Genomic DNA, 68513 nt, shown 5'->3' on the forward strand with positions numbered 1-68513 from the left:
TCTCAAAAAAAAATAAAAAAAGAGACGGGGTCTTGCTGTCACCCAGACTAGAGTGCAGTGGTGCAATGATAGTTCACTGCAACCTCCAACTCCTGGGCTCAAGGAATACTCCTACCGCAGCCTCCCAAGTAGCTGGGACTACAGGCATGTGCCACTGCACCCCGCCAATTTTTTTTTTTTTTAGTGGAGACAGGGTCTTGCTATGTTGCCCAAGCTAGCCTCAAACTCCTGGCCTCAAGTGATTATCTTGCCTTGCCTCCCAAAGCACTGGGATTACAAGCATGAGCCATGGTGTCCAGCCATATAATAATACTATACTAGAAAATGTTTTTGAAAATCTTCAGCAAAAATGATACTTCTTTGCATGAGGAGAGATTTCCAGCCACTCAGTGCCAACAAGTTCATGATGGAGATTACAATTTAACATTATGGGTTTGGTTTTGAGACCAACTGAAAATTCCAACTACTCTTTGGCAATAGAAAGAATTTTGTAATAGACTGAGCAAACATATCAAAACAGGTGATTTTTGACTAGGCGTGGTGGCTCATGCCTGTAATGCCACCACTTTGGGAGGCTGAGGTGGGCGGATCACCTGAGGTCAGGAGTTCGAGACCAGCCTGGCCAACATGGTGAAATTGCATCTCTACTAAAAATACAAAAATTAGCTGGGCATGGTGGGGCATGCCTGTAGTCCCAGCTACTCAGGAGGCTGAGGCAGGAGAATCACTTGAACCCAGGAGGTGGAGGTTGCAGTGAGCCGAGATCACGCCACTGCACTCCAGCCTGGGCAACAGAGGGAGACTCCATCTCTAAACAAAACAAAACAAACAGGCGATTTCAATAGTCTTTTTCTCTCTTGAAGGATGTTGTTTCTTTCTTTCTTTTTTTTTTTTTGAGACAGAGTCTAGCTCTATCGCCCAGGCTGGAGCTCAGTGGTGCAATCTCGGCTCACTGCAACCTCCACCTCCTGGGTTCAAGTGATTCTTCTGCCTCAGCCTCCCGAGTAGCTGGGATTACAGGTGCTCACCACCACGACCGGGTAATTTTTATATTTTTAGTAGAGACAGGGTTTCACCATGTTGGCCAGGCTGGTCTCGAACTCCTGGCTTCAACTGATTTGCCCGCCTCAACCTCTCAAAGTGCTGGGATCACAGGTGTGAGCCACCATGTTCGGCCGACAGATGTTGTTTCCACATTTGAAATTAGCGCTTTAGCAGGACGCGGTGGCTCACTCCTATAATCCCAGCATTTTGGGAGGCCAAGGCAGGCAGATCACCTGAGGTCAGGAGTTCAAGACCAGCCTGGCCAACATGATGAAACCCTGTCTCTTCTAAAAATATAAAAAATTAGATGGGCGTGGTGGCAGTGTCATCCCAGCCACTCAGGAGGCTGAGGCAGGAGAATTGCTTGAACCTGGGATGCGGAGGTTGCAGTGAGCTGAGATCGCGCCATTGTACTCCAACCTGGGCAACAAAAGCGAAACTCTGTCTCAAAAAAAAAAAAAGAAGGGCTGGGCGCAGTGGCTTATGCCTGTAATCCCAGCACTTTGGGAAGCCAAGGTGGGTAGATCACCTAAGGTCAGGAGTTCAAGACCAGCCTGGCCAACGTGGTGAAACCCCGTCTCTACTAAAAATACAAAAATTAGCTGGGCATGGTGGTGTCCACCTGTAATCCCAGCTACTTGGCAGGCTGAGGCTGGAGAATCGCTTGAACCCAGGAGGCAGAGGTTGCAGTGAGTCGAGATCATGCCACTGCACTCCAGCCTGGATGACAGAACGAGACTCTGTCTCAAAAAAAAAAAAAAAAAAAAAAATTAGCGCCTTCACACTGGTTATTCACACTAATATAATTAGGCATTCAAATTGTATACCATCACTTGCCCACAGTATACCTTGTAGAGACACTTATTTGATGAAAGTTCATAATTGCTTTTAAAAACTTTTTTGAATTTCCAGTAGTTATCACCACAATTTGTAAGACAAGAAAAGCTGTCATGTCATCAGGGTTGGTTTCTGGTGAGGCCTCTCTCCTTAGCTTTCAAACGGCTGCCTTCTTGCTGTGTGGCCTCACATGGTCTTTTCTCTGCGCATAAGCGTCCGTCATGTCTCTTCTTACAAGGACACCAGTCCTATTGAATTAGGACCTTCCTTTTATGACCTCATTTAACCTGAATTACCTCCCTAAAGGCCCTATCTCAAATACAGTCACATTTGGGGTTAGAGCTTTAATATATGAATTAAAGGAGGGGAGACACAATTCAGTCCATAGCACCCCCTTTGCAAACAATCTACCCCAAATGCATCTAGTGATAAACAAGATGTTTTACTCCATTTACTTGCTTTGATTTCAGTACATGGTTTCTTCCGGGAAAATAAAATCTTTGGGATGAAGAAAGTGGTCCAAAAGCTAGCTGGACCTCTATGGCTACTAACTGCCCTATAGGCTGACATCTGTTTTTACTCTTTGTGAAACCTAAAGTAGTAGGCTGTTCCGGGATACTACAAGTAGGTATTCAGAGAGATCTCGGCTCACTGCAACCTCCGCCTCCCAGGTTCAAGGGATTCTCCTGCCTCAGCCTCTCGAGTAGATGGGGTTACATGCCTGGCTAATTTTTTAATTTTTAGTAGAGCCAGGGTATCGCCATGTTGGCCAGGCTGGTCTCAAATTCCTGACCTCGGGTGATCTGCCCACCTCAGCCTCCCAAAATGCTGGGATTACAGGCGTGAGCCATTGCGCCTGGCCCAGAGTTTCACTTTTGTTGCCCAGGCTAGAGTGCAATGGCGCAATCTCTGCTCACTGCAAACTCCGCCTCCCGGGTTCAAGCAATTCTCCTGCCTCAGCCTCCCAAGTACCTGGAATTACAGGTGCTCGCCACCATGCCCGGCTAATTTTTGTAATTTTAGTAGAGACGGGGTTTCACCATCTTGGCCAGGCTGGTCTTGAACTCCTGACCTCAGATGATTCGCCCACCCTGGCCTCCCAAAGTGCTGGGATTACAGGCGTGAGCCACTGCGCCCAGCCAGTTAATAACTTTTTAAAGCTTCCATGAGCAACTTACATCACTAACACATACTATGCTAACACTATATATATATATACATATTTATCACCTAATCTTCTGAAAACTCAATTGATCATAAGATTATAAACACACATACTGCATTTTTCCCTAAGTTGCCAAACTTAGTCTCCTCCCCCCACCAACCCCCACCAAAAAAACTCTTTCTCTTCAAGTTGCCATAATAAAGGTCTAAAATGGGGTTGATGATGGTGATGAAATTCTTACTATTTAAATTGCTACTGATTTATAAGGCAAGCTATATTTATTGGAATGTGGGATTCTTTTTAGCATTTTATTCTATTCAAATAGGCTTTTTCTTTTATTCATAAGCTAAAGATTTTCTTTTCTTCCCTCTTGCCTTCTTTAATTGTATTACTTTTGTTTGTGTTTCTCTAAAAGAGGTTATATAGTTTATTCTGTTTGACTATACCACATTATAACCATTAGGGCAAGATCCCAAAGAAAAACAATGCACCCCTCACCTCCTATGGCGCCTGCGCGGAGGTACTAAAGTGAAGTATACATGTTACAAGGCCAGCCACCCTCAGAAACATTCAGTGATAACTAAATGCTCACACTTTATCTGAACCTTTGATGTGTTGTACCCAGCTCTCTAATCCTCTGCACACGATCTTCCTCGGGACAAGACCTGATACAAAGATCAGTGTGTGTTTTCAGCAGTGGTGGCAGCACTGGGCGCTTTGAGTTTCCAAGCCAATTAAGGGAAATTTGTCCCAGCTGGTGAAGGCAGATGCCTTAGGGGTCAGTCTTACTAACATTTTGGGCACCAAGTTAAAAAATCAACAGTCCCCCTTCCCTTCATCATGTGACTTACCCCAAGGCAATGAATTGGGTCCCCTCTGCTCCATCCCTATAAATCATATATTTATACATACTGTTACATGCTTTATTTATTTATTTGTGAGACACAGTCTTGCTGTGTCACCCAGGCTGGTGTGCAGTGGCACAATCTCGGCTCACTGCAACCTTCGCAACCCGCGTTCAAGTGATTCTCCTGCCTCGGCCTCCCGAGTAGCTGGGACTACAGGCATGCACCACCATGCCCGGCTAATTTTCGTATTTTTAGTAGAGACGGGGTTTCACCATGTTGGCCAGGCTGGTCTCGAACTCCTGGCTTCAAGTGATCTGCCCACCTCGGCCTCCCAAAGTGCTAGGATTACAGGCGTCAGCCTCCGTGCCCAGCCTTGTTATACACTTTCATAATGCTTGTAATATATACTTCTATTTCAACTTACATAAACATGAAATGTAAAAATTTCAACCTGTAAAGAGGTAAGTGGCTACCTCACCTACGATGTGGTAAATAAGACGTGTCCACGCAGCCATCCTGCTCTAGCCGACCAGACCTTAATACTCCAAAACCATCAGTTTGCGCCTGGAAAACTGAAGAAAGTGTTTATTCCCTTACACACGCTTCGCCAAAGGCCCTGGCACGTAGGGCTTTTTCACTGCTGCGGACGTTGGACCGGCTTGTGAGAAGGAGTACAATTAATCTAACTTTGGTATACTTTATCCAGAGACCACAGGGGGCTCGCTCTGCGATTTATGGTGCGAGGAGGACCAGACACCCCCTGTGCCCGTCCTACTCCTGCAGATCAAACTCACAGCCACACATTTCGGAATGAGAAACTGGACAGTAAATGAACGCAAGAACCATGGTGCCCAGACAGAGAACCCCGCTGGGTTTGCTACGAAGGTTGCGGTGGAGGCGCCCAGTGCACCAGGCGCCACGGCCCGGTATGTGACCTCACTAACCTCCGCCAGCGCGCACCCTGTCCTGCCCCTTCACGGGCGAACAACCCCACACGACGCAGCGGTGTGGGAACCAGCAACCGGAAAGCCGCAAAAGCACGGCTTTCCTGGGGCCCGGTCTCCGGACTGGCACCCACTGCGCATGCCCCAGAGCGGCGACCAATGGGAGCCCGGCGCGCAGGGGCGGAGGCGGGCCCGGGCCGCTACCGAGAAGCACAGGGACCCGACTTCGGTCATCGACCAATCAGAGCTCACAGCCCCCCATGCCCCCTCCTCTCCCGGCCCTGAGCCAATGGCCAGCTCGGGTGCGGGAGGGCCGGGTCAAGGCTAAGTCAAAGGAGGAGAGGGCAACGCGGTGGGCGGGAGAGAGGCCAAGGGCCGCCCAGGGCGAGGGGAGCCGGTAGGACGGGACCGGGACTGGGTGACCCGGCCCCGCGCGGGGAAGGGGGCTCCTTCCTCCCACAACACAAAACGGTGCGCCTGGGTTGGCCGCCCCTCCCCAGTGGTGCGGCCCCGGGTGGACGCTTCCGTGCGCGCCTCCATGCCCAGCCATTGCGGGCTGCGGGCTCCAAGGGTCGCACACTCTGGGGAGTGCACGCTGCCGGGTCCACCCACAGGGCTGTAGACACCCCTAGGGTCACACAGACAAGGCTCTGGACACCCACAGGGGCACACACATTGGGGAGTGGGCACTCCTGGGCTCACACAGACTGAGGTGCAGGGAGGTAGGGCGCGCCCGCCCAGAGGGAGTTGGTGGTGGCTGAGGGTGAGGGCAAGGTAGGGACTGGGAGGAGACTTCTGGTTCCCTGGCTGGTCCTGGTGGGGCCTGGCTGGGCCAGGGTTTTCCTGTGCAGGTGCGGGGAGTAGGGCGGGGCCTCTGGTTGGCGGGGAGGACTCCAGGAGCCTGTCCTAGCCCTGGGGGTGTCTGGCTGAGCCCCACAGAAGGGAGCTCTGAGATGGGCTTTGCAGCAGGGGAAAGAAAAGGGAGGTCACGCGTACTGGCTTCCTGACCATCCACCAATGGTGGTGGAACCTGGAAGTCTGAGGGAGGAAGGTGAGGAGGCGCTTGAGGGAGGGGGGAACCTAGGCGTCAGGGATGATAGTTCATTGATCCAAGTTACTCAACTATTTCATAGAAACAGCAACAGTAATGAATAATTATAACACGTGCCAAGCTCTCCTGATCAGTTTACACAAATCATCTCACTGCATCTTCACAACAACCTTAACTACTATTATCATCTTCACGCTCTGGATGAGAGACCTGAGGCCCTGTAGAGGATACCAGAAGGCACACAGCTGAGAAACGCCAGGGCCAGGGCCAGGGTCAGGCTGTGCACTCTGGACTCTGTGTTCTGACCACTGCGTCATTGACTCTACAGATGTCTCTGCTTTCTGTGCTCACCCTGTCCTCATTCCGCCCCCAGCAGGACTGAGGGCCCCTGAAGCATCCATTTGCCCACAGCATCAATGAACTGTGTAGAACTCTCTGTGCGAGGGATCTGACCCCTGTGCACCCTGAGTTGTTTTTCTTCCCTGGTTCCCCAGGCAGGGGCAGTGAACAGAGGAGAGGGAAGCCTTATTGGAAGAGGGCAGTAAATCACAGCATAGCTATCCAGACTGTGCAATTATTTACTTAGTGCATGCAGGGTCTTGTGCTAGGTGATGGGGATACCGCACTGAACCAGCCAGACAAGGGTCCTGTTCCTACCTGCCCTTGGGGTGTGTTTTGGGACTTCCTCCTTGAGGGTGCTTTGGCATTGAATGGGCAGAGGTCTGGTGCTGGGTGGCTGTCCCACACCAGCAAGACTTGTAATGTACATGAATGTGAATGTCATTTCAGGATGGTAAAAGGAGGCCTCCCAAAATGTTTCTTATTAAAAGGGAGCATTGGGTCTGAGGGTTGGGAAATGATATTTCCTTAGGTCAGGCCTGTCCCAGGAAGCAACCCTCAGTCAGGGGTACAGAGGACCATGAAGATAGTACGGTGAGGGGAGGAGGAAGATATAGCAATGTAAATTTTGCCATCTTGGCCTCAGTTTGGTTTTAAAGGACAGCAGTTGGACCGTCCCCATGCCTAGGTCTCCTGCATGGATTCAGTCAGTGGTGGCCCAGGTGTGGAAGACACCCCCATGTCTTATTACCTACTCTGGGCTTGGGGTGTGGTTATCAGGATCGTGTAATCAATATCTTCCCAACAAGAAGCAAAATAAGAACAAGATATAAACAGGAGGTGATTCATCTGGTGCCCCTGGGGGTTGGAAGGGAAGGTGATGGGGTCCCTCCTGGTTCTTGGGGGTTCCTGGTGTTTGCTGTATTACTGTGAAGTAAATTAACACTTCTGCTTCCAGCTGTGTGAACTGGCTTGCATTAGACCAACTCTCCTACTGAGAGCAACCAGAAAAGCTGGATTAAAGTTCCTGTTTTTGTTTTTAAGTCTATTTGAAGGCCCAGGAGAGCAAATTATCTTTGAGGTCATCACCCCACCAACTACTGGCATCCAGTGCAGAACAACAAGCGTTGATGAGAACATCAGACTAGAAGAACGGAGTGAAAAAAATTTAAATTTTTTTTTAAAAAGAGTTTGTGGATACATATAAAAGTAATAAACCAGCTCCAAATTATTGATGCCAGTCAATGGAGTAATCAAAAAATATGAATATGAAAAGTGATACTAAAATGATTAGTAAATCACTATAGTCTATAATGGGAAAACTCATTCTATTAGGGACTAAAATAACAAAAATCTGCTTTAAGTTTTTCTTTTTTTTTTTTTTTTTCAAGAGCCGAGGTCTTGTTCTGTTGCCCAGGCTAGAGTGCACTGAGGCAATCACAGCTCACTGCAGCCTTGATCTCCTAGGCTCAAGCAGTCATCCCGCCTCAGCCTCCCTGACTACAGGTATATGCCACCACATCCAGCTAATTTTTAAAGAACTTCTTGTAGAGACGGGATTTTGCTATGTTGCCCAGGCTGGTCTTAAACTCCTGGGCTCAAGGGATCCACCTGCCTTGGCCTCCCAAAGTGCTGGATTACAGGGGTGAGCCACCACGCCCGGCCTGCTTCGGGTTTTTTTGTTTTGTTTTGTTTTTTAGAGAAAAATATACATTTTACACTTGTCTGCTACTTAGAAATAAGAACAGGAATATACAACTTTAAAAAATTCATTCTCATACCTTGGTAACGAAATATCCACCTTTAAATGTTAATTTATAAAACAACCAGCACAACCAGCAAGGCTGTTGTGGCTCACACCTGTAAACCCAGCACTTTGGGAGGTGGAGGAGGGCAGATTGCTTGAGCCCAGGAGATTCAGACCAGGCTGGGCAACATGGTGAGACCCCATCTCTACAAAAGATATGAAAATTAGCGAGGCATGGTGGTGCACACCTGTAGTCCCAGCTACTTGAGAGGCTGAGGCAGGAGGATCCCTTGAGCCCAGGAGGTCGAGGCTGCATTGAGTCGTGATTGCACCACTGCACTTCAGCCTAGGCAGCAGAGTGAGACTTTGTCTCAAAAATAAATAAATAAATAGTTAAATAAAACAACCAGCAGCTGCTCTGCCTATGGAGTAGCCATTTTTTATTCCTTTACTTTCTTAATACATTTGCTTTCACTTTATTCTATGGAGTTGCCCCCGAATTCTTTCTTGTGTGAGATCCAAAAACCCTCTCTTGGGTCTGGATCAGGACCCCTTTCCGGTAACATCTTCCTGGCGAACCACGAAGGGATGATACTGAGGAGACCCTCGACCCAAAGGAAAAAGACTGCAGCACTGACTGGCCGACTTTGGACTGACCCTGCTTATTCCTGTGAACCAATCAGTGACCTGTGACGGCTGCTCAGAAGAAACAAGAGGGATGGACATCACCTTTTGTTGGAGCTCAGTTATGAGTGGCTCAGTTATGACTGAGCTCCCTTCTACCCTGAATACAAGACACCCTAATAGGCAGGAATATCATCGCCCCTATTCCGCCTGAAGAAGTTACAGAAGATGAATCTTCCTCCCTCTAAACCCTTAGGATTAAGGGTTTCCTTGTAAAAGAGAAGGGCAAATATGTCAGAGGCGTTTGAACCAGAGTGATTCCATCTTGAATAGGGGCTGGGTAAAATAAGGCTGAGACCTACTGGGCTGCACTCCCAGGAGGTTAGGCATTCTAAGTCACAGGATGAGATAGGAGGTCAGCACAAGATACAGGTCACAAAGACCTTGCTGATAAAACAGATTGCAGTAAAGAAACTGGCTAAAAGCCACCAAAACCAAGACAGCAATGAAAGTGACCTCTGGTCTTCCTAACTGCTCATTATACACTAATTATGATGCACTAGCATGCTAAGAGACACTCCCACCAGCGCCATGACAGTGCCATGGCAATGTCAAGAAGTCACCCTATATGGTCTAAAAAGGGGAGGAACCTTCAGTTCCCGGAATTGCCCACCCCTTTCCTGGAAAATCATGAATAATCCACCCCTTGTTTAGCATATAATTAAGAAATAACTGTAAGTATCCTTAGTCCAGCAGCCCAAGCTGCTGCTCTGCCTATGGAGTAGCCATTCTTTATTCCTTTACTTTCTTAATAAACTTGCTTTCACATTAAAAACAACAACAACAACAACCAGCAAATCTATCAGAGGCTTACCATCCCCTAATCAAGGGGACAGTTCTGGAGGCACAGAAAGAAGTAGAAAGGTGGAGAACAAAAGACACAAAGGAGCAGAATAATTTTATCTTAGCCTCCATGTGGCACCTCACAGCTTGGGAACAACAATTTCTCTCATAATTTTCCTCAGCTCCACCACTCACAAGCTGTGTGACCTCGGGCAAGGCACCCAGGCTCCTCTGGACCTCAGCTTCCCAGTCAGTACAATGGGGACAACAGTAGTGCTTACTTTTTTTTTTTTTTTTTGAGATGGAGTCTTGCTCTTGTCACCCAGGATGAAGTGCAATGGCACGATCTCGGCTCACTGCAACCTCCGCCTCCCGGGTTCAAGTGATTCTCCTGCCTCAGCCTCCTGAGTAGCTGGGATGACAGGTGTGCACCACCATGCCTGGCTACTTTGTGTATTATTAGTAGAGACGGGGTTTCATCATGTTGGTCAGGCTGGTCTCAAACTCCTGACCTCGTGATCTGCCTGCCTCAGCCTCCCAAAGTGCTGGGATTACAGGCGTAAGCCACCGCGCCCGGCCAGTAGTGCTTACTTTGTGGGGTCATCTGTGAATGTGAAATGAGTTAATAAATGGAAAGCACTTAGAAAAACCTCTGGAACCACTGAATCAAATTGGATATCATTATTGATCCCTCATTCAGTCCTTCAATACCCATTTAGTGTCGTCTGTCCAGATGCTGGAGATACGCCTAGCACACACTGACTGCTCAGTGAGCAGTGTCACAATGAACACGTACAATGGCCTTGAAGGTCACATCGGGGCTTGCCCTGATCAGCAGGTTGGAAGTGCTCCAGGCCCGAAGCTTAGCTGTGAGTGGGGACACGGGAGGGAGGTTGGAACTGCCACTGCAGAAGGGGCTCTAGGTTCAGGAGAGAGGCTTTGAACTTGCACGTGTGGGGAGCCATGGAAGTTTCCAGGAAGGACTGCAGGTCCACCTGGAGATGTGCCGTTCCTCCTTCAGGTACCTGGGAATGTCAGTCACACCCCAGACCTACTCAGCTCCCCCAAACTGCTGTTCCGGTATCTGAGAGCTTCAAGTCCCCAAATGGCCTAATACACGGGGAAACTGAGGCCTGGGGAGGCCCGGGGACTGAGCTAGCATTCACTTGTGGAAATAGTCTGGCATCACCTGAAGAAGTTAGAGACATGCAAACCCTATGCCCTCAGATTCCCCTCTGAGAGTCTGCGTGCCTATGTGAACCAGGAGACACGTGCGGGAGTGAACACTGCAGTGTTACTCCCAACAGCAAGAACCAGGCCTGTTACAGAATATGGACACCCAGGCTGCACATGCACACCACAGAATGCTGTATGGCAGTGGAAATAAGTGAACAGCTACTGCTATAGGCAAACAGGAATCATAGCACCGGCCAAGAGCGAAGGCGTGGAGGGACGAGACCATGCACTCACACCTGGCCTGCCTGGCTCGCACTCCGGCAAAGGGGTCAGAACAGTGCCTGGCACACACGTTAAGTGCTATGTGAGTGTTAAGATAAAACTAGGATGTCCAGTGGGGAGAAAGCAAACTTTTGAAGATTATGTGCTTTTACAAACTTCAAGTGCAATGAAAACTAAACAAGATGTTGTTCAGGCATTCATATATGATACAAAGTTCCTTTCTTTAAAAAAGGGATGAGCTGGGCACGGTGGCTCACGCCTGTAATTCCAGCACTTTGGGAGGCCAAGGCAGGTGGATCGCGAGGTCGAGAGATCGAGACCATCCTGGCAAACATGGTGAAACCCTGTCTCTACTAAAGATACAAAAAAATTAGCTGGGCGTGGTGGCGTGTGCCTGTAGTCCCAGCTACTTGGGAGGCCGAGGCAGGAGAATCACTTGAACCCGGGAGGCAGAGGTTGCAGTGAGCCGAGATCGTGCCACTGCACTCCAGCCTGGCGACAGAGTGAGACTCCATCTCAAAAAAAAAAAGAAAAAAAAAAGTATGACGAGCAGAAAGTAATTTGGGAGTTGCAGGAAGGCAAGGGTAAGGGATGGGGAAGTGGACCAGAGGCGTATGCGTCATTGGCAGTGTCTAAGCACTCAGGATAGGTGTGGATCACAGGGGCTCGCTCTGTAATTAAAAGGAAAAGGGTTTTTGTGTTGTTGTTGTTGCTGTTTTTGAGACAAGAGTCTTGCTCTGTCATCAAAAGGAAAAGGGTTTTTGTTGTGTTGTTGTTGTTGCTGTTTTTGAGACAAGAGTCTTGCTCTGTCATCATCCAGGCTGGAGTGCAGTAGTGCAATCTCAGCTCACTGCAACCTCCACCTCCTGAGTTCAAGTGATTCTCCTGCCTCAGCCTCCTGAGCAGCTAGGACTACAGGTGTGTGCCACCATACCTGGCTAATTTTTGTGTTTTTTAGTGGAAATGGGGTTTTGCCATGTTGCCCAGGCTGGTCTTGAACTCCTGACCTCAAGTGATCCGCTCATCTCGGCCTCCCAAAGTGCTGGGATTACAGGTGTGAGCTACTGTCCCCAGCCAAAAGGAAAAGTTTTAGTGTAGTAACCCTTCAGGACTAGGGACCTCAGGCCTCAGCCTCAGGCTACCTGGGTGCTTTAGGAAGGAGGTCACCCAGGCCCATGGCTACTCCTTGCCACAGGGAGCCCTGCACACAGATGTGCTGCCAATGGCTAAGCTCTCGCTGCCAGCCAGAGGGAGGAGGGTCTGAGCCAGTCAGAAGGAGATGGGCCCCAGAGAGTGAGAAAGGGGGAGGAGGACCCAAGCTGATTCAAAAGATGGGTCTAAGCAGTCAAGTGGAGGAGGGATCCAATCTGATGGCGGAGGGCCCAAGTTCAGCCTAAGGAGGAGGCCAGGCCCACCAAGGGGCCCCTGGAGGACTTGTTTCCCTTGTCCCTTGTGGTTTTTTGCATTTCCTGTTCCCTTGCTGCTCACTGCGGAAGTTCCTTTTCTTACTCTGCACCCAGAACCTCGCCAGAGAAGACAAGGGCAGAAAGCACCATGAGTGGGGGCCCAATGGGAGGAAGGCCCGGGGGCCGAGGAGCACCAGCAGTTCAGCAGAACATACCCTCCACCCTCCTCCAGGACCACGAGAACCAGCGACTCTTCGAGATGCTTGGACGAAAATGCTTGGTGAGCTGGGGATCTCCTGCCCCTGCCCCCACCCCGTCTCCACCGTTTCTTCCTCTTCCTCTCCTCCTTCTCTCTCTTCCCCTCCTCCCGCTCCTCCTTTCCCTCTCCATCATCTCCTCTCCTAGAATCTCCCGTTATCATCCACCCTTCCCAGGAAGATCTCAATGTCTACTTGCCTTCCCTCTGGCTGCAGCTCTTCCTTCGGGCCCATGACTGTCATGAGGCAGGAAGGACCAGGTCTGGCTCCAAGACCTTGTGGCTACCCCTGACCAGACTCCACTGACCCCTGCTTTCCCCTCCCAGACGCTGGCCACTGCAGTTGTTCAGCTGTACCTGGCGCTGCCCCCTGGAGCTGAGCACTGGACCAAGGAGCATTGTGGGGCTGTGTGCTTCGTGAAGGATAACCCCCAGAAGTCCTACTTCATCCGCCTTTACGGCCTTCAGGTGACCCCCCCACCCCCAACTGGACTTGCAAGCCAGTTCTCAACCCGCAAACCCAGATCTGTGTCCATATGTGTCCACAGCTTCAAGACCTCAGACCTGATCAGTGAATCCCTGAGCCCCAGAACCAAAGACTCATCCAGATGACAAACTCTGGCTTGCCTTTCTAAGTCTGCAATGACTGGCCCCAGTCTCCATATCAAGATCTCTAAAGCCCCCAGTATTAGTCTGCTGCCTAAGCCTAATCTTTTCCACAAATTCCAATAAATGAGCACTGTATTTGTACCTGAACCTCAAATCTATTCTAAACTCAACATTTTGCATCCCAGGAATCTCTCATCAAAACTCCTGAACCCCAGACGTTTGACAAGCTCCTAAGTCATAAATCTGTTCAACAAACCCCAAAGTTGAATATTCCATTGATCCTTGAACTCCAAATCTGTCCTTCTAAATCCACAGCACAGACCCCAGAATTCCCATATTAAAATTCCTGAACACTCAAATACCGAGGTAGTTCTTAAGCAAAAAGTCTTTTCCACAATCCCCTGACCTGAAATTTCTAGGTTTAAGCCCCAAATTCATCCTTTTAAACCCATAAAGATGGACCCAGCATAACTTCCAGATCCCAAGGCTATCAAATATTCACCAAACTCCTAAACCATAACTCTCTCCACAAACCCCAAATTGCACTTACTTTAGCTGGACTCCCTGCAAAACTCCCAAGTCTATGTGTCTGAACTTCAAATCTCAACTCCAACTCCCAAATACTAGAATCCTACCTGTCATGAATTGGGGCTGGGGTGGCGGGGGAGGGCATGGATTGAATCTATGAATGAGCCTCAACTTCCTAAGACTAGAGTCCTAAATTATGAAATTCAAGCCCCCAAGTCCCAGATCTAGGGCCCCGAACCCCAAATCCAAACCTCTCACAAAAGTATATGGCTCCCAGACTATACCCCACAACCCACACCCTTAGACCCCAACTCTCTAGTGCCGAGCTGAAAATCTCCAAACCAGACTATGAGCCCCCAAATCCAGACACCCTGCTCCCTGCCCAGCTAACAAAAGCCTGACACCCCCGGCGTGCCTCAGTGCCACTGTGCCTCCCACCCTACACCTCTCCAGGCTGGTCGGCTGCTCTGGGAACAGGAGCTGTACTCACAGCTTGTCTACTCCACCCCCACCCCCTTCTTCCACACCTTCGCTGGAGATGTAAGTGACCAACCAGCCCTCGGGCCTCACTTGGGGTGTGGAGAGGAGATGGGAAAGTTGCAGGGGACCTGGGAGGCGGCTGACCCCAAGGTATGTGCAGGACTGCCAAGCGGGGCTGAACTTTGCAGACGAGGATGAGGCCCAGGCCTTCCGGGCCCTGGTGCAGGAGAAGATACAAAAAAGGAATCAGAGGCAAAGTGGAGGTGAGGAGGCCACAGGGGAGGAAAGGAAGTTGGGCAGAGGTGAGTGCAAGCGTGGGGAACTAGAAAAGTCCCCTCTCATGGTCCTGGCTCCCAATCCATCTATCCACAGACAGACGCCAGCTACCCCCACCACCAACACCAGCCAATGAAGGTGAGTCCTCTAGTGCGAGTAGGGGTAATAAGGGGCTAGCCCAGGAACCTGTGGCAGGGTTGTGATAGCTCTCTACACATTCCATCTTCCCAGAGAGAAGAGGAGGGCTCCCACCCCTGCCCCCGCACCCAGGTGGAGACCAAGGAGGTGCGTGCTGATTCTTCCCTGTGTCTCTGGATGGATGGGTAAGAGTGGATGGAGGAATGAGGAGTTGGATGGGCGCGTAAGTGGGTGAATGGATGGGTAGATGGATAGGTATGTGGATGGACAAGCGGGTGCATGGATGTGTGGACTAATGGATGGGTGGATGGATTGGTGGTAGATGGCTGAGTGGAAGGATGAATTGATGGGAGGATGAAAGTCTAAGTAGATAGATGCATAGGTGAATGGGTATGTGGATAAATGAATGAAAAGGTAGATGGATGACTGAGTAAATTAATCAATGAGTGAATGAATGAACAGTGAATAAACAACTAAATGACAAATTTCAGTCAGTGAAGAAAGCATGATTGAATGAATACATGAGTAAATGAATATTTTAACAAATTCATTAGTCAATGAGCCAGTGAATGATAAAGCATGAGGGAATGAAAACATGAATGAATCAGTGAATGTATGAATGGTTTGTGGGATCCACCCACTTCTCCATAGACCCTACTTGAACCCTTCACCCACTACCTCCATGACCATCCAACACACACAGATTTCCCCCAAGGCTTCCGTTTCTTGCCCCTGTGCTTTGGTTGGTTGGTAAGTGGGTCAATGGGCCAACCACCCTATTTTCCCCACAGGCCCTCCAGTGGGTCCACTCTCCCTGGGGCTGGCGACAGTGGACATCCAGAACCCTGACATCACGAGTTCACGATACCGTGGGCTCCCAGCACCTGGACCTAGCTCAGCTGATAAGAAACGCTCAGGGAAGAAGAAGATCAGCAAAGCTGATATTGGTGCACCCAGTGGATTCAAGTGAGAACCACTCCCCAGTGGACCCACAGATTCCTGGGGGCAGAGGGGCACATGAACAAGTGGACAGCTGAGTGGATGGAAGGATGGGCAGATGGCTGGGTGGCTGAGTGGGTAAATGGGTGGATGGATAGGTAGGTGCAGGGCTGGGTCTAGGGAGAGGTAAATGAGGCACCAAGGGTACAAAATTTAAGGAGGTACTCACTCTCAGAGGCATGCAACTGTAATTCCTGACTCTGAGAGTGAGTGACTCACTTAAATTTTGCACCCTAGGCACCTTACTTGCCTCACCCTGGGCCCACTCTGGGTGGGCTGTTAGGAGAGCAGGTGGGTGGGCAGGTGAATGAACGGATAGATAGATGAGGTACATGATGGATGAGAAGGGCTGGTGGGTAGGTGGGTGACTGGATGGGTGGATGGATGGATAAATGAATGGATGAATGAATGGGTTGAAGAATGAATGGGTAAGTGGTTGGATGGATGAGTTTATGGGTGGACGGGTTGATGGGAGGTGCGTGGATAGATGGATGGGTGAGTGGACAGGTGTGTGGACAGATTGATATGCAGGCTGATTGGCTCACAGACAAGGTGGATGGGGATGGACAGGGGGACAAATATGTGGATGAATGGACAGTTCAATGGATAAGTGAACAGAAGTGTGTGGTTGCATGGGTAGAAAAATGAGTGGATGGATAGATGGAAAGGTGGGCACATGGGTAGGTGGATGGGTGGATGGAAAAGTGTGTGTGAGGACAGACTGGTGGACAAATGGGTGAACAGACATATGTGGGCAGATAGTTGCAGAGACAGATGTATGGACAGATCAGTAGTCCAACAGATGAATGTGAATGAATAAGTGGACAAATGCATGGGTGAATAGATGGGGAAAGAGGGATGGGTGGATGGATCAGCACCACAAACTATGGAGCCCTTCTAATTCCATAACTCCTCCCTATACTCATTCACTCATTCAGTCTCATTCATTAATTCTGGCCCCTCAGAGTCTCTTTGGGCAGGAGAGGGCAAGAGGGTTTCACTATGAAGGGAGGGAAGGAAGGGCAGTGAGGATTCACTGGAGTCTCTTCACCTCTCCCAGGCATGTCAGCCACGTGGGGTGGGACCCCCAGAATGGATTTGACGTGAGTAATTTCAGAGTCTCTTGGACTCCACTAAACTTCCACCCACCCTTCCAAAGACCACTGCTGAGACCCCACCCCCAGACCATGCCCTTCCCACACTCCTCTCAGATCCCTTGTTGGGATGGACCCAACGACAATCCATGTCGCTTCTCTCCTCGCCTTGTTCCTCTACTCCCGCCCCTGGCCTTTTTCCTCCTGGGCAGGTGAACAACCTCGACCCGGATCTGCGGAGTCTGTTCTCCAGGGCAGGAATCAGCGAGGCCCAGCTCACTGATGCCGAGACCTCTAAACTTATCTACGACTTCATTGAGGACCAGGGTGGGCTGGAGGCTGTGCGGCAGGAGATGAGGCGCCAGGGTGAGCCCCTGCTTCCATACGCTCCCTTCGCCAGCCCTAGCAGCTCATAGATAAGAGATTCACTAAGTCACTCAGTCCTTAGGGGAGCACCTATACTGCTTCAGTCAGGAGTTGGTCAGTGGGGGTACCCATTTTACAAATGAGCAAAATCGAGGCTCAGACGAAATCAATGAGAGTTACAGCTATGTGTTATACCCCCTCCACAGAGCCACTTCCACCGCCCCCACCGCCATCTCGAGGAGGGAACCAGCCCCCCCGGCCCCCTATTGTGGGGGGTAACAAGGGTCGTTCTGGTCCACTGCCCCCTGTACCTTTGGGGGTTGCCCCACCCCCACCAACACCCCGGGGACCCCCACCCCCAGGCCGAGGGGGCCCTCCACCACCACCCCCTCCAGCCACTGGACGTTCTGGACCACTGCCCCCTCCACCCCCTGGAGCTGGTGGGCCACCCATGCCACCACCACCGCCACCACCGCCACCGCCGCCCAGCTCCGGGAATGGACCAGCCCCTCCCCCACTCCCTCCTGCTCTGGTGCCTGCTGGGGGCCTGGCCCCTGGTGGGGGTCGGGGAGCACTTCTGGATCAAATCCGGCAGGGAATTCAGCTGAACAAGGTGAGGACAGGCAGGATGGAGGATTGGGGGTCTGGGACTCTGGGGTGTCCCGTCTGAGTCAGGATACTGGGGGGCTGAGGCCAGGACTGAGGAGAATGCCAGGCCTTAGGGATTCACTGATAGGGTTGAAAGGTTGGTGGGAAGCCTTGAAGGGGACTGAAGTGTGTGGGAGAGAAAATATTGATGGAGGGGCGGGAAGAAATGCTCCTTTCCCAGGCCCTGAGTGCTCTGTGCTGATCCCTGCCTGCTGCAGACCCCTGGGGCCCCAGAGAGCTCAGCGCTGCAGCCACCACCTCAGAGCTCAGAGGGACTGGTGGGGGCCCTGATGCACGTGATGCAGAAGAGAAGCAGAGCCATCCACTCCTCCGGTGAGCTGATCCTGCCAGGGCCTCAAACCTGGCTCCCAGGGCTAGCACTGGCCTCAAAACAATCCCAGCAGTCACCACCAATAGTGACATCAGCCCCATCTGTTTGACAGCATTAACATGAATCTTGTGTCAGCCTCCTTTTTGACAATATTAACATTAAGTCATTATGTGACAATAATATAATTAACTCCAACTTTGACAGTAATACTAACATTAATGCCAGGATGTGTCCAAAATATTAATGTTATTCCCACATGTTCAGTACTATTAACATCAGCTGGCCGGGTGCGGTGGCTCATGCTTGTAATCCAGGAACTTTGGGAGGCCAAGGCAGGAGGATCACTTGAGCCCAGGAGTTCGAGACCAGCCTGGGCAAAATAGTGAGACCTCACTTCCATAAAAACTAAATTCAAAAAAAAGTAGTCGAGCATAGTGGTGTGTGCCTGTGGTCCCAGCTACTTGGGAGGCTGAGGTGGGAGGATTGCTTGAGCCCGGGAGGTCAAGGCAGCAGTGATCCATGATTGTGCCACTGCACTCTGGCCTGGGTGACAGAGATCCTATCTCAAAAAAAAAAAAAAAAATTAACCCATTATGTGATGACAATATTATGAAGAACACTATTGTTGACAATAATATTAATTTTAATTCCATGTATTAACAGATTTACATTAACTCATTATGAGATAACCTAATCTAATCTTTTTAAAAATTTTTTTGAAACAGGGCCTCGCTCTGTGTCCCAGGCTGGAGTACAGTGGTGCAATCATGGCTCACTGCAGCCTCAACCTCCCAGGCTCAAGCAATCCTCCAGCCTCAGCTCCCAAAGTAGCTGGGACTACAGGCGTGTGCCACCATACCTGGCTAATTTTTGGTGTTTTTTTGATAGTGATGAGCTCTCACTACCAAGCTCTCACTACTCTCATGTTGCCCAGGCTGCTCTGCAACTCTAGGGCTCAAGCGATCTGCCCAGCCTCAGCCTCCCAGAGTGCTGGGATTACAGGCATGAGCCACCAGGCCTGGCTGTTAACCTAATCTTTTTATAATAATGTTACTATTACTCTCTTAATCTGTCAGCAATACTGTCACTAATCCATTATATGATGCAAATATTAGTATCAACCTACTATAGGAACTTCATCTTTCGACAATGATTTTTTTTTTCTTTTGAGACGGAGTCTTGCTCTGTCACCCAGGCTGGAGCGCAGTGGCGCGATCTTGGCTAATTGCAGCCTCTGCCTCCTGGGTTCAAGCGATTCTCCTGCCTCAGCCTCCCGAGTAGCTGGGACTATAGGCGCGCCACTATGCCCAGCTAATTTTGATAATGTTATTGTCATTAACCCCAGTATATGTCAAAAATATTAGCATTAACCAGACAGGAAGCAATAATATATTATCAAACCTTTGCTAATATTATTTAAATTCACCCTATTATGTGATAGATAGGTTAACATTAACCCTTTGACAGTATCTCGACTAACCACATTTTTGATAGCATAAACTTCAACTCCAACTAGAACTCAGACCCCAACTATAATCCCTCTCTTGTCCCAAATGGAAACTCTAACTTGCCCTCCTCTAGCATGCGACCTCAGAACCCCAGGGTCCAGTCCTCACCTCCCAGGCCCTATGAAGCCCCCCCACCAAACTCCCAGGGCATCTTATCTTTCTCTTTCCCTCCAGACGAAGGGGAGGACCAGGCTGGCGATGAAGATGAAGATGATGAATGGGATGACTGAGTGGCTGAGTTACTTGCTGCCCTGTGCTCCCCCTCGCAGGACATGGCTCCTCCTCCACCTTCTCTGTGCCCACCCTCCACTCTCCTCTTCCAGGCCCCCAACCCCCATTTCTTCCCCACCAACCCCTCCAATGCTGTTATCCCTGCCTGGTCCTCACACTCACCCAACAATCTCAAGGCCCTTTTTATACAAAAATTCTCAGTTCTCTTCACTCAAGGATTTTTAAAGAAAAATAAAAGAATTGTCTTTCTGTCTCTCTATAAATCTCAGTCTGTTTACATTCCAAATGTGGGAATGGGGTCCCTTTCCCCCAAAGTCCCTTTTACTCATTTATCCCATTTTATTTATTTAGCCTTACATGTATATATTCATTCATTGATTTAGTCCCTCAGTCATTTAGCCTGTATTTCTTTGTTTCCTTCTGCCCCTCTGTCTTTCAACATTTATTGCCAGGTACTATTTTAGGGGCTAGGAATCAAGCAGTGGAAAAAAAACAGACAAGAATTCCTGCCCTTAGGGGATGAAATCCACATTCTAGGGGAAGAGACAGACAAGAAACAAGAAATTAAATAGAAATAAAAGACAGTTGCAGATCATGATAAATGCTGTGGAGTGGTAAGGCAGAGATACAGATGAAACAACATTCAGATGGAGCAGTCAGGGAAGGTCACTTGGAGTAGGTGATGGTGGTGCTGGACCTAAAGAGTGAGAAATGTCGGCCCAGTTAATATTTGGGGAAATGGGGTTCCAGGCAGAGGGAGCAGCCAGTGCAAAGGCCCTGAGGTGAGAAAAAGCTTGGCATGAGGCCAGATGTCATGCATTTAATTATTTTTTTAAAAAATCATTCAATCGACTGGGTGCAGTGGCTCATGCCTGTAATTCCAGCACTTTGGGAGGCCGAGATGGGCGGATCACCTGAGGTCAGGAGTTCGAGACCAGCCTGGGCAACATGGTGAAACCCTGTCTCTACTAAAAAATACAAAAATTAGCTGGGTATGGTGGTGCACACCTGTAATCCCAGCTCCTAATGGGGGCTGAGGCAGGAGAACTGCTTGAACCCGGGAGGCGGAGGTTGCAGTGAACCAAGATCGTGCCACTGCACTCTAGCCTGGGCAACAGAGCTAGACTCCGTCTCAAAAAAAAAAAAAATCATTCAATCAACACAATACTAGATTAAGAGCAGCATACTCAACGAGCAGACCTCCCCATTCTCCATGCCCATAACAACTCACACACCAGGATCTTGATGGGCAGGATCCCCCTCTCATTTTTAAAATTTGGCTCTGCCCAGTTCCCAGTTCAAATCAAGCACTGGCCAATTGCAATGGAAAAGGCAAAGACTTAATAATCAGACAGATCTGCTCTAGAACCCAGGAAAGATGCCTCACCTCTGAGCTTTGGTTTCCTCATCTATACAATGGAGGTAACTGATTTCCAACTGAGATCCCCTGAGTCACCTCTCTGCCTCCTCCAGGACTTGCTCTCCCAGAAACAAAGAAGTAACTCAAAAGCATCCTTGGCGTTTACAGCTATTTCCAAGGGCATAATTAGAAACTGTTGCACATCAAAGCCTAGAATTGAGCTCCCTGACCCTTCCGATTTCTGAAATCTGGTGAATTCGAGATCTCGGACATCCTACCTTTAGAGGAGGAGAAAAGGAGAAATGTAGGGGGGAGGAAGATAAAGGTGAGGGAGACTCCAGAGAGGGCAGGCTTCTTCTGTCTGCAAGAGCAATGGAAGAATTTCTAGGTGGAAAGGGGAACTCCCCCAAGCTAGAGAAGGAGGGAGTCTCAGGTTTCCTTTAATTCATTATTCTGCACCCCGCAACACCACTCCCCACCCCACCCTGACCAGGTCCCCAGATGGGCACTGAGTCCAGGAAGGATCCATCAGTATCATTTATCCCTACTCCCAGTCCCCCACAGAAACCTTAGAAATCCAGTGTTCTGGTGGGCCGGGCGCGGTGGCTCACGCCTGTAATCCCAGCACTTCGGGAGGCCAAGATGGGCAGGTCATGAAGTCAAGAAATAGAGACCATCCTGGCTAACATGGTGAAACCTCGTCTCTACTAAAAATACAAAAAATTAGCCGGGCGTGGTGGCACATGCCTGTAGTCCCAGCTACTCAGGAGGCTGAGACAGGAGAATTGCTTGAACCCGGGAGGCAGAGGTTGCGGTGAGCCGAGATCACGCTACTGCACTCCAGCCTGAGCAACAGAGCGAGACTCCGTCTCAAAAGAAAAAAAAAAAAAAAATGTGGTACACACAATGGAATACTATTCGGCCATAAAAAACAATGAAATCATGTCTTTTGCAGCAACATGGATGAAACTGAAGGCCATTACTTTGAGTGAAACAACTCAGAAACAGAAAGACAAATACTGAATCTTTTCACTTGTAAGTGGGAGCTAAATAATGTGTACACATGGACATAACATGTGGAATGATAAACAACAGAGACTTGGAAGGGTGGGGAGGTGGGAAGGAAGTAGATGATGAGGAAATTACTTAACGAGTACAATGTGCCTTATTCAGGCTATGGATACAGTAAAATGCCTGACTTTACCACTACACAATGTATCCGTGTAACAAAATTACACTTGTGGCCGGGCGCTGTGGCTCATGCCTGCAATCCCAGCACTTTTGGAGGCCAATGCACATTATTCAGTTGATGGATACAGTAAAACGCCTGACTTCACCACTACACAATGTATCCATGTAAAAAAATTACACTTGTGGCCTGGCACTGTGGCTCATGCCTGTAATCCCAGCACTTTGGGAGGCCAATGTACATTATTCAGATGATGGATACAGTAAAATGCCTGACTTCACCACTACACAATGTATCCGTGTAACAAAATTAAACTTGTGGCCTGGCATGGTGGCTCACGTCTATAATCCGAGCACTTTGGGAGACCGAGGCAGGTGATCACTGGAGGCCAGGAGTTTGAGACCAGCCTGGCCAACGTGGTGAAACCCCATCATCTCTACTAAAAATACAAAAATTAGCCAGGTGTGGTGGTACACACCTGTAATCCCACCTACTCAGGAGGCAGAGGCAGGAAAATCGCTTGAACCTGGGAGGCAGAGGTTGCAGTGAACCGAGATCATGCCACTGCACTCCAGCCTGGGCAACAGAGTGAGACTCTGTCTCAAAAAAAAAAAAAAAATTACACTTGTACCCAATAAATTTATACAAAACAATTAAATGCTTCTGAGATCTGGCTACATGGTTGCTCAGCCTGCATTCTGGTTCCACATGTAGGTCTGCTTGTGAAAACTCATTACAGTGTTCACCCCTGGTCTGTGTACCCTTCTGTATTTGTGTTACACTCCAATCTGAGGTTTACATTACAATAGGTCAAACCTGTGAAGCTTGCAATGAATAAACTCTTATATTGGCTCCGGCACTGGGCAACGCAGTAACCATTAAATTAATGCTGAATGAACAGACAAATGGCTGGGAGTGGGACCTGGTAGCAATAAGATGGCCTCTTAACTTTTGAGGTCTCCTGAAAAAGTGCTAGTCCAGAATGATTCACTTTCCAGATGAGCAGGAGACACCCACCCCAAGGTCATTTACTGGAGGTTTTACAGACCAGTTTAAGAAACTGCCTAAGATCAAGTAATTTAGTAAATGGCAGAGCCTGGATATGAGTCCAGGTAGTCAGGCTCCAGAATCCAGGCTTTTGCCCACTACTTTATAGTGTTTGGAGGCACTACTGGTGACAGACCCTTTTGTCTCCCCCTCAGATCCAGACAGGCAGAGGTCCTGTCTTAAATCACTCTTGTGGGTTGGACAGGTCTCCTGGACACCCGGGAGTGGGAGAGCCCTGCTGCCCGAGGAGTCTGGGGGTACATGAGGATGAGCATCTGACTCTGCTAGAGAAGGAATAAGGAGGGAAGGGGATGCATGGTGGGACTTTCGCTCCTGTCTGTCCCACTCAGGCAAGCTAGGGCTGACGGAACCTCAGACCAGCCAGTCACTTCTTTTTTTTTTTTTTTTTTTGAGACGGAGTCTCGCTCTGTCGCCCGGGCTGGAGTGCAGTGGCACGATCTCCGCTCACTGCAAGCTCCGCCTCCTGGGTTCACGCCATTCTCCTGCCTCAGCCTCTCCGAGTAGCTGGGACTACAGGCGCCCGCCACCACGCCCGGCTAATTTTTTGTATTTTTAGTAGAGACGGGGTTTCACCGTGGTCTCGATCTCCTGACCTCGTGATCCGCCCGCCTCGGCCTCCCAAAGTGCTGGGATTACAAGCGTGAGCCACCGCGCCCGGCCTGGCCAGTCACTTCTTTTTTTTTTTTTTTTTTTTTTTTTTTGAGACGGAGTCTTTCTCTGTCCCCTAGGCTGTTGTGCAGTGGCGCGATCTCGGCTCACTGCAAGCTCCGCCTCCCGGGTTCACGCCATTCTCCTGCCTCAGCCTCCCAAGTAGCTGGGACTACAGGCACCCGCCAACACGCCCGGCTAATTTTTTGTATTTTTAGTAGAGACGAGGTTTCACTGTGTTAGCCAGGATGGTCTCGATCTCCTGACCTCGTGATCCGCCCGCCTCGGCCTCCCAAAGTGCTGGGATTACAGGCTTGAGCCACCGCGCCCGGCCCCAGTCACTTCTTAATGAGCTCACAGCTGGACTGGCAGGCAGACAGAATATCCATTTGGTTAACCGTATAACTGTTTGGTTGACTACAGAACTCATGGAGTGACAGGCAGAAGGGGCAATTTGAGGACGTGACAGCGCAGTTTCCTGAACATCTAACTGAATGACAGCCTGTCTAGGACTGGCTGGGGCTGGTAGCCTGACAGTGGAAAAGACAGGCAGCCTCCTGAGGACCTTGCAGGCTGGCTGACTGATGGCCCGGCCCCTGGTGCTACTGCCTGCCGGGGTGGCCGGATGTTGTGAATGACTATTGTCAGGAATCACAGCTGGCCTGGGAGAATGTCTAGATGCTATACTGTCTGGCACCGTGTAAAGGAGGGCCACCTGGGGAAACTTCAGGCTGACTGATCAACAGATCCGTGGCTGCTTGCTAGGCAGCTGTATCTGGTGATCAACTATCCACGCTGCTCGAATCACAGCATGCTGGAGGGCCTGGCTGGGTGCTCTGACTGACTGATCACCTGACAGACGGTGCGGTCAGTCGGATGCTGAGAATGACTGACGATGTGATGAGGGGCGGATTGAACGAGTCACAGGCCAGCTGGCCAGGAGCAAAATCGGCATAGCTGTCTGACTCGATGGCTGTACGTGGTTACGGACTGTCTGCCCTGATAGAATCTCAGCTTCAACGCCTCAGAGACTGATTGACCAATGGTGGGGATGAGTCGCCTGAGAAATGACAGACTGGCTGACCCACTGACAGGTGGTGTGGAGGCTTAATCGTACCTCTAGTCGCTCTATTTGCTTTGAGGACCTAGCTGGGTGTTGTGACTGATCGTGGTGTGAATGAGAAGCAATCTGAGGGAAAGACAGTGACCAACTGATAGTGCCCGACAGGGCTGTATTAGATGCTGACAGTGACAGCTTGTCCCGACCTAATCACAGCCCGCCTGGGGGCACGGCTGGATGCTGCAGTCTATGAGACGATTTAGCCAGGGAGAATCGCAGCTGGTCCCAGAACTATGGTGGGTGGAGAGGAGGACTGATTGATCTGCTGACAACGTGAGGACAGGATGGTCTTAGGGAATGATAAGGCTGGCTGGCTGGCTGGCTGGCTGGCTGGCTGGCTGGCTGGCTGGCTGGCTAACAGTGCTCTCCCGCCTGCCTCCAGGGAGTCGCCGCTGGCCAGGGCACAAATGGAAGCCAGTATTGACTACCCGGCAGTGTGGATGGGGGCCGGGAGTCTGACTAGGCACCTGTCTGGGGCGACCGCCTGAGCGGTTGGCTGTGGTACTAGTCCACCTGGGAGCCCCGGCCTGCTTGGGGTTAAAATGAGATGACGGGCTGACTGACGGTGATAACAGGGAGTATGACAGGACTGAGGAGCCACTGCGACTGGCTGATAACGTGATTGGCTAGCAGTGTGACAGACAGACCAGCGCACGGGCAGGGCCTCGGGCAACTTTAGCTACCGCCGCTGTCGCTCCCGCTGCCGCTGCCGCCCAGACGCACTCTGGGAAAGCGCGGCGAGCACCCGCCTCCCGGACCGAGCCGGACGGCAGGGAGGGGTTCGGTCACGGCTCTCCGGTTGGTCCGCGCGGGTGCTGCGAGTCGCGAGCCGCGGCCAATAAGCTGCGCGTTCCCGGCCACGCCCGCGCGAGCGCTCTTCTCGCGAGGCCGGTTAGGCCCGAATGTCGTTAGCCGTGGGGAAAGATGGCGGAAAATTTAAAAGGTGAAGCAGTGGAGGCAGAGGCGCGGGCCCGCCGGCCGGGCCGGGTGGGCTGGAGGGGTGGCGTCGCCGGCTCGGGGCCCCGGCGTCCGCGGCCCCGGCGCCGGGAGCCGGAAGCTCGGCGCGGAAAGGATGGGGCTCGGGGAGCGCGGGCCTGGTGCGCGGGGCTGGGCGGGGCTCAGGGGAGGGGGCGCGCGCCTCGGAACGCAGCGGGCCTGGGGCTAAGTGGGGACGCAGGAGGGGGGCGCGCGCTGCAGATCGCGGCCGGACCGGCGCGCGCACGCGCGGGGGCTTGTCGGGGAGGCCGCGCCCGCGCGCGGGAAAATCGGCCCCCGGTGACCGTTACCCATTCGGTGTCCACGCGAGACGCCGGAAGGGGAGGGAAGATAAGGGGGACAGACCCCCCCCTTCAGAGTGCGGGGACAGGCAACTCTTCTGGGGGAACGTATCGCCTCTCGGCGTGATGGGGGAAGGGTTTGGAATAGAGGATCCCCCAGAAGAGGGAAATGGGGCCTTCCTAATAGGACAGCTGGACTCCCCCATGTGCAGGGGAATAGGGGTGACTCAGTTATGTTGTGGGGCCCCTCTATGTGACGAAAGCCGCAGGGAGGATGGGTTCCACAAGTGGGGGGACCTCTGAGGGGTTCAGGAGAATTCACCTGTGGCCAGTTCCGGACCCAGCAGCTGGAGGTGTTAATTGGGACCACTTAAGTGGGGTTTCAAATGCAAGTGAAGGAAGGGGTTTGCGAGGACAGGCTGTAGGGAGAGGAAAGCGTGGGCACAGGCGGGCTCAGTCTCCACTTGGTCTTGCCTAAGTAGGGGGGGTAGGGCTTGCACACGAAATAATTTTGAAGAGCTCTTGTACGTTTTTAGGTTGACATCTAGAGTTTAAGTGTGATTTTTGCAATGGGAGGCAGAAAATATTAAACATTTTAAAAAGATGAAATAGGATGAGGACTGGCTGCCCTTGGAATGTTTTGAGACATGATTTGATAAAATGGCTTCTAAAGCACATTGATTAAGAATGTGCCTTGAATCAGAAAGAAATCTGTTTTTTAAAATCCGTGTGTCTTACAAAATTTTGGCAGCCCCAGAAATATACCAGGTATATTTAAAAGAATCAGTGTCACTAATCTGTACTGCTTTGCGTATAAATTCAGAGCATAACCCTTTGGATGAGCTTTACTCTTCACAGAAAGATGGACGAGACAAAGTCAAAATGCAGTGTGAAAAAATATACCTTGTGGATTTAAGGCACCCAGATTGATCATTTAAGGAGCCTTCCTGTAATGTAGTATCATTCCACAATCTCTTGCTCATAATTCCGAAATCTAAAAAGCCCTGAAAACTGAAATCCTTTTCTTAAATTTGGCACCATTTATGGCAAAAGTAGATTATAAAGTGGAACTCTTCTGTGAGGCTATTTTATATCTCTATTTCTCCTATTTAATTTGGGAAATTCATACTTTTGCTGCAGGATGGTTAATGCATTTGATTATAGCTTGATGTCCCCTGGCCACGCTGGGGGTGTTAGGTGATGTATGGGATATCCTAGAACTAGTCTTGTAAAATCCAAAAAATTTTGAATTCCAAAACACATCTGGCCCAGGAGTTTGAGATAAGGGATTAAAGACCAGTCTTTCCAGTTACGCCTTTGTTTGGTGCCCTGGAGGTTTTAATCTTGTCCTCCCATCCACCCCACCTCGGGGCATTGCATCCTACTGAGATGGGGGGTTTTTCTCTTTCTTTTGCAAAGTGGAGAGAGGGGTAATCAGGTCCTGAACCCAAAGCAGGTTTGCAGGCAGTTTTAGGAATGACATGGAGTTTGAAGCTCTGGAAATAGATTCCTTTAGGACAAATTCATGTTGCAAACCCGGCTTAGAGGTCTGCTGCTCCAGGAGCAGCTTTGGGCAGTGAGCATTGGGGTTCAAAGCACATTTCTGTTGTAGAACAGTCTCAGCACTGGGGAAGGCCTGTGGATTAAATTTCCCTGACTCTTAGGCAGTCTTTGGGATGTCCCAGGGAGGATTTGGGGTCCCCTTTGACTCCTGGCCTAGTCAGGCTGCCCAGTAATAGTTCTTTCTGCCCCGCTTGATCCAGGCTGCAGCGTGTGTTGCAAGTCTTCTTGGAATCAGCTGCAGGACCTGTGCCGCCTGGCCAAGCTCTCCTGCCCCGCCCTCGGTATCTCTAAGAGGAACCTCTATGACTTTGAAGTCGAGTACCTGTGCGATTATAAGAAGATCCGCGTGAGTCTGGGGTGACCATGCTCTGGGAGGGGGCAGGTCACAAGGAAGTTAGTGTCCTGCCCTCTTGTCCCCAACTGCCCACATCTGTTTCCAAAGGGAATTTTCTCTTATGACCCTGAAAAAACAGGATGAATAGACCCTTTTATCCCTATGTTACAGATAGGGAAACTAAGTAGCTTTCTGGGCAGAAGCCAGAATGAATTCCCAAATAAATCTCTTCCCATCTCCCTAGGAATACAAAGTAATTGCAAAGATTGAGATGCTGAACCCTGGAGTGGAAATGTCAATAGCAAATGGCTATTGAGCACTTTCAGTGTGCCAGGCGCTTCCTCTTGGAAACTCATTTAATCCCCTAACAACTGTGAAATGGGGACAGTTATTGCCAGAAGGGGGAGTGGCAGGATGGTTAGGAGAACAAACTGGAGTAAGCATGCTTGGGTTCCAGTCCTGGTTGTGTTACCCTAGGCTACCTACCCAAACCCTCAGTACTTCATTTTCCTTGTTGTAAAAAAGGAATAACTAGGAGCATCTACCTCATGTGGAGTTGTGAGGATTAAGTTAGTTAATAATACATGTAAGCTGCCTAGAACAGGCAAGGACTTGTCAGGGTCCAGGTGAGCCATGGTGGTGGCAGTGACGATGGTTCGTCACTGGACGTATTTTGAAGGTGGGGCTGACGGGATGTGCGGAGGGTGGGTGTTGGAAGTGTGAACAAAAGAGGAGTCAAGGATGACTCCAGGAGTTTCGGTCTGAACAGCTAGAAGGGAGGGAGCTGATGATGGGGAAGACCAAGGAGGGGAGTGGGTTTGGGAGATTAATTAAAAGTTGGAACAGTTTGGACAGACAGTAAGGGGGAGAGGAGGATTTGAACCTAGTAATTCTCACTCTAGAGCCCATGCTTTTTAACCACCGCATGAAGTCATTCCAGAAAAGGGGTGGGGTGGGGTAGGTGTTATCCATCAGCTTTGGGATGGAAGCCCCATGAGGGCTGGCCCAAAGATCTCACCACTTATGGTACCCCCGTCCCCCTACCCACCCCAACAGGAACAGGAATATTACCTGGTGAAATGGCGTGGATATCCAGACTCAGAGAGCACCTGGGAGCCACGGCAGAATCTCAAGTGTGTGCGTATCCTCAAGCAGTTCCACAAGGACTTAGAAAGGGAGCTGCTCCGGCGGCACCACCGGTCAAAGACCCCCCGGCACCTGGACCCAAGCTTGGCCAACTACCTGGTGCAGAAGGCCAAGCAGAGGCGGGCGCTCCGTCGCTGGGAGCAGGAGCTCAATGCCAAGCGCAGCCATCTGGGACGCATCACTGTAGAGAATGAGGTGGACCTGGACGGCCCTCCGCGGGCCTTTGTGTACATCAATGAGTACCGTGTTGGTGAGGGCATCACCCTCAACCAGGTGGCTGTGGGCTGCGAGTGCCAGGACTGTCTGTGGGCACCCACTGGAGGCTGCTGCCCAGGGGCGTCACTGCACAAGTTTGCCTACAATGACCAGGGCCAGGTGCGGCTTCGAGCCGGGCTGCCCATCTATGAATGCAACTCCCGCTGCCGCTGCGGCTATGACTGCCCAAATCGCGTGGTACAGAAGGGCATCCGATATGACCTCTGCATCTTCCGCACGGATGATGGGCGCGGCTGGGGCGTCCGCACCCTGGAGAAGATTCGTAAGAACAGCTTCGTCATGGAGTACGTGGGAGAGGTAGGGAGATGGGACCCGGTGTGTGTGTGCAGCTCTTCCCACCCTGTGTTCGCATTGTGCACCCAGCTCTCCTCACTGTGTGTCTGAAACTCCCTGCTTTCCCTATGGGAAAGGGCTGGGAGACTGATCTGAGTGTCATAGGGACATCGGGCAGGGGCTAGTATTCCAAGCTGGTACACACCAGCATGGCCATGCTGGTGGTTACAGGAACACCGAAATACTTCTGCACTGGGTTGACTTTATCAGGGTACTTAGTAAAGAAGAAAAGTGGGAGCTGAGATCCAGGCAGCCTTAGCATTCCTTTTAACAGGCCATGTGGTCTGGCATAGGGCTGCATCAGCTGGAAAGGCACTTTCTCTTCTCATTTCACAAGGGCCCATCTTATCACCAAGCAGTATCTGCCTGAGGAGCATTGTTTTACCAGTCTGCACAGAAGGAACGCAGTCTGGAGTAGGATGAGACATGCCTTGGACAAAGGTTGGCTAACTTCTTTAGACTTTTAGGACACTGGGGAAGGCCGAGTGTATTAGGCAAGCCAGCCATTGTAAAAACAACCCCCTCATCTTAGTGACTTTGCACATTACAAGTTTGCTTGCTCATGGAACCGTCCATTGTGGGGGTTTGAGTGGGTATCCTTTCACACAGCGACTGGGACACCTAGGCTCTTTCCCTCCTGTGCCTTTGCTGTGCCTTGAAGCCTTGGAGTCATCACTAGATCCTCAGCACTGCCTGGCAGGCGGGCCAAGTGGGAGATAGAAGGGGCCCGTCCTAGTGGGCCAGGCCTAGATGCAGCACCCATCACTTCTGCCCATGCTCCACTGGCTGGAACTGAGTCACTGGCCTTACCTCCATGCAAGAGAGGCAACGGGATGTGCTTTAGCCATGTGCCCAGCTGCACAAGGCTAAAGCACAGCCATAACTAGCAACTAGATAACTAGCAAGTTATCTACAACAGAAAAATGTCACATTCTAAGATGGGATGCAGTTAGCATTTGGGATGAGATGATTTTTTGTTATGTAGAACTTCCTCATGCATTGGGGGACATTTAGCATCCCTGGACCTTGACCATTTAAATCCATGAGTGTGCCCTGTCATAGTGACAACCCCAGATACCTCTCTATATAGCCATAGGTCCCTTAGGGGTGTGATATAGTTGGAAAGTGACAGAAACTGGCCTGAGGCACACTCACATGAGGGTGTCCACACTGTAGCACTGATACTGATGACAAGGAGAGGCTCCTGCTCTGAGAAACTGTAAAGAGGGTCACATCCGACAGGGACAGAGACAATCTTGGGTAGAACAATCTACACCACAGAGGACGCTGACAGTCTGGGCAAGGAGACAGCCACACCCTGTCCAGATAACCCTGCTGGCCTGCTGGAGGAGATGTCTACATGCCACAGGACCTGGCTATCTGGAAGGAGGAGGGGGGAGGTGTCCACACCCTGAGGGCTCCTGACAGTGGGAGGGGGAAGGAGTCCTGATAATCTGCAGGAAGTCCATGTCCCACAGTGACCCCAGTGACCTGGAGGAAGAGCTTGTGCTCTCCACACTCTAGAGGACCTGGTGGTCTGACTTAGGAAGTGTTCACACCCATGTTGTCATGACAGGAAAAAGAAGTGTCCTCACCCCAGAGGGATCCGGACAGCCTGGAGATCTAGTCTACACCCAAGGGCACCCTGACAGTATCGGGGAAAGTGTCCATGCCCTCAGTGTCCTGACACTCTGGAGGAAGTGTCCAGAGGTTGAAGGAACCCAAACTCTCTGGAGGAGGACATGTCCAGACCCCATAGGACCCTGACAGTCCACCGTCCTAGGGGCTGCACAGAGCAGGAAGTATCTCAGCCTCACTGTACTGGCATCTGGAGGAAACACTGTCTACCACACAGGGTCCTGACAGTCGAGGAGGAAGACCACACCCCAAGGGCAGCCTCAGACCCTCCTGGGCCTGAGACTTTTCTGGCTGCTCTTCCTTAGTGTCTTTAATTCTCTACCCTGGAAACATCAAGGTTTCCAGGGATTCTCTCAGCCCTGTCCTCACCCTTCCTGCTCTCCACACATTCTTGCTGCACTATTTCCTGACCGCCCTCCGGCACCCTCAGACCCATGGGTCCTCCTGATGGTGCCACAGGCCTCTGGAAAGAGCCAAACTCATCTTCCCGCATCCCCCTCTGAAGAGACAGTATAGCCAATGGTTAGGAGGGTGGACTCTGGATCCTGACTGCCCGAGGCTGAATCCCAGCTCCACTACTCATCAGCAATCACTAACCTCTGTGCCTGCATTTACTACTCTGCAAAATGGGAACGATAATAGCACTCACCTCACACACTTGTTACAAAAATTAAATGAGTTACTATGTATCAAGCACTTGGAAAAAGCACTTGAACAGTGTTCAGTACACAATAAGTTTGATACAAACGTTATCAGCATAGTCTAAACTTCAGCAAATCCAAAATGTCTGGAAGACCAAGTTTTTTTGTAACCCATCTGGCTACAGGACCCAGCCTGACCGGCTAGGGTCCTATTTGTAGTCTTTATTTATCCTACTTGGGGTAATAGTCATACATTTAGTTGCAGCAGTTCTAATTTACTTGACTCTGTAGTGCCGTCCCAGATGCTGCCAGGGTGTTACGGAATCAAGGGCCTATCTACACACCATGCTATCTACTGTCCTTCTTCAGCTGGGACATGTACTGACAGTCTATACCAAGAGCTCCCTCCACGGGAGCTGCCCTTCCCTCCTTTGCAGCCTCCCACATTAGGTCAGAACTTTCATGTTCCTGCAGAACATTCCCATCCTCACCCAAGAGACAATACCAGCCTATTTTGTCCATTCTAAAACATGCATTTTCTTCCTATTTTAACATCTTGGAAATGAAGATGTCTTAATTAAATCATGGTGTATCATTTATAATTAACAGCAGTTTTTCCTTTCTTGGTAAAGGGCACATAAAATTAAGGGTGTGCCTTACATTTATAAGTGGTCCTCATAACCACTCCTAACATTGCTCACTCTCCTATCAGAAACAGGAACACCTTTCACGTCCATGATCTTGTATGGATCTTTACAACAGCCCCTGTCAGGTTGGGATTTTGTCACTGTCATTCCCATTCTGCAGATGAGAAAACTGAGGCCCAGAGAGGTAGAATAACTTGATTAAAATCACAAAAGTAGTAAAATGGATAAAAAAATAAAGGCCCAAATAATGTCTAAAACTGGTACCCTGCCAAGCTGTAGCTTTTTTTTTTTTAGCTGAGGAAACAGGCACAGAGAGAACATTCAGGATCCCATATCTAGGAGGGGGCAGAGCAGCAGCAGACTCCAAGTCTTCTAGTTCCCATTCACGTCAGCACCCTCTCGGAACTGCCAGCTTACAGCCTGTCTTTTCCATTCATTCTGGAGAGCTGTTAGGGAGCAGAGACAGGCCCATCTGTTCCCAAGCTTTCAGGGTTGACCAATCATTAGAGAATGGGACTGAAAAGAAGACGAGAAGGAACCAGGAAGCGTTTGTGCCCTGGAGGGCCTGCAATATGACTCACTCCTGGTGAGACTGGGAGAGCAGGTAGTGGCAGAATAGGCATGAAGATGGAGACCAGGGAGGATGTGGGCACTCCTCCTGGCTCAAGGAGGGCCTACGGTGAAAAAGATGGCTCATACCCCACACACTAGGCCCGTGAGCCTGGGAGAGGCTGCCCTTTGATCCCAGGACTTGATCAGACAAGTGGCCAGCTTTTGAGGTAGGGGAGGAACGGGAAGCTTGGAAGGCTGCCCAGAGAGGTCCCATCTGTTTGAGCTGATGCCACAAGGAAGACTGTGTGTTCTCCAAGAGGTGAAGGGAGACTGATATTGACATATTCCACCCTCACGTTGTGGCCCTTAGGAGAGAGTCCCCACTCTTCCACCAGGTGGTAAAGCCCTTTTATGATCTGCAACTCATTTTAGAGAATCTGTCTCTTCTCCATTCCCCCTCAAGCCCTAAGCACTGTTTCCTGATCACAATCTTACACTGTGGGTGTCTGAATCTGTCTCTCAGGCCGGGCATGGTGGCTCACGCTTGTAATCCCAGCACTTTGGGAGGCCGAGGCGGGCGGATCACGAGGTCAGGAGATCGAGACCATGGTGAAACCCCGTCTCTACTAAAAATACAAAAAAAAAAAAAAAATTAGCCGGGGGTGGTGGCGGGCGCCTGTAGTCCCAGCTACTCGGAGAGGCTGAGGCAGGAGAATGGCGTGAACCCGGGAGGCGGAGCTTGCAGTGAGCCGAGATTGCGCCACTGCACTCCAGCCTGGGCGACAGAGCAAGACTCCGTCTCAAAAAAAAAAAAATGAATCTGTCTCTCTGTGACCAGACTTTGACCCCTTGAGGGCAGGGACCAATCCTGGTTTCTGTGTATCCCCTACCCACCTGTGACCCCTGAGAATGGGGACTGGGCCTGGTCCCTGTGTCTCCCTGATCAGACCGTGAGCCCTGCATGCTGGGACTGGGCAGAAGGAAGGCCTCAATAAAAACCCTGGCAAGGGAGCCAGGTTCCTCAAGGAACAGAACTGGAACACAGGACAGTGGGTAGTGTGGCCCGAGGCAGGGTAAATCTTGGTTTCCTCAAGGCATTGTTAGTCAGCCTTTGGCATGGAACACAGCCTTGAGGGGACAGCCAGGGAGAACACCAGTGTGGCCATCCTAGCTAAGGAGATGGATTCCCAAGTCAGAAGGGCATGGTCACCTGCCCACATGAGGGTGAGCAAGGAAGGAACCCCGAGAGGGGTCTCTGGAGAAGGGAGGGGAAGGAAGAAGTGTGGCGGGGGAGTACTGGAGCTACCTGGAGGGCCACCACTTGGACAGAGGACAGGCTGCTAAGCCAGGAAGCAGAATCAAAGTAAACAGCAGTCCCCATGTGTCTCCTGTGTGCTGTGTACTGTCCTTGGCTGAGGTACAGTGGGACCCCCACCCAGGGAAGGGCCTGGTCAGCTACGCTTGGAGATTGCCAGGAGGCTGCCGTTGCTGGCCTCAGGGAAGATGGGCCGTGGGGCCGGAGAGGAGAGATTTGTTGGGGTGGATTGGGAGGCAAGGACAGGCTGGGGCTAGGACGGCAGCAAAGCTTCCCGTTTCCTAGGACAGGTAGGGAACCAGTTGGGAAGGAGGCACCCACTGCCATCTGAAGCACCAGTTGGCACCGTGCAGCCCTGGGCCGAGGGAGAGCTTCTCCCACTGTGCTCTCCCTTCATCTTTCCTCCTTCTCTGCTGCTGTCTCTGAAGTGTGTGGCCTCAGCCTCTTTCTGGCTCTCTGAACCTGGGCCTCCCTCTGCCTTTGTCTCCACCTGTCTTGTCTGAGGCCTTTGCCCCCTTTCCCCATGGCCTGGGTCTCTTCTCCCCTCTCTCCACGCCCTCCCTGCTGGGTCCTGCATGGGCTCAGGCTCCCTTGCCTGGATCAGTAAGTATCTCTCCCTGTGGCACCCTGGGTCACTTCCTTTCTTGCCCTTGCTTTGGTCTCTCCTGATCACCTCCTGCTCCGTCCCAAGGCACTGGAGGCTCCAGGGGTTCTTGGGCAGCTCTTGCTGGGTGGTGGCAGGAGGCGCTCGTGTGGCCCCAGTTGGGCCCTGCTGCCAGGCCAGCCTGCGCTCACGACCAGGGACTCCTCCTGCTAGCCAGAGGCCTGAGGCGGGCCGGGCAGTTGCCACCTGAGGCCCAGCTCCTCAAGAAGGGCCGATAGACTCTGCGTCACTGCCCATGTGTGTCCTTCAGAGGTCAGGAGCAGTGCCGGCTTTCCTGAGCCTTCGCGGCCAATCTCCCCTTACCCATGGCCCTTTCCCTAGATCATTACCTCAGAGGAGGCAGAGCGGCGGGGCCAGATCTACGACCGTCAGGGCGCCACCTACCTCTTTGACCTGGACTACGTGGAGGACGTGTACACCGTGGATGCCGCCTACTATGGCAACATCTCCCACTTTGTCAACCACAGTGTGGGTACCCCCAGCAGGCGGGCAAGGGGTCGAGAGGGGAAGGTTGGGGCCCCTCCTCACTCTCCCAACTGTTCTTTCTCGCCCAGTGTGACCCCAACCTGCAGGTGTACAACGTCTTCATAGACAACCTTGACGAGCGGCTGCCCCGCATCGCTTTCTTTGCCACAAGAACCATCCGGGCAGGCGAGGAGCTCACCTTTGATTACAACATGCAAGGTGGGGGTGGCAAGGGACTGGGGGCAGGGGCGCACTGTGACTTGGGACACAAGGACCCCTCCTGAAGGCACACCAGTCACTCAGAGAACCAAGGAAAATTCTTTAGCGGGAGCTTTAAGATGCTCTTCCTGACTCCCAGTCCCCCATTCGGACTACTAGACCCCTGCCTACCACCCCTCGAGTCCCCTCATTCCCAGCCCCTGAACCCTAACCCTGAGGCATTCGTGCCAACATCTTCCAAGATTCCTGGAGAGTTAAGACACTCCTGACTCCAGTCTTGACGGAGTTTCCCTCATCCCCCAGCCCCTCCCCACTCCTAGCTCCCTTTGGCCTTCTTCATCCCAAGCCTCTGGACACCCTTGTGGCCTCCAGCCAGTCCCCTCCTTGATAAGCTAGCCACCTCTGAGACCCTCAAGGGCAGGTCTTTGGCAGGAGAGTTCAGATGTACCTCTGGATGCCCAGGTGGCCCTCTATTCCTGCCCCTGCTGCGCCCCGCCCCCGCACCTAAAATGACCCTCCTGGTTCCTTGACGGCTCCCTGCCTCCCCCAGCATTCCTCAACCCCTGGCCTGAACAACCTCCAGTGCTGAGCCCTGGCCCCAGCCCCAAACCACCAACCCTAAGATCTCCTCCCAACTCAAATCCCAGAGTTGCTCCCAGCCCCGAAGATCCTTGGTCTCATGGTATAAAGGGTAGTGGGACCCTTCATCCAGGCCTTCTAACAAGTCCCCTGCCTCCTTCCCTGCCTTCCTGCCTCCCTCCTTCTCCCCCTCCCTCCCTACCTCCTTCCCTCCTCTCCTCCCTGGCTGTGACTCCACAGTGGACCCCGTGGACATGGAGAGCACCCGCATGGACTCCAACTTTGGCCTGGCTGGGCTCCCTGGCTCCCCTAAGAAGCGGGTCCGTATTGAATGCAAGTGTGGGACTGAGTCCTGCCGCAAATACCTCTTCTAGCCCTTAGAAGTCTGAGGCCAGACTGACCGAGGGGGCCTGAAGCTACATGCACCTCCCCCACTGCTGCCCTCCTGTCGAGAATGACTGCCAGGGCCTCGCCTGCCTCCACCTGCCCCCACCTGCTCCTACCTGCTCTACGTTCAGGGCTGTGGCCGTGGTGAGGACCGACTCCAGGAGTCCCCTTTCCCTGTCCCAGCCCCATCTGTGGGTTGCACTTACAAACCCCCACCCACCTTCAGAAATAGTTTTTCAACATCAAGACTCTCTGTCGTTGGGATTCATGGCCTATTAAGGAGGTCCAAGGGGTGAGTCCCAGCCTAGCCCCAGAATATATTTGTTTTTGCACCTGCTTCTGCCTGGAGCTTGGGGGTCTGCTGCAGGCCTCCTCCCTGCTGCCCCAAAGGTATGGGGAAGCAACCCCAGAGCAGGCAGACATCAGAGTCCAGAGTGCCTAGCCCAACATGAAGCTGGTTCCCCAACCACAGAAACTTTGTACTAGTGAAAGAAAGGGGGTCCCTGGGCTATGGGCTGAGGCTGGTTTCTGCTCTTGCTTACTGTGCTGGCTAGGGTTGGCCCTAAGAGCTGTAGGGTCTCTTCTTCAGGGCTGCATATCTGAGAAGTGGATGCCCACATGCCACTGGAAGGGAAGTGGGTGTCCATGGCCCACTGAGCAGTGAGAGGAAGGCAGTGCAGAGCTGGCCAGCCCTGGAGGTGGGCTGGGACCAAGCTCTGCCTTCACAGTGCAGTGAAGGTACCTAGGGCTCTTGGGAGCTCTGCGGTTGCTGGGGGCCCTGACCTGGGGTGTCATGACCACTGACACCACTCAGAGCTGGAACCAAGATCTAGATAGTCCGTAGATAGCACTTAGGACAAGAATGTGCATTGATGGGGTGGTGATGAAGTGCCAGGCACTGGGTAGCGCACCTGGTCCACGTGGATTGTCTCAGGGAAGCCTTGAAAACCACGGAGGTGGATGCCAGGAAAGGGCCCATGTGGCAAAAGGCAAAGTACAGGCCAAGAATTGGGGGTGGGGGAGATGGCTTCCCCGCTATGGGATGACGAGGCGAGAGGGAAGCCCTTGCTGCCTGTCATTCCCAGACCCCAGCCCTTTGCGCTCACCCTGGGTCCACTGGTCTCAAAAGTCACCTGCCTACAAATGTACAAAAGGCGAAGGTTCTGATGGCTGCCTTGCTCCTTGCTCCCTCACCCCCTGTGAGGATTTCTCTAGGAAGTCCTTCCTGACTACCTGTGCCCAGAGTGCCCCTACGTGAGACTGTATGCCCTGCTATCAGATGCCAGATCTATGTGTCTGTCTGTGTGTCCATCCCGCCGGCCCCCCAGACTAACCTCCAGGCATGGACTGAATCTGGTTCTCCTCTTGTACACCCCTCGACCCTATGCAGCCTGGAGTGGGCATCAATAAAATGAACTGTCGACTGAACAAACCAAGATGTGAGGTGCTTTGTGTGGGTGGGGGTTGAGGGGATAGAGGCTGGGAGCTGGGTTTGCCCAGGAACACGTTCCTCAAACCTCAGCCATTTGACTCTAATCCTCACAATTTCAGCCCCCACAGCATATCACTTACACCATCATCTATATAACATCTTGACCTAAAATAAATTTGCTTTATACTTAAACTTTAAAATGCACTTAAGGCTGGGTGTGGTGGCTCACATCTTTAATCCCAGCACTTTGGGAGGCTGAGGCAGGCACATCACTTGAGCTCAGGAGTTCGAGACCAGCATGAGCAACGTGGTGAAACCACGTCTCTGCTAAAAATACAAAAATTGGCCAGGTGTGGGGGCATGTGCCTGTAGTCCCAGCTACTCAGGAGCCTGAGGTGGGAAGATTGCTTGAGCCTGGGAGGTGGAGGTTGCAGTGAGCTGAGATCTCACCACTGCACTCTAGCCTGTCTGTCTCCAGAAAAGAGCCAAACCCTGTCTCAAAACAATGCAATTAAATTGATTGGTTTAGACTGGCCATAACTGGTTTTGACTGGACTTGACCAATCTTGACCTGTGTTGGCCGACTTTTGACTTGTCATGATTGGCTGTGACTGGTGGTAGCTAGCCATGACTGGCCTTGACTCGTCTTGACCAATCAGGACTGGCTTGGACTGGGATTGACCAGTTTTGACTGCTTAAACTGGCTGTGATCAGCCTGGACTGGCTTGGATTGGCCTTGACTAGCAGGGACTGAAATGGACTGGTTTTGACCAGCTTTGACCAGCCTTGACCGGTCTTGGCCTGCTGTGACTAACCTGGACCAGCTGTGACTGGCTGTGACTATAATTGACTAGTTTGGACTGGCCATGACTGACTTTGACCCATCCTGACCAGCCATGACCAGTGGTTTCTGGCCTTGACCAGCCATGATCTCTGGTAACTGGCCTTGACTGGCCGTGATCGGCTTTGACCAACTTAGACTAGCCATAATCAGCTTTGACCAGTCTTGACTGGCCATGATTGGTGGTGACCAGCCATGACTGGTAGTGTCTGGCTGAGACCCTGCCACCTCCTGCCTGACCAAGTGCCCAGGCCTCAGGGACTATACAGCACTGGGGTGGTGGGGGAGAGGGTAGGAGGAGTGGAGCAAAGTGGGGAGGGAGAAAACCAAATCCACTGCTGTCTAAATGGAAAAACCATAATCACTTGCCATAAGCAAACAAAAATAACCAGAGAAATACATCAATGGAAAGGTTAAAATGTGATAATATTCTAGCTGGACCTTCCCTGCTCTTAAAGGCTTTGAACTCAAAATCTGCCTCCTGCATTCAAAATGAAAAGTTTGTGTGTGCTGGGGAAACTTTTTCTGCAAATATTTATTGAGCACCTATACGGTGCCAGGGTATAAAGTGGAGAATGAAGACCACATTTCAGATATACTTACTCATTTTCATCATCTCTCAACCTGAAAGGGAGCCAGTGCTCTTTGTTTTTGCTCAGAGACCTCACGTGCCATGACACAGATACCCAAATATTTCAAAGACCTCATACAGAGGTGACAGGATCCCAGAAAGCCCAGAGACCTCATACACAGGGTACCCAGGACATACACAGGGAACCTAGGGTATAAGGCCTTATAGACCATATACTCTGAATATTGACCCCAAACTTCTCAGAAACCTCATACCCTGGGATACACACCTACATATATCTCAGAGCTCTCATAACTGGACACACCGCAGGTAACACAGGCTTCACTGAAACTATGGGCTACAGACCCTTAAACAGCTCTTAGACCTCACATACTGCCTCATATACTGGGATTTAGACCTCAAACACATCAGAGAACTTTCCTTTGATGACAGAGATGCACAACCATCTCAAAGACCTTACAACTTGAGATGTCACTACCCAAACTATTTGGAGGCTCCACACCCTGATCATTGACTTCCAAACCGCTCAGAGACTTAGTATCCTGGGACAGACCCCCAAACAACTGAGCTGGCACATCCTGGACACAGACTGCCCAAACACCCGAGATACCTCGCCCTCTGAAAACAGATCCTTAAATGGTTCTGAAACCTCATACCTTGGATAGAGACCCACAGATTGCTCAGAGACACCCTAGAAAACAGACAAGTAAACATCCCAGAGACCTTACACGTGAATATAGTGCCACAAACAACTCAGACTCAAGTCTTTGAAGCAGACCCCAAGAGCTTAGAGATCTCACAGCCTGGAAACAGACCCTGCTCACAGGACTCATACTTGGGAAACAAATCTGTTTACAGCTCAAACATGACCTCACACCTTCTGACACAGACCCCTCAACAGTTCAGAGCCAAGGCAGCCTAGGAATCAATATATTTCTATTCTATTGATAACAGACAATACCAAACACTTCAGAGACCTCACACTTTGTAACCCCACACCCAAAGAGCTCAGAGACCTGGAAATCTGATTACAGACCTCTGGGAAACTCAGAGACTTCACAATCAGGGATAAAGATCCACCAATTTCTCAGAGAACTCACAAACTGGAACAAAAATGGACCAACAGTTCAGAGACCTCACACCCTCTTCTCAGACCACCAGACAGCCCAGAGACCTCACACTACGGACACAATGCTAGAGAGCCCTAAAATCACATATGCTGGAACACAGGCCTGAAAACTACTCAGAGGCCCACACCCTGGACACAGATTCCTGTTCGGAGATGTCATATACTGGACATAGAGTTCCCCAAAATAGCTCACAGCCTTTATACACTGAGACAGATCCCCAAACAGCTCACAGGCCCCACAGACCTGAAAGTGTGGACACAAACCCTCTACAGAGCTTAAAGACTTCACACCCTATGACAAAAACCCTGAGGAACTGAGATCACACCCCCTGGACACGGACCCCAAACAGCTTAGAAACCTCATATCCTAGGCTCAGACCCCCAAACAGTTCGGAGTCTTCCCACTCTAAATGCAGACCTCTAAATGCTTAAGGAATATCACACCCTGGACTCAGTCCTCAAAACCATTCATGGAACTTGCCCTTTGTCCTTATCCAGAAAGATTTCAGATGGCTCACAGTCATGGACACAGATCACCAAACAGCTTTGAAACCTTTGTGCAAAGTTGGCCACAAACAGTAGAGAGACTTCATAACTGGAACACAGACCCAAAACGGCTTAGGATCTCACATTGTGGACACAGGCTCCTAAATGACTCAGAGAACTTCTAACCTGGGAGACAGACATGAAGACAGTTCAGAGATATCACATCCTGGCTAAGTATGCCCGCACAGCTCAAGCACCTCACATTATGGGACACAAACCCTCAAAGAGTTAACCTCACGACCTGAAAAGTAAACCCACAAACATGCCAGAGACCTCACACAGCAGACAGACAATGCAAAAATGCTCAGAGTTGACAAACTTTACACCCTAGGATACAGACCTCTTAAGAGCCCAGTGACCCAGTGACATACAACCTGGGCATAGACCCCCAAACACTAGGGAGACGTCAGAAACTGATAACAGAACCCCAAACTGCTCAGAGACCCCAAACCCTAGAACCAGACCCCTAATAAGTCACAGACCTCATACCCTGGGACTGAGACTCCCCCAACAGGAACTCACTCTTGGAAACATAACAGTTGAGGGACCTCAACACCAAGGAATACAGAGATCAGAGATCTGACACTTTGGGACACAGAGGGTGAAGCACTCCAGAGGCATGAAACAGTAAAAAGACATTAGTACAAAGACATCAGACTCTGGAAACAGATCCTGAAACTGCTCAGAAAAATCAACCCTAGGACAAAACCCACGGCATTACAGAGAACTCATTCGTTGGGACATTGGCTCAAAACAGTTCGGCGGTGATACTCAAATACATCAGAGTTCTCATACAAGGGTACAAACACCTCACACCTGAAAAGAGACTGCTAAATAGTTCAGAGACATCATACTCTGCACAGGAACCACCAGACAGTTAAGAAATTTCACACCTATAGACCTTCAAACAACTCAGAAAACTCACTCACTGGCGCACACACACCCATTAAAAGCTCAGAGACCTTAACCCTGGAACAAGCCCCTAATGAGTCAGATATATCAAACCCCGGGACTGAGCCCTCTGAAAAGGAACAGAGACTTCACGCCTGAAAATATATCCCAAACAGGTCAAGGGACTTTGAAACCAAAAGAGCTCAGGGACCACGTATCCTAGGACATCAGTGGACAAACAGCTCAGAGACCTCACAAGGTAAACACAGTCCACAAAACAGCCCAGTGAACTCACCCCCCTGGAATGTAGACCAGAAAAAGCGCAGAACCCTCAAATTCAAGATTCAGAATCCTTCTGAGACTTAGGGTATGGACCCCAAAATATAATTCAGAGACTTAATATGCTGGATGCAGAGTATCAACTAATTCAGAGGCCTCAAATTGTGGGACGTACACACCCAAAGAGATCAGAGACTTCACATCCTGGACATACACCAACAAACAGACCAGGGACCTCAACCCTGTGACATGCATGCGCGCGCAGGCGCACACACACACACACACACACACAGCTCAGAAAATCCAAATTCTAGGAAACACACACCCAAAAAGAACGGGGACCTCACATCTTGTGACATACTCACAGAAAGATCAAAAACCACACAAGCTGAGATATACACCCACAAATATTTCAGAGAACTAACATCTGGGGCCTTATACCCACAAACAGATCACAGAACTCAGTCCCTGAGACATATACACATAAAAATACCAGACACTTCACATGCCAGGACATATACCCATGAATAGATCAGAGCACTCACACCTTGGGAAATAAACCAAAGACTACATCAGGGACCTCACATATTACTTGAGGCACACATTCACAAAGAGACCAGAGACTCAATTCCTGGGACATAAACCCAAACACCTCAGAGATCTCGCATGCTGGGACATAGAAATAAAGACAGGTCAGAACCTCACAACCTGGGACACAGAGCCACAAACAGATCAGAGATTACACACTGTTGACAAACCATACAGGAACAGATCAGAACCCTCACATCCTGAGACATACAACCACAAGGAGATCAGAGAGCTCACATCTTGACATACACCCATAACCAAACCAGACTTGACATTCTGGTACGCTGACCCTCAAAGAGATCAGAGATTTCATACCCTTGGACTTACACCCACAAATAGGTAATAGACCTTGCAGGCTAGAAATACACATAGAGCTAGATGGACGGCCTGTCATCCTGGAACATAAACCCAAAAAAGAGGCCAGAGAATTTACGTCTTGGGGCACACACCCACAGTCACAATAGAGACTTCACATCCTAAAATATAAACCCACAAAGGATCAGAGATCATAAACCAAGGGATATACACCCACAAAGGGAACAGATACTGTCCACCGTGGGATATACATTGAGAAAGACCAGGGAAATGCACATCCTAGGAAATACACTAAAAAATCCTGGGAAATAAATCCACAGACAGTAATGAAACACTGGGATATACAAACCCACAAACAGATCAGAGACCACACACCCTGGGACACATATCCACAGACGGTTTGGGATTTCACGTCCTGGAACAAACAGCAAAAAACAATCAGAGACATTAAACACTTGGCAATACATGTGAAGAGATCAGAGATAACATAGCCTGGGACACTGACAAAATGTTCACAGACCTCGCATGCTAGGAAATTTGCCCAGAAAAAGATCAGAAACCTCACATCCTATGATACACAACCTCAAATAGATCACAGACATAAAACCCTGCAAAACACACCCACAAACCATTCACAAATCTTGCATCCTGGAACATACAATAACAAATCAGAGACCTCACATCTAGGCGAGGTCACACCCATAAAGAGAATACAGATAACAGACCCCGAGACACACGCATACCCAGAAACATATAGATAACTGACATCTTGCGAATATAGTTGCAAACAGATCAGAGGGCTCACATCATGGGATATACACTGACAAAAGGATTAGAGACCTCACAACGTGGACATGCACCCACACAGATCAGAGACCTCCACTCCAGCAACGTACATGGACAAATGGCTCAGAGCTCTCATCCTGGAGCATACAAAAACAAACAGATCAGAGACTTCAAATCCTGCAGTATACAACCATAATCCAGTCACACTTCATGTGCTGAAAAACACACCCAGAAACAGATGGCAGACATGACATCTTACAGCATAACTCCCAAGAGATCAGATGATTCAAGAGTTTTGGCTTCAAATTTCTCTCTCTGACCTCTGCTTCTGTCATCGCATCAACTTCTGTGACTCTACTTCTGTTGTCACATGGTCCTCTCTGATGTGACACACACAGTCTTCTCAGGCCCTGAAGGTCCTATCTTCCTCATATAAAGACTCTTGTGATGACAGTGGGCCCACCTGGATTGTCCAAGATAACTGCCCCCATCTCAGGATGCTTACCTAATATGTATTTGCAAAGCCCCCTTTCCAGATAAGACAACATATTAACAAGCTCCAGGAATGAGGTGAGGACATATTTGGGGATCTATTACCTGATGAAACAGAACATACATGCGCAAAGAGAACCCTCACATCCCGGGACTTTCACCCATGAACTGCTCACAGATCTCACAGCTGGAGTCACAGACCTCCAAAGGGATCGGAGAACTCTCACTCCTGGACATCGATCCAAAAAGATCAGAGAGCCACACACTCTGGGGCATACGCCAAATGATGCTCATAGTCCTCACAACCTGGGGATTAAACCCACAAAGACATAAGAGAACCACACTCTGCCAAGTACATTCTCAAAGAGAACCGGAACCTGACACGCTGGGATATACACTAGCGAAGAGATCAGGGACCCCACATTCTGGGACAAACACCCTCGAATATACCAGATCTCTGACTCTGAGACACAGACACAAAGAACACAAAAAAACACATTCACTGACAGACACCCACAGACAGGCCAGGAACCTCACAAACTGGACATAAAACCACAAAAAGAATGGGACTCACACCCTCTATAAACACCCTGAGGAGATGACACACTCACATACTATGACACACACGCACAAATGGATCAGAGACCTATCTGAGAACCTATCTGAGAAACACAACCAGAAACCACACCAGAGACCTCTAATACCACGACATGAAACACCAGGTCACAGGCCTCATATGCAGAAAATACTCCTGAAGAAGTACAGAGACCTGCTGTCTTTGGGTATAGACCCAAGAGGAGATCAGAGGTCTCCCACAGAGTGCTCCAAAACCTCACACTGTGGATACATGTACCCCAACAAAACCTGACTTCTACTATAAATACCAGCACACAAACCAGAAATTTTATATGCGTATCAGAACTACCCCCAAATATTGGCAAAACAGCTCAGAAAATTCATGCCAGGGATATATACCCACAAACAGATCAAAGACCTCATATCCTAGGCCAAGCATTCAGAATCAGATCAGAGAACTCACTTCCTGAGAGAACCCTCTCAAAGAAGTGAGAGGCTGGGCGCGGTAGCTCACACCTATAATCCCAGCACTTTGGGAGGCCAAGGTGGGCGGATCACCTGAGGTCAGGAGTTTGAGACCAGCCTGGTCAACATGGCGAAACCTCATCTCTACTAAAAATACAAAAATTAGCCAGGCATGGTGGCACGCGCCTGTGGTCCCAGCTACTTGGGAGGCTGAGGCAGGAGAATTGCTTGAACCTGGGAGGCAGCAGTTGCAGTGAGCCAAGATCGCACCATTGCACTCCAGCCTGGGCAACAGAGTGAGACTCCATCTCAAAAACAAACAAAAAAAAGAGGTGAGAGACCTCACTCTGCTTCATTCACTAGCAGACATACCAGAGGCTTCACACCATGACACAGAGACAGACAAATCAGGGAGTCTCACATCTTGGGACATAAACCCAGACACAGGGCAAGAATTTCAAGCAAAAGGAAATATACTCACACAGAGCTTGGAATCCTTACACCCTAGACATATGCACCTCAACAGATTAGAGAACTCACACGCTAGCACATGTACACAAAATCAGACTGGAGATGTCCCATCCTAGAACATACGCTCCTCCACAAAAGCTGAGAGCACAAATTCTGGGACACATACCACCAAACAGATCATCAGATCAGAGACCTGCACAGAAATCAGCGACCTCCACTATCAGACACACACCCTCACAAATAGATCATGGAGTTCACATCCTGACAACCAGATAGAGACAGCACAACCTGACACACTATTGATTTTCTATTGCTGCTGAAACAAATCACTAAAAGCTTTTTGTCATAAAACAATGCAAATTTATTATCTCAGCTGGGGGTGGCTCATACCTGTAATCCCAGCCTTTTGGGAGGCTGAGGTAGGCTGATCCCTTGAGCCCAGGAGTTCGAGACCAGCCTGGCCAACATGGCAAAACCTGGTCTCTACTAAAAATACAAAAATAAGCCAGGAGTGGTGGCCGGTGCTTGTAGTCCCAGCTACTCAGGAGGCTGAGGTACAAGAATCGCTTGAGCCTGGGAGGCAGAGGTTGCAGTGAGCCGAGATGGCACCACTGCACTCCAACCTAGGCGACAGAGTGAGACTCTGTCTCAAAAAAACAAAACAAAACAAAACAAAAAAACAAAAAAAAACTTATCTTACATTTCCGACAAAGAGTCTTACAGGGTAAAAGTCAAGGTGTTGGCAGAGCTGACTTCTTTCCGGAGTTCCTTGGGGAGAATCCAATTTCTTTTTACTTTCTTTTTTTTTTTTTTGAGACAGAGTCTTGCTCTGTTGCCAGGCTAGAGTGCTGTGGCGCGACCTTGGCTCACTGCAACCTCTGACTCCCTGGTTCAAGCGATTCTACTGCCTCAGCCTCCTGAGTAGCTGGGATTACAGGCACGTGCCACCATGCCCAGCTAATTTTTGTATTTTTAGTAGAGACAGGTTTTCACCATGTCGGCCAGGATGGTCTCCATCTCCTGACCTCGTGATCCGCCCACCTCAGCCTCCTAAAGTACTGGGATTACAGGCGTGAGCCACCACGCCTGGCCAGAGAATCCAATCTCTGTAGGCTGCCTACATTTCTGAGCTCATGGCCCCTTCCTCCATCTTCAAAGCCAGAGGTCTGTTTCACCTTCAAATCTTTCTCTCTCTCTGTCTCTCTCCCCACCCCTCTTTCTTCCTCCTCCCCCATCTCTATCTCTCCTTGTATCCATCTATCGCTAGCTCTCTTTGGTCTCTGTATATGTTGTCCATCATCTTTTCTCTACTTCCATCACTACATAGCCCTCTCTGACTCTTGCCTTCACGCCTCCCTCATATAAGGACACCTGTGATTACATTGGGCCTGCCCAGTTAATCTAGGATAAGCATCCCCATCTCAGGATGCTTAACTTCCACAAAGTCACCTCTGCAAAGTCCCTCACAATCACCTCTGCAAAGTCCCCCTTTCCATGTAAATTAGCATAAATTGTAGGTTTCAGGGATTAGGAAGTGCACATCTTTGGGGTACCATTAGCTACCAGAGACCTACATACACACACAAACAATTCACAGACTTTACATCCTGAGTCATACACTTCCAAATAGATCAGACACCTCCACTCTCTAACAGACATCCAAAAAGAGCAGAGACACATTCTGGGACATATACCAAAAGATACTCAGAGTCTTCAATCACTTGGAATTAAACTCACAAACACATAACAGAACTCACCATCTGGGACACACACACTCAAAGAGAACATGGTCCTGACATGATAGGATACATACCCACGAAGATATCAGGGGCCCCACATGCTGCAAAATGCACCCCCAACAGATCAAATCTCCAAACCTGGGACACATACACACACTGCAGAAAGAAACATTCTCAGACATAAACCCACTAACAGGTTAGGTACCTTACAATCCAGGACATGTTGAATTAGACCTCACATCCTTGACAAATACACACAAAAGAGACACTCACATACTGTGACATTCACTAGCAAACAGATCACAGACCTCATGTAAGAAACACAACCAAAAAGAGATCAGAGACCTTGAATCCTGCAACATGAAACTACAAACAGCCTAGAGACCTTACCTGCAGGATATATACACAGAATAGGCATACAGACCTGACATCTTGAGACATAAAGCCACAAACAGATCAGAGACCTCACAACCTGAGATAGATACCCATAAACAAATCAGAGGTCTCAATCCTGCAATATGCACCCATAATCAAGCCACAGACCTCACATGCTAGGGAAAAGAGCCAGAAATAGATCATAGACCTGAAATCTTGCAACATACACCCATAAAGAGATCAGAGAGCTTATATTCTGAAACATACTCCCAAACAGGTCAGAGGTTTTCAAACTAAGGGAAATAACCCACAAATAGCTCAATAACTTCACAGCTTGGACACATACACACCTCAACAAATCAGGTATATATATTATACACACACACACACACAATATATACATATATGTTCTATCTACTATCAGCCCTCGGATTCAACCAATTCTGCATCAAAAACATTGAGGAAAAAAATAATTTAAAAACATAGTAAAAATAATACAAATAAAAACAATGTAGTATAACAACTACTTACGTAACATTGTATCAGATATAAGAAATCTTGAGATGATCTAAAGTATACAGAAGAATTTACATAGGTTACATGCAAATACCATATCATTTTATATAAAGGACTTGAGCGTTCACAGATTTTAGTATCCACAGGGGTCCTGGAACCAATTCCTCCAACCCACAGATACTGAGGGACAGCTATATTGTTACATATATATATGAATATATATGTCAGCATATAAATCACATATGCTTGGAAATATAACTTAAAAAAAACTTCAGAGATCTGATAACCTAGAACATTAGAACATGTATGCCCCAACAGCTCAGAGAACTCACATCCTGGGATGTACATCCATAAAGAGCTCAAAGATCAAACATCTCGTAGGGCATGCTTTTACAAATAGATCAGAAAATTCAGATCCTATGTTAAAACCCTCAACAAAGGTCAAAGACTTCACACAGTGGTTCATTCACCAGTGAACACATCAGACATTTCACACCATCAGACACCACCCACAAACAGATCAGGGAATTCACATCCTGAGACATATACCAACAGATCAGAGACATAACAACCTGGACATGTATCCACGAATATCAGAGGCTTCAGGCCACGGGATCTGAAACCACAAAGAGTTCACAAACTTTCTTCCCTGGACACACATACTCAACTAGATCAGAGATCACTCATCCTAGGACATGAATCCAGAAACAGACCAGAGAATTCATATTCTGGGACACATACCCTCAAAGAGGTTAAAGACCTTCCACCCTGGTTCATTCTCCTGCAAATAGATCACAGAATTCACATCAGATACACCCCTACGTGTATATCAGGGAGTTCACATCCTGGCACATATACTGACAAATAGATAACGGACCTCACAACATGGACACACAACCACAAACAGATCAGAGACCTCAAATACCAAAAATAGTGCAAAGCCCTCAGATTATGTGCCACTCAGCATCAAACAGGTCAGGGAGCTTAAATCCTGGGATATGCACCCACAAACAGAGTAGAGGCCTTACAACCTGTACATGAACCCATAAAGAGACCACAGACATTGAACTCTGCAATACAATCCACAAACAGATCAGAAACCTCAGGCCCTGAGTCACATATAACAAACTGATCAGAAAGTTCACATCCTGGGATATACTCCACAAGCAATGCAGAGACCATACACTTCTGAGACGCACACCCACAAACAGAGATCTCAAATCCTTCAGTGTACAACTCCAATGAAGTCAGAGACCTCACAGGTTAGGAAAACACCAGCAATAGACCCAACATCTCGTAACACAGAACCACGAGCAGATCAGAGAGCTCATATACTGGGACATTTCTTTACCAGTAAGCAGATCAGTGGCCTCAATCCTGAGACATATACCCACAAAGAGCTCAGAAACCTCACACCCTAGACAAACAAACCTAAACAGACCAGACACCTAACAACCTAACATCCTGGTACGTATGTAACCAAACAAATCAAAAACCTCATGTCACAGGAAATACCCCCCAAACAGATGACAGACCTAACAACCTGGAACATAATCCTTAACTATCTCAAAGACTTCACCTACTGGAATGTACTCCCAAAAATCAGCTCAAAGATGTCACATCCTAGTACATGCACACACAAACAGCTCAGAGACCACGGATTCTGGGACACACACCCTCAACATTCAGAGATCTCTCAATGTGGTTCATACACCTGCACACAGATCAGAGACTTCCACCATCAGACATACACTCACGAACAGATCATGGAGTTCACATCCTGGGATGTGCACCAATAAACAGAGATCAATGTGTAACAAATCGTAATCATAATGTCATAAAACAACACACATTTATTATCTTACTTTTCTGCAGGTCAGAAGAAACAAATGGGTTTCAAAGGGCTAAAATCACAGTGTCAGCAGAGCTGCATTACTCCTGGAGGCTCTAGGGGAGAATCTATGCCCTTGCCTTTTCCAGTTTCTAGAGCTGCTTGTGTTCCTTGGCTTGTGGCCCCTTCCTCCACCTTTAAAGCTAGGAGCATTTCATCTTCAAATCTCTATCTCTCTGATGTCTGCTTCTGGCATCACATCTGCTTCTCTGACTCGGACTGTCCAGCCTCTCTCCTCTAAGGACCCTTGTGATTACACTGGGCTCACCTGGGAAATCCAGAACCACACCCGCATCTCAAGATGATTACTTAATCACATTTGCAAGGACCCTTTAACATATAAGGTCACAGTCACACATTCCAGGGATATAAGGATGTGGACATCTTTCGGGGACCTTCACTCCACCAACCTAAGATATACATCTACAAGCAATGAAAAACATCATTTGCTGAGGTATCCACACATAAGCAACTCAAAGACTCCACCTCCTATGTTATATAATTCCAAAGGGATCAGAGACCTCCTCCCACCTTTGGACATGCATCCAAAAAAGAAGTGAAGCACATGTTCTGTGTCATATACCCACAAAGACGGTGGGGACTTCACACACTGGGACATATAATCACAAACAGAAGATACTTCACACCCTTGACAAACACACATGAGGAGATTAGAAACTTAAATACTGCAATATAAAGGCAAAAGCAGAATGGAGGCCTCATCTGAGAAATACACCCACAAGGAGATGAGAGATCACAATTCCTGAAATACATTACTCACAAACAGATCAGAGACCTCACACTCCAAGACATCCACAAACAGAACAGAGATCTCAACCTGTAACATACACCCACAATCAAAGAAGAGATCTCAACATTCTAGAACAAACAGCCAGAGACTGAGTATACACCTGACATCTTCAAAATACACCCACAGTGAATTCAGAGTTCATATCCTTGGAATGTAAACCCACAAAAATATCAGAGACCTCAAGACATGCATAATATATTCACAATATTTATTGTGAATGGTATATTGTGAAATATACCGTAATATAATATATAGTTACTACACAATATAATACAATATATATTATGGTATATTACATATAAATATAATATATACTATATAGTTATCTGTTCATGTTAATATATGTTAACATATTATATATACTATTATGTATATATAATATATACTTAACATATGCTTATATGTTAATATATTGATATGATATAATCATATAATTATAATTCACAATTATAAATATTGTGAACATATACATTATATATTATATATGTTATTATATAATATATATTATTACTATTACCTCAGAGATCTCACTTACTGGAACATACACCCCAAATCAGCCAAGAGACCTCACATCCTAGGACATTCGCCCACAAACAGGTCAGAGACCTCATATCCTGAGACATATACCCGCAGAAACCTCAGAGAACACAAACTGAGGGATAGACACCCTCAGACAGGTCAGAGACCTCCTCCCTGGTTCATACACCTACACATAGATGAAAGATCTGCCACATAAGACACACACTCGGCGGGGCGTGGTGCCTCACGCCTGTAATCCCAGCACTTTGGGAGGCTGAGGCAGGTGGATCACCTGAGGTCAGGAGTTCAAGACCAGCCTGACCAACATGGTGAAACCCTGTCTCTACTAAAAGTACAAAAATTAGCCAGGAGTGGTGGCACATGCCTGTAATCCCAGCTACTGGGAAAGCTGAGGCAGAAGAATCACTTGAACCCAGGAGGCGGAGGTTGCAGTGAGCCGAGATCGTGCCACTGCACTCCAACCTGGGCGACAGAGCAAGACTCCATCTCAAAAATAAATACGTAAATAAATAAAAGACATGCACTCACAAACAGATTGGGGATTCACATCTTGGGATGTTCACTAACAACCAGACAGAGACATCATGCACCTGGGACACGGTATTCATTTCTTATTGTTGTAACAAATCACCACAATCTTAGTGCTGTGAAAAACACAAATTTATTTATTATATTACATCTGTGTAGCGCAGAAACCCAAGAACGGGCCTTAGAGTACTGAAGTTAGATGTCAACAGCGCTGTCTTCTTTCTGGAGACTCTAAGGAAGAGCACGTTTCTTTGCCTTTTCTGGGTTCTAGAGCTGCCTGCAGTCCTTCATCCCTTCCCCCTTTCTCCATCTTCACAGCCAACAGCAGTTCATCTTCAAATTGCTCTCTGATGTCTGCCTCTGTCGTGGCATTCTCTTCTGTGACTCCGCTTCCACCACCACATTCCCTTCCATCATTTAGGGCTCCCTGGTCATATCTCTTTCACAGGACATCTTTGAGGGATGCTTTATTCAGCCAACCACAGACTGGTGTGCACAATTAGACATTTCACCTCCTGGGATATACTCCCATGAACAGCGCAAGGACTTCATGAGGTGGGACCCACACCCACAACACTTGTGTCATCATATCGCTATCTCTGACTCAGTCTGTGTCATTATATTCAGTGAAAATCCAAGAAAATCTCCCGATCGCAAGATGCTTAATCACATCTGCAAGGTACCCTTTAAAAAAAAATTTATTTTTGAGATGGAGTCTCGCTCTGTCACCCAGGTTGGAGTGCAGTGGCATCATCTCTGCTCACTGCAACCTCCACTTCCCAGGTTCAAGCGATTCTCTCTCCTGCTTCAGCCTCCCGAGTGGCTGGGATTATAGGTGTGCACCACCATGCCCATCTAATTTTTGTATTTTTTGTAGAAACAGGGTTTCACCATGTTGGCCAGGCTGGTCTCGAACTCCTGACCTCAAGTGATCCGCCCACCTCAGCCTCCCTAAGTGCTGGGAATACAGGCATGAGCCACTGCGCCTGGCCTTTCAAAAATGTTTTTAATAAACATTTTTAAAATAATTTAATCTTAAAAAATTTTCTGGAATGCTTCACAAATTTGCATGTCATCCTTGCACAGAGGCCATACTAATCTTCTGTGTATCATTCTAATTTTAGTATATGTGCTGCTGAAGCAAGCACTTAAATTTTTATATATTTAGATATAAATTTTTATAGATTTAGGTGTACAAGTACAGTTATGTTATGTGGCTATCTTGTGTAGTGGCGAAGTCTGGGCTTTTAGTGTACCTACCACCTGAATAATGTACTCTGTATACAATAGGTAGTATTTCATCCCTCACCCCTCTCCCACCCTCACATCTTTTGGAGTCTCCGGTGTCTATTATTCTACTCTGTATGTCCATGTGTACCTGTTGTTTAGTTCCCACTTATAAGTGAGAACATGCAGTTTTTGACTTTCTGTTTGAGTCATTTTACTTAGGATAATGGCCTCTAGCTCCATCCGTGCTGTTTGCAAGGTACCTTTTAGCATGTAAGGTCACATCGCAGTTTCCAAAGATTAGGACATGGGCATCTTCGGGGGCCTTAAGTCAACACAACAAAAACATACATGCACAAACAATGGGAGACTTCACACACTTCCAGAAAGCTCAGAGACCTGAAATGCTGGGACACACACCACAAACAGCTCACATACCTCATCCTGAGTTATACATCTAGAAAGTGATCACACACCTCCTACCTTGAGACATACATCTAAAGAGAGCAGACACACACGTGTTCTGGGACATACACCCACAAACAGGTCTGGGATCTCACAAACTGGGACATACACCCACAAACAGAACAGACCTCATACCCTTGATTAGCAAGCAAAAGAGATTTTTTTTTTTTTCCAGACAGGGTCTCACTCTGTTACCCAGGCTGGAGTGCAGTGGCATGATAGACTCACTGCAGCCTCGAACTCCCGGACTCAGGCAGATCCTCTCACCTTAGCCTCCCCAACAGCTGGGACTACAGGTGCACCACCAAGCCTGGCTCATTTTTTATTTTTTGTACAGACAGGGTCTCACTATGTTGCCCAGGCTGGTCTCAAACTCCTGGGCTCAAGTGATCCTTCTACCTCAGCCTCCCAAAGTGCTCGGATTATAGGTTATGAGCCACCATGCCCAGCCGAGGTTTTTTTTTTTTAAACTCACATACTGTAACATACACACACAAATAGATCAGAGACTTCATCCGAGAAATATAACCAAAATGGATCAGGTCTAAAATCCTGTAACAAGAACCCACAACATGTTAGCGATCTCACATCCTGGCAAATACACTCAGAATAATTAAAGATACTTGACATCTTGGGGTACACACCCACAAAGAGATGAGAGAGCTACGATCCTGGGACATATACCTGCAAACAGATCAAAGGCCTCGACCCTGAGACATACACCAACAAAGAGCTCAGAAACCTCATACCCTGGATGTATACACTTTAACAAATAATATGCCTCGCAACCTGTTATGTATATGAGCATACAAATCAGAAATCTCTTATGCTTGTAAATAATGTCAAAAGCCTAAGATATCTACCAACCTGGGATGTACATCCATAAATGGCTGAGAAAACTCACACCTGGGATATATATCCACAAATAGCCCTGGAACATCACATCCTAGGATATGTATTCGGAAATATTAGGGAACTCACATCCTGAAAAAACTCCTTCAAGGATGTCTGACTTATCTCAACCCGGTTCATTTACCAGAAAACAGATCAGAATCTTCACACCATTAGGCATATACCTACAAAAAAAAGAGATCAGGGATATACATCAGCAAACAGATTAGAGACCTCATAACTCAGACATGTAACCACACAGAGACCACAGGCCTCAAACCCGGCAACATATACCCATAAAGATACCAGAGACGGCTGGGCATGGTGGCTCACGCCTGTAATCCCAGCACTTTGAGAGGCCGAGGTGGGTGGATCATTTGAGGTCAGGAGTTGAAGATCAGCCTGGCCAACATGGTGAAACCCCGCCTCTACTAAAAATGCAAAAATTAGCCAGGCATGGTAGCAGGCACCTGTAGTCCCAGCTACTTGGGAGGCTGAGGCAGCAGAATCACTAGAATCCGGGAGGTGGAGGTTGCAGTGAGCTGAGATCGTGCCACTGCACTCCAGCCTGGGCAACAGATCAAGACTGTGTCTCAAAAAAAAAAAAAAGATATCAGAGACCTCACACTCTGAGATATACACCAACAAACAGATAAGGGAGCTCATATTATGGGATATACTCCAAAACACATCAGAGACTATATATGACCAAGGATCCTAAATTCTGCAACATACACTTACAAGCACAACAGAAACCAGACATGCTATGAAAAAAAGTCAGAAATAGATCACAGATCTCATAACCTGTGACATACACCCACAAAGAGATCATAGAGCTCATACCCAGGAACAGGTACCCACATGTACCCACAAAGAGATCAGAGGATTCAGACCAAAAGATATACACTCACTACGGACTCTTTGAAACCCCACACCCTGGATATTCACAACTAAACAGATTATATTAGGTACATCCAGAACATATATAGAAACATGTGAGAGTCCTCAAAGTTTGGTATGTATATGCATAAAGAACCAAGGCTGGGTGCGGTGGCTCATACCTGTAATCCCAGCATTTTAAAACGGAGGCTGAGGCAGGAAGATTACTTGAGATCAGGAGCTCAAGACCAGCCTGGTCAACATGCACAAACATGCCCGTCTCTACTAACAATACAAAAATTGGCCGGGTGTGGTGGTGCATGCTTGTAATCCCAGCTACTCAGCAGGCTGAGGCAGGAGAATCGCTTGAACCCGGAAGGCAGAGGCTGCAGTGAGTCGAGATCGCGCCACTGCACTCCAGCCTGGGCGACAGAGCGAGATGCCATCTTAAAAAAATAAATTAATTAATTAAAATTAAATCCTGCAGTATATACCACAAACAGATCAGAGACTTCACATACTGGGAAATCAACTCAGAAATGAATCAGTCCTCTCAAATTGTGACATACCACCCAAAAGAGACAGCAGAGTTACTATCCCTGGGAATAAACCTGTAAAAAAAAAAATAGGGGCCTCAAATCATAGAACATACACCATCACATAGTTGAGAGACCTCATCTTTAGAAATACACTGAGGAATAGATGAAATACCTCACACATCCTCGAAAAGATCAGATACATTACATCATGGGACATACACCTGCAAACAGATTGATGATGCCAAACTCTAGGAATTAAATCCACAAACTGATCAGAGACCTAATATGCAGGGACATATAATCACAAATAGATCAGAGACCTTACATTTTTTACATGCACCCATGAAAAAGATCTCACATACCAGGATACACAATGATACAGTGATAGCCACGGACCTCACACACAACAAGAAAAAGGTCATAAGCCTTATATCCTAGTAAATAAACCCCCAACCAGCTCAGGAACCTCTCACTGTGGGACATACTCCACAAACAGATAAGAGAACTCATACCTAGGTTCATACAATCACGGCCATATCAGAGAACTTCTATTCTTAGCATATACCCATGAAAGATGCTTCACATACTGATAATTAAAATGACAAACACATCACAGACCTAAAATCCTGGGACATACATGCACAAACACAGATCAGATCAGTGACCTCACACACTGGGACATACATCCACAAACATGTCAGAGATCTTCTATTCTAGTAAATACATCTACAAACATATCAGAGACCTCAACCTCACATCCTGGGACATACTTGCAGAAATAGCCCAGATACCTAAAATTTCTGCATAAACCATCCCTTAATTTGCATGTAACTAAAAGTGGGCATAAATATGACTGCAGAACTGCCTCTGAGCTGCTACTTTGGGCATACTGCCTATGGGTAGCCCTTCTCTGCAAGGAGCAGCACATCTGCTGCTGCTATACACTGCCACTTCAATAAAAGCTGCTATTTAGCACCACCAGCTCACTCTTGAATTCCTTCCTAGGCAAAGCCAAGAACTCTCCTGGGCTAAGCTCAACTTTGGGGCTTGTCTGTCCTGCAACCAGATGAAAGATCTCAAACTCAGTGTATCCATGAACAGATCAGAGACCTTACATACAGAGACATATGTGGGCACATGGATCAGAGACTTCTTACTTGGGAACATACATCCAGAAACAGACCAGAGACCTCATATCCTGAGAAATACACCAACAAACTGACTTTGACATACACCAATGAAAATCACATACTAGTATACAGCAACAAATGGATCAGAGACCTCACATCCTGGGAAATATACCACCAAACAAATCAGACACCTCACACCTCTGCATATATACCATCAAAGAGCTCAGAGACTTCACACCATGGGACTTACACACCCAAAAAGATCAGATACTTAAATCCTAGCTCATATAACCACAAACATACTTGAGAACTCACTCTGAGCAATCCACCCCCAAACAGATTAGAAACCTCATATCCCGGAACATACAGCCACAAAAATATCAGAGACCTCATACCCTTGACACTTCACATATACAGGGACATATACAGGGATAAACAGATCTGAGACCTTACATGCACCCACTAGGAGCTCAGGGAACTCACATCCTGGGAAATATACCCACAAACATTTTGGAGACCTCATACCCAGAGATGTACACCCACAGTCACAGCAGAGACCTCATGCCCTGGGACATACACCCTCAGACAGAATAGTCCTCATATTCTCCAACACACACCAAATAAACAGATTAAAGTACTGATATCCCTAAAAAAATACAACCAGAAAAGCTCAGAAATATAACATCTAGGGAAATATAGCCACAAAGAGCTGAGACTCACACCTTGGCACATACACCCACAAAGAGATCACAGATCTAACATTCCGGGACATAAAACCAAAAACAGATCAGAGACCTCACACCCTTGACATGCACTCATGAAGAGAGACCTAACATCTTGTCATTGTATAATGACAAGCAGATCAGAGGCCTCATACCCTGGGATGAATACTCACAAGCACATCGGAAACCTTACACCATTTTACATATACCCACGAACAGAACGGAAACCTCAAATATACTTCCAAATGGATCACAGAACTCACATCTTGGAATAATACCCACAAAAAAATCAGAAATCTCTTATTCTGGGAAATATAGACTCAAACAGATTAGAGACCCCACAACTTTGGACACACACGATCAAAGGGCTCAGATACCTTACACCCTGGTGTATACACCCATGAACAGAGATCTCATATACTGTGACATAAATGTCAGGGATACTCACAAACAGTTTGGGAGCCTTACATCCTGAGATATATACTCATAAACAGTGCAGAGTACTGATTCCCTCTGCCCTCAAACTCAGAAATATCAAAGTCGGGACACAGCCTCTCAAACACATTAAAGATTTCATATCTAGGGACTCAGTGGCCCAAACAGCTGACACCTAGTGTTCTGGATGCAGACTCCAGTCACCTTGGTGATGTCTCTTCCTGGGACTTAGAAATCCATATACCTCAAAGAATAAACAGAAACAATACACCATCCTCCAAAGAGTTCATGGATGTGAAACCTGGGACACAGACTGCCAAACACCCCAGTGACCTCATACCCAGAACAGACTGCCAGAGAGCTCAGATAATTCAAATTCTGGACTTGATCACGTTCTGAATATGAACAGAAAAAAACAGTCCAGAATCCCCATGCTTTGGGACATAGATTCTCAAATAATTCAGAGATCTAAAAACCTAGAGAGAGAACCCCAAAAGGTCACTTAAAAATGCGAAACACAGAATGCCCAAAAGACCCAGACATCATGGCATGGATACAGACCATGAAAAAGCTCCAAAGTCTCGAACTCCAGACAGACCATCAAAGAGCTCAGAAACACCTCTTATGAATTATCTATTGCCACATAAAAAATAACCCCCAAATTTACTGGCTTTTGGCTGCTTGAGCATCCTCGAATGATGGCTGGCTTCTACTAGAGTCAGTGATCCAAGAAAAAGCACAGCAGAAGCCATAGTGCCTTTTAAATTTCCCTCTAGGTAAGTACTGCTTTGCTGCATCCCACAAATTTGGTAAGTTTTATTTTGATTTTCATTTAGTCTGAACTATTTTTTATTTCTCTTGAGACTACTTTGAGCTACTGGGGCCCTGCATCCTCCCCTAAAGTCTTTCTCTGGGGCTCATACCCTGCCTCTCACATAAATGTATAAACCTGTCTCATAAGCACAGTTTTCAGAAGAGGAACAAAGTTTTTTTTCTCACTGTGCATCTTTGCCTCATGGTGCACAATCTATTATGCATGTTCTCAAGAGAACAACTGAAGTAAAATTGTGGATTTACTAGAGATGAAGACACAATTCTGGGGAGTGTTTACTCTTTCTTAAACCCAACATACATTGACATTAAACAACATGTGCACATGATTCCTAAGTTCCAACTGAGACAGTCCCAAGCGCACACTGGCCCCTGGCATTTATGTGGATTGCTTGCTTCCCTTCCCCCAGCCCTGAATTCTGCTTTCAGAAGGGGTGTGGGATTAGGGGGAAGGGACTGAAATCAGGAGAGCGTGTGTGGACTGTGCATTGTCCTACTGATTCTTACCAGTCTTGTAAAAACCTCAGCAGCTCAAGGTTTAGAGAGATGATCCGAAACGCTAGACTCTCCTACCATCCAACCAGGACTTGGGGGTTCCAGGCTTTGAAAGAGGGTCTATCAGGCTCCAAAGTCCATGTGTTCTGGGTTATCATCAGTGTGATCAAAGCCTAAGGGGAGATGGACTCCAACATCCATCTGAGCAACGTCCATCCTGAGAGATGGGGGTCCCCACTCAGTGGCTGATGTCAGGAGGCACAGAACAAACATCTCCCTACAACACAATCTCCACAAACAGTGTCAAGGGAGACTGTGCCCTCCAGGACAGAGGGCGAGATAGGTTCTGAAGGAAGCTGGTAATTTATACTTTATGGTCTAGGCCAAGCTTGTCCAACCCAAGGCCCACGAGCCACATGCAGCCCAGAACGGCTTTGAATGTGGCCCAACACAAATTCGTAAACTTTCTTAAAACATTATGAGATGTTTTGGCAATTTTTTTTTTAGCTCATCAGCTATCATTAGTGTTAGTGTATTTTATGTGTGGCCCAAGACAATTATTCTTCCAATGTGGCCCAGGGAAGCCTGCTGGTCTAGACAAAGAGGCTGGGATTGCTGTGAATCCCAATCCTAACGTGTAGTGGAGGGGTTCACAACCAACTGTGGGGCTCCTACTTCTCACCACCTTTCTTTTTCTTTTTCTTTATTTTGGAGACAGAGTCTTGCTCTGTCGCCCAGGAGTGCAGTGGTCGATCTCGGCGCACTGCAACCTCAGCCTCCCAAGTAGTTGGGATTACAGGCATGCACCATCATACCCGGGTAATTTTTGTATTTTTAGTAGAGACGGGGTTTTGCCATATTGGCCAGGCTGGTCTCAAACTCCTGACCTCAAGTGATCCACCCACCTTGGCCTCCCAAATGCTGGGATTATAGGCGTGAGCCATCACACCCAACCCTCACTGCCTTTCTGAACTGGCATATGGTCCTGGCAGAGGGAAAGGGGGATGTCACACATACCTCATGTCTGGATTTGGTATGTGAAAAGGTCACTAATTCCTGATATAGCACCCCAAAAGAGCTCAGAGCTTTCAAACCTTGGAACAGAAACCGTAAGACAGACCACAGACCTCACACTCTGAGACACAGACCCAAACACCTCTCAGAGAACATAAACCTCAGACAAAGACCCCCAAATTGTTCAAACGCTTCATACCCCACAGACCAGTGGTTCCCAACCAGAGGCGATTCTGCCCCCCAAAGAACATTTGGCAATATCTAAGGACATTTTGGCTGTCACAAGTGTGTGTTGCGGGGGTGCTACTGCCATCTGTGAGTTGAAGCCAGGGATACTGCTTGCCAGTGTCCTTTAGCCAAAGACCCCCGCCCCACCCAGGAACATACCTGTAGTCGAACAAGTTGGGATGATTACTCATTGCAGTGAGGGAGAACACACTCCACGGGGAAGTGTGGGGTGGTGGGGTTTGACTGAGTGATTTGGGGGGAGGGTCTAAGGAAGTGGGGGCTCACTCTAGATTAGATGCTGTCAGAAAACAAGGGCAATTTTACAATTGGGTATTTCAACAAATCTTATCTATAGGGAGGGCAGACTACAGTGAGGCTAACGCTGTCGTTGGTAAGGAAGTGGCAGTCACTCATTTTAACCAAGAGAGGAGAATGTTTGGTATTTTATGGGCAACACAGTGAATCCTTATTTTTGTTTGTGCTTAGACAACATTATAAAGTGGCTGTGCTCTATTTTATTATTTTATTATTATTATTATTATTATTATTATTATTGAGACGGAGTGTTGCTCTGTCCCCCAGGCTGGAGTGCAGTGGCGCAATCTTGGCTCACTGCAAGCTCCGCCTCCTGGGTTCACGCCATTCTCCTGCCTCAGCCTCCCAAGTAGCTGGGACTACAGGTGCCCGCTACCATGCCCAGCTAATTTTTTGTATTTTTAGTAGAGGCAGGGTTTCACCGTGTTAGCCAGGATGGTCTCGATCTCCTGACCTCGTGATCCGCCCGCCTAGGCCTGCCAAAGTGCTGGGATTACAGGCGTGAGCCACTGCACCCGACCTATTTTATTATTTTTTTGAGACAAGATCTCACTTTATCCCCAGGCTGTAGTGCAGTGTGGCATGATCTCGGCTCACTGCAACCTCAAGTTTCTGGGTTCAAGCAATCCTCCGGCCTCAGTCCCTCAAGTAGCTGGGATTACAGGCACCCACCACCATGCCCGACTAATTTTTGTATTTTTTGTAGAGACGGGGTTTCGCCATGTTGTCCAGGCTGGTCTCGAACTCCTGAGCTCAAGCGATCTGCCCACCTCAACCTCCCAAAGTGCTAGGATTACAGGCGTGAGCCACCTCATCCGGCCAAGCTCTGTCGATTTTATCATGGTCTCAGACTAACCTTACTTGACGCTGGTATTCTGTGAGATTGTTCATGTCTGTTAGGAGAATAACATGGCCTACCTATGGGGGCCAGGCCTGCTTCTGGGTGTCAGGGGCTGCTCCCTTCTTCCCTCCCTTTTTCTCTCATGCTAAACGTCTCTTATGGGTGAAATTATGTCCCCTCAAAATTCCTACGTTGAAGTCCTAAACCCCAGTACCTCAGAATGTGACCTTATTTGGAAATAGGGTTGTTGCAGATGTAATTAGTTAAGTTAGAGATCATGCTGGAGTAGAGTGGGCCCCTAATCCTGCGCCATTGGTGTCTTTATAAAAAGGGGAAATTTGGACACAGACACACAGGGAGAATGCGAGGTAAAGATGAAGGCAGAGATGGGGTGATGCAGCAGAAGCCAGGGAACAGCAAAGATGGCCAGCAGGCATGAGAAGCTAGGAAAGAGGCAGGGCACACATTCCCCTCACAGCCCCCAAAGGAACCAACCCTGCCAACACCTTGATCTCACACTTCCAGCCTCCAGAATTGTGAGACAATACATTTCTGCTATTTAAGCTACCCAGATTGTGGTACTTTGTCATGGCAGCAGCCCTAGTAAAAATACAGTAGATCCTACAATGCACAGAACAGCCCTCCATAACAAAGAATTTTCTGGTCCAAAATGTCAGTAGTCCCAAGGCTGAGGAACCCTGCCCTGGATACAGGATCTAGAAGTATTACTGACCTCATAATCTCTGATAGAAGACAATAAAAACCAGCTGACAGTATACACATCTTTGAACATAGTCCTTCAAAGTGCTCAGAAACCTCACACCTTGAACAGGGAAGCCCATACAGCCCAGAGAAGACAAGCCTAAAGAGACTACTAACAGTTCAAAGACATCATACTCTGGGACAAAGACTACCAAGATGATGAAAGACCTAGCATCTAAAAACATACACCAAATGTTCAGAGACATCACATCATGAGACACAAAACCCAAGAGAGCTCTGGGTCCAAAGAGCTCAGATATTTCACACCCTGGACACAAACCAGTGAACAACAGCTCATAAATAACAGCGTCATTCATTTCCTGATTTTAAAAATTGTACTAAGATTATATAAGTTAACATTAGGGGAAAAAGAGTATACGAGAACTCTCTGTACTATTTTGATAATTTTTTGTAGTCTAAAATGCTTTTACAATTTAAAAAATGTTAAAGGCTGTACACAGTGGCTCACATCTGTAATCCCAGCACTTTCAGAGTCTGAGGCAGGTAGATCGCTTGAGCTCAGAAGTTGGAGACCGGCCTGGGCAATATGGTGAAACCCCTTCTCTACGAAAATACAAAAATTAGCCAAGGGTGGTGGTACACACGTGTATTCCCAGCTACTTGGGAGGCTAAGGTGGGAGGACTGCTTGAGCCCAGGAGGTCGATGCTGCAGTGAGCCATGATCACGCCAGTGCACTCCAGCCTGGGTGACAAAGCAAGACCCTGTGTCCAAAAAATAAAATAAAATAAAAATTTTAACAAAAATGATCACAGGACGTAAAAGGGAATTTAGAAAACTTAAAATAAGGCCAAGTGCAGTGGCTCATGCCTGTAATCCCAGCACTTTGGGAGGGTAAGACAGGAGGATCCCTTGAGTCCAGGAGTTCGTGACCAGCCTGGGCAACATGGTGAGACGTGGTCTTTACAAAAAATAAAAAAATTAGTGGAGTGTGGTGGCACATGCCTGTGGTCTCAGCTACTCAAGATCAGGAGGCTGAGGTGGGAGGACTGCTTGAGCCCAGGAGGTCAAGCCTGCAGTGAGCCATGTGCATGCCACTGTACTCAGCCTGGGCAACATAGTGAGACCCTGTCTCAAAACAAAACAAAACAAAACTTAGATACATCTTGCCAACAAGCACAGAAAACAATGTTAAGCCCTTCTAGCAGTCACAGAAATGCCAATAAAAGAAAAATGAAAATCAATTTTAAGAAAAAAAAAGGCTGAGTGTGGTGGCTCACATCTGTAATCCCAACACTTTGAGAGGCTGAGTCAGGAGTATCATCTGAGCCCAGGAGTTTGAGACCAGCCTAGGAAACAGAGGGAGACCCTGTCTCCACAAAAAAAAAAAAATTACTTTGGGACAGGGTCTTGCTCTGTTGCCCAGGCTGGAGTGCTCTGGTGCGATCACAGTTCACTGCAGCCTTGACCTCCTGAATATCTGAGACAACAGACATGTGCCACCATACCCGGCTAATTTTTTTTTTTTTTTGTAGAGATAGGGTTTCACCATGCTGGCCAGGCTGGTCTCGAACTCCTGGGCTCAAGTGATCCACCCACTTTGGCCTCCCAAAGTGCTGGGATTACAGGTGTGAGCCACCATGCCCAGCCTACAAGAAAAAAAAAAATAGCCGGGCCAGGCGTGGTGGTACGCGCCTGTGATACCAGCTACTCAGGAGGCTAAGGTGGGAGGATTGTTTGAGCCAGAGGTCGAGGCTGAAGTGAGCCATGATTGCACCACTGCACTCTAGCCTGAGCAACAGAGAGAGACCCTGCCCCTAAAAACATACAAAAAGGCCTGGGCAACATAGTAAAATCCCACCTCCACAAAAAATAAAGAAAGTTAGCCGAGTGTGGTAGCACGTGTCTGTAGTCCCAGCTACTCAGGAGGCTGAGGTGGGAGAATCACCAGAGATTGGCAAGTTGAGGCTGCAGTGAGCCGAGATCACACCACTGCACTCCAGCCTGGGTGACAGAGTAAGATCCTGTCTCAAAAATAAATAAGTAAAAGTAAAGACACACAAAAAAAGAAAAGAGAAAAAACCCTGCACATCCGGGGACAAAGATCCATAAACAGCTTAGAAACCTTGGGACATTCTGGACCAACGTAAACAGAAAAACAGAAAAGAAAAACAAAACAAAAAGAAAAATGAAACCAAACCTAGGACAGAGACCCACAAAGATCTCAAACACCTAAACCTCTGAGACACAGATTTTCAAACAGTAGAGACTTCACGGTCTTTTTATAAGTCATACCCTGAACTGAGATTCCAAAACAAACCAGACTTCACATCCTGCACACAGTCCTTCAAACTGCAGAGTGTAATAACTACCCTGTGATGAGCTGACTTGACTTGAGAATCACTTTCTTCCTACTACCTACCTACCTCACCAGCCAAACACCTCCCCTGTCTGATGTTTAAAATCCCATCATTTAAAAGCATACTCTTTTAAGTCTTGACCACCCCTCCAAAATTCTCCTTGTAATTGCCACAAGCTCTTCAGCATCCCAGAGCATGAAACCATGCATCTCTCTTTAGTCACTTATGGCCCACCCCATCACACTCCTAGTCAGGCCTGGTCCTGAGGGAAGCCTCCAAATCACCCTCTTCTGGGAGATGGGGGCTGGCCTGAAGGAGGATCATGAGATCACCTTGAATCTTATCTGCTGGACTCAGACCTACAGGTAGCCTGAAAGGCAAATGCCAGGGACCCTGGAGAAGAGTTTTTCTTAGTGCTGTTGTGAACGGTGAGTGGGTCCTGAAATCAATATAATGGGATGCAATAGGCATTGCTTAAAAAAAGAAAGAATAGGTAAAAGAAAATGGAAAAGATTACCCGACACACTCTGTGCCAGCCCTTGAGTACAAGCCAATAATGCCAGCTTCTTTTACAGGTGCACAAGTTGAAGTTCCCAGACGGGATTCGAACCTACGATCTCCAGTAGCCAAAGCCCTGCCTCGGCAACCCTGAACGCCAACCCAGGAGCCAAAGCGCTTGCGCCGAAACAGCAGCCAATAGGAGCGCGGAGCCGAAGGACCCGGCTTGTAGCCTCTTAGTGATTCCAGAAAACCTCGGTACCCTGGAAGAGCTTAGGTAGGCAGTCTCGCGGTCACCAATCAGAGCTCAGGGCAAGACTTTGTCCCGCCCTACGCAACTCGTCCAGGAAGCAATCACCGCTCCGCGGCCTTCCTCCTCACCCCACCCCCGGAGTTGATTCGCATCTGTATAGCCAACCCAGCAGGAACGGATATATTAATAAAAGCTTGGTGGTGGCGGCTTCCAGACAGGTGGACGCTTTAGGCCGAAGATCGGGTCCGCCCGGCGCGGGGGTCGGTCCAGGCAGAGCCATTCTCTCCTCGGTCTAGGGTGGAGGCCGATCCACTCGCGGGATGAGGAGACCTTTCGTGTCTCCACTAGTACAATGGTATCTTCCGAAATACACTACCCCTCCCCTGTGGTACCTCCCATGACCGTAGTGGTATGGTCCTGGAGCTGCACAGTCTAGTCGTTAACCCTTCATTCCCACCAGTCACGCTCTCCTTGTGTGTGCGACAAGGACTCTTTCATGTCAGTGTCAAGTGAATCTTCGGTTCACCGCAAAACAACTAAATGGACTCTCTCTTTCATGCCTTCCTCCTGCCCACGTTCCAGCCCTGTCTCCCCCAACCCACGTCCCCCAGAGCACTGTCCCTGCCCCATACCCTGATGATTCGTTTGACAGCAAAGGCCCAGGCGTCCAAACCCTTGCTGCAGAGCCACCGCCCATTAATGGGCATTCATTCCCCTGAGGTCACTGATGGAAGTGTGCCTTTGTGTGGCAGCATTTATCAAAATAAAAAGCAGACATCCCTCCTTACTGGAATGTTACCACCACGAAGGTAGGGAGGGATATGTGTATTTCTAGACCCCCAAAGTCTCAGCCTGAAACTGCCCTGCACACAGTAGGTGCTCAAAAGGGGATTTGTTGAATAAATGACTCCTTTGGCCTGGCAGTTTCACTTTTAAATATGTGTTCTAAGGAAATAATCATACATACGTGCACAGTCCTGTGTGCACAAGAATGGGAGGAGCAAACAACTAAGGGATAAAACGGCAAATGCTTAAAGGCGATTATACCATAGAGTACCAGCTGGCTGTGAAACAGAATGAGACCTCATTACTGGAAACACCCAGATAGCTCAGGGACTTCACATCACTGCACACAGCACAAAAGAGCTCAGAGATCTCACACCATGGGATACAGAATCCAAAACAGTTCAGGGAACTCACACTGAACACAGACAACAAAACAAAATTAGAGAACTCAATAATGGAACATTATCTTAATAGATTCCCAGTCATTTCATAGGTCTCAATCTCGTCACAAAATCCTACAAACATTTCAGAGACCTCATACCCTGGGACACAAAGGCCGAAACACCTCAGGGATGTTGCATGCTGGGAAAACAAATCCCAAACACCTTACATACCTCATACCCTGGACACAGACTCCAAAACAGCTCGGAGACCTCACCACCTGGGATATAGATTAAATCTGGACAGAGACCACATACTCTTTTTGCAGGGTCTCACTCAGTCACCCAGGCTGGGGTGCAGTGGCGTGATCACAGCTCACTGCAACCTCTGCCTCACCAGCTCAAGCAATCTTCCCACCTCAACCTCCCCAGTAGCTGAGACTACTGGAGCAGGCCACCACACCCGACTAATTTTTGTATTTTTTTCTAGAGATGGGGTTTCACCATGT

The 68513-nt window shown here is 48.5% G+C and overlaps 2 protein-coding genes and 1 non-coding gene across 5 annotated transcripts; 2 read left to right on the forward strand and 1 right to left on the reverse strand.

Moving 5' to 3' along the window:
- The first annotated feature begins 12202 nt into the window (after positions 1-12202).
- WAS (WASP actin nucleation promoting factor) lies at positions 12203-20033 on the forward strand. 2 transcript variants are annotated; one of them, XM_055269001.2, is made up of 12 exons: positions 12203-12586; positions 12890-13030; positions 14153-14239; positions 14340-14442; positions 14552-14593; positions 14687-14740; positions 15385-15559; positions 16653-16695; positions 16899-17052; positions 17259-17665; positions 17919-18033; positions 19714-20033. In XM_055269001.2, the coding sequence occupies exons 1-12, from the start codon at positions 12455-12457 to the stop codon at positions 19767-19769; spliced, it is 1509 nt and encodes a 502-aa protein (XP_055124976.1). In that variant the 5' UTR covers positions 12203-12454; the 3' UTR covers positions 19770-20033. The 2 variants fall into 2 exon arrangements, with proteins under 2 accessions (XP_055124976.1, XP_055124975.1); XM_055269000.2 differs by having other exon boundaries at positions 12232-12586; positions 17415-17665.
- A 4781-nt stretch (positions 20034-24814) lies between these two features.
- Positions 24815-38623, forward strand: SUV39H1 (SUV39H1 histone lysine methyltransferase). 2 transcript variants are annotated; one of them, XM_055269002.2, is made up of 6 exons: positions 24815-25129; positions 28196-28341; positions 29386-30048; positions 35863-36009; positions 36096-36225; positions 37045-38623. In XM_055269002.2, exons 1-6 carry the CDS (start codon positions 25078-25080, stop codon positions 37176-37178), a joined length of 1272 nt encoding a protein of 423 aa, XP_055124977.1. In that variant the 5' UTR covers positions 24815-25077; the 3' UTR covers positions 37179-38623. The 2 variants fall into 2 exon arrangements, with proteins under 2 accessions (XP_055124977.1, XP_055124978.1); XM_055269003.2 differs by lacking the exon at positions 24815-25129 and adding an exon at positions 25727-26098.
- Positions 38624-54035: 15412 nt separating this feature from the next.
- Positions 54036-54142, reverse strand: LOC129476520 (U6 spliceosomal RNA). Its single transcript, XR_008654961.1, has one exon. It is a non-coding gene; the product is annotated as a U6 spliceosomal RNA (small nuclear RNA).
- Between the last annotated feature and the right edge of the window lie 14371 nt (positions 54143-68513).

The sequence above is a fragment of the Symphalangus syndactylus genome, chromosome X, assembly GCF_028878055.3.
Source record: "Symphalangus syndactylus isolate Jambi chromosome X, NHGRI_mSymSyn1-v2.1_pri, whole genome shotgun sequence".
Classification (NCBI taxonomy): Eukaryota; Metazoa; Chordata; class Mammalia; order Primates; family Hylobatidae; genus Symphalangus; species Symphalangus syndactylus.

Coding starts and splice junctions, on each gene's coding strand:
- SUV39H1 (XM_055269002.2), top strand. CDS start 25,078: ATGGTGGGGATGAGTCGCCTGAGAAATGACAGACTGGCTGACCCACTG. Junction 36,010..36,095: donor CCCACTTTGTCAACCACAGT/GTGGGTACCCCC, acceptor TTTCTCGCCCAG/TGTGACCCCAACCTGCAGGT. Junction 36,226..37,044: donor CTTTGATTACAACATGCAAG/GTGGGGGTGGCA, acceptor GTGACTCCACAG/TGGACCCCGTGGACATGGAG.
- WAS (XM_055269001.2), top strand. CDS start 12,455: ATGAGTGGGGGCCCAATGGGAGGAAGGCCCGGGGGCCGAGGAGCACCA. Junction 13,031..14,152: donor TCCGCCTTTACGGCCTTCAG/GTGACCCCCCCA, acceptor ACACCTCTCCAG/GCTGGTCGGCTGCTCTGGGA. Junction 16,696..16,898: donor ACCCCCAGAATGGATTTGAC/GTGAGTAATTTC, acceptor CCTCCTGGGCAG/GTGAACAACCTCGACCCGGA.